The 72089-nt window shown below is 44.8% G+C and overlaps 1 protein-coding gene across 1 annotated transcript; it reads left to right on the forward strand.

Annotated features, from left to right (window-relative positions):
• The first annotated feature begins 22796 nt into the window (after positions 1–22796).
• LOC102461201 (G protein-coupled receptor 83-like) lies at positions 22797–34984 on the forward strand. The gene is made up of 4 exons (XM_075940822.2): positions 22797–24008; positions 27232–27357; positions 30032–30165; positions 33981–34984. The coding sequence occupies exons 1-4, from the start codon at positions 23628–23630 to the stop codon at positions 34603–34605; spliced, it is 1266 nt and encodes a 421-aa protein (XP_075796937.1). The 5' UTR covers positions 22797–23627; the 3' UTR covers positions 34606–34984.
• The last annotated feature ends 37105 nt before the right edge of the window (positions 34985–72089 follow it).

Consider the following 72089-nt stretch of genomic DNA (forward strand, 5'->3'; position numbering starts at 1 on the left):
CAGGCTCAGTCTGGCGAGACAAATAGATGAACTCTCTGAAATACACTGTGATAATTGTCCCTTTCTCTACCCCTGCCCTCTGCTGGCCCAATGGGGTTACAGTTATCCTGGTCTCCATCTCTGGCCCCTTGCTGCCCCTCTGTGGTCATTCTGCAGTATAACAATCCCTCCTACCAGATCCATCCCTTTCAGCCCTTTCCATTTTATGAGAAACAATGAAATTCCAGGCACATCCCGTTGTCCTAACACAACCAAACCCTGACCTTGCTGTAAGTTATGATAAAAGGCAGCTGCATACCAAATTTGGTGGTCCTAAATTTTACTTTTTAGGGTGAGTTCCTGAACAAACAGACACACATACAGACAGACACACAGATGCACATTTATAAAATATATAGTAAGGTTAAGATCAACTAATTAATGTATCTTTTTGAATCTTTTAAGCTTAGTGTGCACTGATACTTTTGCTATGAACCTCTGACATCATAGGCTGAACTGACTTGCACTGTCTGATCAAAAATGCACTGGTGCTTTATATCCTAAAATAGTCTTGCTCAGTGTTGAAAAATGGACTGAAATAACAGCACTTTTGCTCTGATGTTGGCTAGGCTGTGCATGTTTTACACTGTGAAAGCAGCTTTAATGCCCTTTAAAGTAAAGTGACTATTATCACTGGCTATATCCAGGAAGGGGTACAGTCCAATACTATCAGCAGCATATATACAAAACTATCAGCCCTGAGTTGCAGAATTCCTGCTATTCAAGCCTTTGTTCTGCACACAGCTCTACCAAACATGACCTTGCAATGCTAATACTAGCTTCTCACAACTGTCTAAAAGCTTCACAGTTCTGACCTCCCTGCTGAACATGTTCCAGGTCATAGTGAATTGTCTCTGTCGAAGCAAAAACACGCTCCTCTGTGTTTAGGCAGCTAACAAACAGCTTTATTAATTAATAAAGCACAGCATGAGCCAAACGTGGTCACAGCAGAGCCAGACCCAGTAAGGCTGCTAATACAATCAATCCTAGTATCTTTATACCCTTAGCCAAACAGTCTGACGTCAGGGCATCCAATTACAGAAATCCTCAATTAAATTTGAAAAAACCAAACCTTATCAACAAGATGGCAGACAGGTGCGAGGGAGTACATCTCCTGTCCCAACCAGCCTAATTAACACATACCAATAGCCCATCCTGTAGGCCTCTTCTCACGGGGTGACAGAAAGTTCACTCTGGTCTACGTGCTTGAGAGAAAAGCTGAAATGGTTTCTGATATACAAGATGGCTTCTAGCTAAATATGAAAATGGTTTCTACAGCTTCTACAACTCCCCCCTTTTAGCCTTTTAAAGGCTAACCTTGAAACCATTTTATACCTCCATTTTCCATTAAAGTATTTATGTACATTTCTTGTTCCTTTCTCTGCTCATCCTATTTTAACATCACGAGTTCCACATTCCCATTGGTAAGGGTCTGTCTTGTGTTTTCCAGAATACAAGAAATACAGCATTTGATTAGCAAGAAACAAAAATAGGCACAAAAGAATATAGCCAATACTAAAACTATTCTTTACAAAATCCAAGTTCCCACATGTCCAAACTAGCCTCCCAACTAATCCCAGAGGGTCCAGTCTTCCCCCTGCCTTAGGCGTTTCACAGTTCTTTTAATTTCTGAGGCATCTTCCTTTACTTCTTTTCTGGTGTCAGAAATATACTTACAGCATTTTCTTCTTACTAAGGCACAAACCCCGCTCTTACTAGCTAGGACATAGTCTAGGGCCATTCGGTTTTGGCTTTTTCTCACCCTGGCTCCTGAACCATTACATGTCCAGCAGTACTTTGCAATTGGGGTCAAGGCTAGGCGGATATACCCTGGGTTAGTAAACCCTTTATCCTGCCAAGTATCATTTGGCTTAGTTTACTAAACAGTGTGCCATTCATTTGAGTGTTGTTTAGTGGGACTGGAATTATTGGGATGCCTCCTTGTGAATGTACCGGACTGTGAGCACATATCCAGCAACCTGTAGAATTAAATTCTTGGGAAACTTGGTTCATTAAAAGCATAAACACATTTGAACCATATAGGTTATAACTACTAAATATTAAAAACAAGATTAAGCATAAGCTCAACATGAATTGTTTGTCCAGCCTAATGCTGGCTGTTCTTCAGGACTTCGTAATTTGCTTCACCTATCGCTGGCAGGTTCTTCTGGGCCGCAGCTGGTACCTTAGCCTTGGTCTCTCAGGCTCGTCTGCTTCTGGGCCTGGATTGCCGGTACCAAGCCTGTGCTGATCCTCGTCTACTTCTGGACCTGGGTTTCTGGTACTAGGTCTGTGGTGATTCCCATCTGCTTCTGGACCTGGGTCTCCGGTACCAGGTCTGCGGTGCTCCTTGTTGGGGACAACCTCTGTAGGGACTGGAACGGGTTTGCAGTGGGATGCGTGAATCCAGGTGGGCAATCCTTCGCACTTTACAGCAGTATGGGTGGTCAGAAGGACTTGGTAGGGATCCTTTCACCTGGGTTCCAGGGCAGTCTTCCTCTGGTGAACTTTCACGCAAACCCAGTCTCCTGGTTGTAGTTTAAGGCACGGCTCAGTCGGGGCCTCCTGGAAGGCGTCCTTAACCTGTGAATGATAAGACTGTACACACCTCATAAGTTCCTGGCAATACTTGACTATGCTTCTTTTAACAAGTGTGGCATCAGCCAGGTCAATTTCTGGGCTGCTTAACAGTCTCATAGGTTGGCCACATGCAATTTCATGTGGACTGAGTCCAGTTTTTTGATTAGGAGTGGCTCTCATGCTCATTAGGGCAATTAGGAGTGCTACTATCTATGTTAAGCCAGAGTTCTCACATATTTTAGCAAGTTCGTTCTTTAAAATCCTGTTTCATCTTTCTACTGTTTCTGCGCTCTCCAGGTGTCGTGCACAGTGCAGTGCTTGTCTGGTAGAGTAGTACTTTTCCAGTTTTTTTTGAACAATTTGCCCAGTAAAGTGGAGACCTTTATCACTGGAGATCACAAGGTGTATTCCCCATGATGGGATGTAATAATTTAGAAGTTTCTTAGCTACTGTGATGTCATCATGTTTCCTTCAGGGATAAGCTTCTACCCATCCCAAAAACAAGCAAACAATAACTAGCACATTATTCAAAAGATTGACATTTAAGCAATTGAATAAAGTCCATTTGTAAATTCAGAAATGGTCCCAAAGGCGGAGGTCTGGTTGCCGGAACTGTCTTTACAGGTTTACCCACGTTGTGGGCTTGGCAGACAGGGCAAGCCAGACAGTAATCTTTGGCTGCTTGGGAGAATTTGGGAGCAAACCAATTTTGTTTTAAGGATTGCTACCACCCCCCTTTTGCCAACGTGCGACAATCTAGGGAGCACGGGGGCAAGGTGAGGTAGCAAGACCACTGGGGCAACAATGTGGCCATCAGAGCTGCACCACAAGTGGTCTGGGCGCAAGGTGCACCCCGCCAGTCTCTACTCCTGCTTTTCTGATTCTGGGGCTTGGTTTCGCAGGAGGGCCAGTTCTGAAAGAGACGGCATAGGAGCTGGCGATGGTAGGAGAGAAGGGAAAAACAGCAGGTAGAGGAGCAGATTCCGCTACATTCCAGACAGTACAAACTGCATAGACTGCTACTAAAACTCTACTAAAATTATAAAGGCAAGAACCATTTATATAAAGCACAATGTTAAGATTATTTAAGGGACTTAAATTATTCTTTCATTAAAACAACAATATTGTACACACAATGTTTGAAATACATATATCACAATTAAGACACACACAAGACAAATCTGGACAGAACACAGAACACAAACTTATTATGTCATGACACGGAACCATGGTTTGTTTGTTTGTTTTTTTTCTTCAGTTAATTTTCAGCTGATATTAGCACTTCTTGATGATCTGAAAGACAAAGAAAACATTTCTACCCACATTGGGGTGGTGCATTATATTTTAGAACACTTTTTCTTTACAGATTTTTGCTACTTTTTGATCAGCCTGATGTTACCCAATGGTATGCTTTTATTTTGAACACTAGCTTCAGAGGGTTTGAGTAAATTACTTCATTGTTTAATTATTAAGTTAAAGGTGGCATGCCTCAGTTTCCTTCTTGTACTGCAGACCAGGCTTTTTTATTATTATTATTGCCACAAAAACTCTTAGAACAAGGTGCTTGCTAGTTACTATTCCAGCAAGCAAAAGGTTTCCTTTCTTGAAAAGAATCACATGCAATGTTACAGACTTACTTATGGGGGACAGTGCTCCCCCCCTTCCAGAACAGACAGGCAGTTTGCAGACACACACAACATTGGATCTGAAAGCAAGCCAAAAGTGCTATCAGCTCAGCCTTGAACAGAAACACTGTGAAGTTTCTGGGCTTGGATTTTTTTAAACAATAATTAGGTTCCTTGGAAGACACATTTAACCCTTAGGGTGCAGGTTTTACAAATTTACAATGTATAGATTCTATTCTTTTATGCGGTTAACTAATTAAGTTTCAGTAGAATTACTTATTTTCTCTTTAATAGATTTAACAAAGTGTCTGTAGCTAAATGTTTAACTTGACTGTTTCATTGCTAAGATGATTAAAAGAGGCTGCAAGAAACAAGGAGTCATTTCTTAAAGCAGGTTTGTTTGTTTTTTTCCTCCCCTTTAGGATTTGGAGGAACACTTTCCTTAAACTGTTAAACTTATTTTAAACTTTGTGTTTTGCTTTGGATCGGGCAAGTTTGTTACAGGAGCCCGTGTTTTCAAAGGGAAGAGCTAATTGCTTTCAGTTATTTTTCATGCTTCCTCTCTACCTGTGTATGCGTTATAAAGAGGGATAGAGGGGTGATGTTGTGCCAGATTTTCCCCCTAAGCTTGGTTGATATGGGTGTGCCAACTGAGAATTTTATTTTCTTTTTTTTTCCACTTCTTATGCATTATTTTGGCACAGAGGTGCTGCAGCAACTTTTAAGTTACCTATATTACTGCAGGGCGGATTTTTGCTTTTCTGAGCTTCACTTTCATCCCTCAGGGCTTTAATTTTTCTTCTTTTCAAATTTGTTAAATGCTTACAGGTCCTTGGACCATTATGCATCTACAAGTAGTATACAGGGGTGCCTTTTGGCAGTGTGGGGGGTGTTTAGACTAACCCCCACTTAAACTAACTTTACACACTCCAAAGAAAGAGTCTGCCGGGTCTAGAGTGTCAGACCTTAGCAGCTCATGAAATAAGGGGAGTCGTCACTCCCTCACATATCCGCTGAGTCTCGAGGTTCAGCTGCCCCCCCCCTTGCGTTCAGAGCTCCCTCGTGGGAGAGCCCTGGTGCAGCTGGGGTCAGCTCAAGTCTCAGACCTATGCAACGGCATTCATTCTTCACTCATTACATTCATACTCATTTTCCACACACATTTTTTTCTCCTTTTTCACATTTTTCCTATAGTTTCCACATCTAGATGCATCTTTATTTATTGTCTAGTTCCCATGGGTTTCTATTAAGCGACGCTGCCCAATGCTAATACTAGCTTCTCACAACTGTCTAAAAGCTTCACAGTTCTGACCTCCCTGCTGAACATGTTCCAGGTCATAGTGAATTGTCTCCAAAAAGATTCTTTGTGTTGTCTTTCCTGCTCTTAGTTGCAAAGGGAGAAAAAATGACACAGTACATGTGGTCACCCTGAAAATATCACACCAGGATGCAGAGCCTGATTTAGAATCCGTGGGTGATTAGGGTCCAGTTTGCAGGACTTCCCTAATGAGAGAGGAAGTGTGGCTTCTTGGATAGGGCACTAGACCGTGATACAAGAGACCTGGATTTTATTTCTGATTCTTCCACTCCCCTCCTGGAGCAAGTTACTTTACTTCTCTCTACTTCAGTTTCTCCCATCTGCAGAATGGAGGATAATGATACTTCTTTTGAGAGCTATAGATGAAAAGCACTGTGTAAGAGCTAGATTATTGATATTATTCTTTATTAACATGGAACCACGGCACTGATTGGTGTTCTGCTAGCAGAGTGAAGGCCAGTGGGTTTACTGTATGCTAGCTCATTCTAAGAAAAGACTTAGCCATTGGCCCTTCATCCATAAATGATTTACCATATAAAGAGTATAACAGGCCTGCTGACTGATCCCCCAGAAACATGTGAGTGGGGAAAGAAGCTATTGTGTGGCTATTGAGGGGGCAGGGAGAATGAGGAAGGGAAAAGTTGAAGTAGCCCATCACTTATGAGCAGTGTTACAGCTCCCCCTCCCAAAAATATACCTGCTCAGCCCTCATGAGCAATCTTACTATTAAAAAAAAAGATGGACATACGACAGATCAATGCTGTGAGCCTAGTACTGATCTCATTTACACCAGTGTTAATCCACTGCCATCAGGAAAATTGTTCTTGATTTATACCACTGTAAGAATGAAGAGACCCAGGGATAAAATTGAATTAAGAAACATTAATGTATCAAGCTCAGGTTTCAAAACAGAAACAGGCTAATGTTTTTTAAAAAAAAATCACCAAAATCATCTTGACACCATCTCTTTAAATCCTGAAGTAAATACACACTTTAAAGATGTCAACACTATTTTTAAAAAGTATACACGCCAAGACTAGCGTTATATAACCTGGAGATGATGAGCTGCTTAATCATAGTGATTTGGCTTGTGCTTAAACACTATCATGCAATGAAGATGAATCACATCTTTAGAAACTGTTCATTTCAAACCAGTTTAAAGGGCAGGAGAGGCAACCTTGAACTTAGATGTGGTTAATTAACACCCCGTGTACAGCAAAATCAATGGCTGAGGTATCTGACTTGTCATTGACAACGAGCAAAAAACCTTCAGTGTTGAAACATGCAAGAGGCATTCTTTTCCATGAAAGAAAAATATCCAATGACTCAGTCAGCATCAGTGGTGAAAGAAAGCGGGTGCGCCCTGGTGCGCAGCTCCGACAAGTGCTGGCTGAGCTGTGGCAAAAGCCGGTAGGGAGCTATTTAAACAGCTGGAAGGGACCCGCGTTGCAATAGGACAGCACCTCTAAAAAATTTTAAGTTACTTTCACCCCGGTCAGCACAGAACACACTCAACTTCTCTCAGCGTGAATAGTGTTCAGACCATGACTCAATCTAGATTCTGTCTGTGCTGCTCCAGTTTGCTAACGGAATGGGACAATTCTGAAAGGGGTGGGACAAAAAGCTGGTCCGTGGCTATTTAAAAAACATGAGCAGCATCAGTTTGTGCATACATCTCTGAAAGAAATAACTGACTTCTAGTGGATCTGTTTCATGGAGCCACAGGATTGTTTATTTCCAACTATTTGCAACTGATGGCTTTCGATTCATGAAAAGTTAATGATTATCATAAAACTCATACTGGAAAGTGCATTTCTTATTATTTAACTGTCTTTTTAGTCTTTTGTTTCAAATGACTCAGACATCCAGCCAGGAAACAGAAAAAATGAGGTGATTTAGATGACAAACCATGCAACTTAGATGATGGATGAATGAAATGAATGCATTCATATGTAATCCAGAGGCTCAAAACTACTCATCCAAATCATTTAGGGCTTAACTGAGGCTTTGTGGAGAGCACTAAGCCAGGTGCAGCATGTTGTGCTGGCCCTGGAATAGGCTGGAACGCAGATTGTGACTAAGGGTATATTCAATACGTGGAGCTGGGGGGGGTGGGGGGGAACCAGCTCACGTAAACACACTTGCACTAGTTCTCATCAAGCTAACACAGTAAACAACACTGGAGGCTAGCTGGAGGAGCACAGGCAGTGGCAGCATGGGCTAGCCATGTTGGGTACAAATGCACCTCAATCCCATGGATATATGTCATCAGCCCAGCCAGCCTGTGTCACAGCTTGCCACAACTCAAGCTATCCTGGCCACCCTACTATTTTTAATGCTAGCATGATGAGAGCTTGAGTGAGCATGTCTATAGAAGCTGGAGAGTACACCCCCAGCTTACAAGTATAAACAGCTTCTGAGTTACGACCCTATGAATTCTTCCTTGTTCCAAGGGGGAAGTATCCTGCTCAGAGGAGTATAGATCTGGAGACCTGAATTCCTCCTGTTGCACTGGCAAAGCTCCACTAGATGGAACATTGTAGAGTGGGGAGCCAAGGCTCTGCATACTTGCTACCCCACCCTGCCCATTCCCACCCACTTATGCAGGGCAGGTGCACGTCCCATCCCCCTGAAAACTGCTCTCCTTTCCATGATATGAGCAGCTGGTGGGAGAGACATGTACTGCTTCCTGTGGCTATACAAAGCAAGACAAACAACCTAATTCTCTCTAAACACCCAAGCTGGTAAAATAAAATCCAATTAGTTTGATTTTGAAAATTACAAGATGTCAGGGGTTCATCCAAAATTTGTTTGACAAAATTAATTCACTGAAAATAGAAAAATAAGAAAATGTCAACACACTCTAGTAAACATCTAAAAACAACACAAACATTTAAAAAACAGCAAGTTGAGATTATCAAAAATTTGCTAGCCAATAAATGATAGATTGATAACAAAACCTTTATGTGTCCAGTAAAAGGTGAATGTATATCTTAAAGCATATACTTTGATGATCCAAGGTAAATTTCCAAAGCTAGTAACAGACAGTGTCATGTGACCTCTACTAATGTTCAAGGGAATACAGGCAGTCCCCGACTTATGCGGATCCGACTTATGTCGGATCCGCACTTACGAACAGGGCTTTTCTTGCCCAGGAGCTCACAGGCAGCGGGTCGCCGCCCGTGTCCTCCAGGGCGAGAAAAGCTTCTCCCGGTCCCCCTGGTCTGCTGGGGGGGGAGGTCCAGCAAATCCGCTGGACCCCCCCAGCAGACCAGGGGGACAGGAGCAAAGCCGCTCAGGCGGCGGGGGTCCCGCTGCCTGGGCGGCTTTGCTCCCGGGCAAACGAGCAAAGCCGCCCAGGCAGTGGCTTTGCTCGGGTCTCCCTGGTCTGTTGGGGGGGGGAGGAGGCGCAGCTAGTGCACCCCCCCCCCCCAGCAGACCAGGCTTTTGTTGCGGGATGCCTTGGGTAGAGCAGCTGGGGTGCTGCCGGGTTGGTCCTGTGGGAACCTACCGGGCAGCACCCCAGCTGTTCTGTCCCAGGCTCCAGATTCAGCAGCTGTTGAAACTGATCAGGCTGATTCCAGGAAGCTGGGGGCAGAGCAACTCTGCCTCCGGCTTCCTGTAGTCAGCCCCTAGTCAGTTTCAGTGGCAGCAGCTGAATCTGGGGCCAATTCCAACTTACATACAAATTCAACTTAAGAACAAACCTATAGTCCCTATCTTGTACGTAACCCGGGGACTGCCTGTAATTATTTTCTTGGGCACTGAAAATGGAAAATGAGAACTTAGATGAAATAAGAACAGATCTGCACTTTTTGCCAAACGTCAACCAAATGTATCTTGCCATTTTAAAACCACGGTTTGTTATTCTTTATTTTGGCTTCCCTGCGGGCCCTTGTAGTAAGATGAGAGCATGAGACATAAGACCATATAGCACCAGCCTGATCTGAGGCCTGAGGCCTAGCTAACAATGGACAAAACATTGCGAACATAAAGCAAAGCTAAACTGTGAGAAAAAGCAGACCCCTGTTCACAGACCTTGGCATGAGCAGGGCTGAGACTAATTGGTAATAGGTCCAGTGCTGAGACTAACTGGTAATAGGGACTTATCATGAGTTGTAAACACACAGCTCATTGAAAAAGACCATGGTACCCACGCCTCATAAATGCCAACTCAGGTTCAGGTAATGGTCTAAGATAACAACCGGATGGATGTTTACTTCCCACAAATATCAACTCAGGTTCAAGAAAATGTTGAGGTTGATACATAATGGATGGAGATGGTCTAATCAGATCACAAGGCACAAGGTGATTGGTGGTAACCTGGCAAGATCAGAGGGTGGCAACCTCACACGTCAGCAGTGATGTGTTTTTACCTGTATATACGGTGGTGTCTTGGGGGGACAGTCTTCGAACAGCCTCAGTGGGTATGACGAGGTGTACCAACTCTACACTGGCAGTGGAGGGGTTAACCAGGCTTGCTGGGCTGAGAAGGCCCCTCCCCCAAGGCCCTGCTGGGCATGCTCCAGGTGCAGGGTCAGTATAAAGGCTGGTGGAGCAGCTCAGTCAAGGTTGACTACTGAAGGGGAAGGTGCTCCTGCCAGAGCCCAAGAACAACCTTCCCCGTGGGACCAGCCAGAGCTGCGACACGAGCTGGAGCTGCTGCCACACGAGCCAGAGTTTCTGCACGAGCCAGAGCTGCTGCAGCTGCCACCACCACCACAGCCACCACAGCCACAGACCACTGCCACAGCCGCTGCGCCCACTGCTACTGCTGCGCCAACTACAGCAGCCGCACCAGCTGCCACCGCCATGCCAACTGTAGCCACTCACACCACAGCATTCGCTAGTCCAGGTGGGGATGGGGCCAGCCAGTAGATGGGGGTAGGAAGCAGCCCAGGGCTGGGAGCAGGAGGTAACCTGGAGAACTCAGCTTGCTTTGGGGGCAACTCCCTGCTGAACCAGTGGTGGGAACCACCCACCGCTCATAGGGCCCTGGGCTGGGGCCCAGTGGAGAGAGAGGGCCCAGAACCCCCTACCCTTGAACCCTCAAAAAGGGGCATTATAGACTCGGCTGCTGGGCCATATTCACCCCTCAGACAGAGGGCATTATAGACTCGGCGTTGGGCCATATTTGCCCCAGATGGGGTATTATAGACTAGGCTGCTAGGCCATATTCACCCCAGATAGGGGGGAGTTATAGACTTGGCTGTTAGACCATATTTACTCCCAGACAGGGGGCAGTACAGACTCGGCCACTGGGTCATATTATTCCCAGGTAGGGGGCAGCATAGACTTGGCTGCTGGGCCAGATTTACCCCCCTCCCCCGAAGGAGCACAGGGAGCATGAAAGTGGTCTATTGTTTTGAGTCATTTCATTGTTTAGGTAGTGGTTCAGTAGAGTCTACTGACAACTATTACTGTACTTCGCTTAACAATAAATCTGGCCTGGCACCTTCAATCCTTATCTCATTTGTGGTCTTTGGGGGCTCTCTTGGGGTCTACTGTGAAAACTAAGTGCATAAGTCTACACGGCACACATCACTGAGCACACATGCAAGCAGCCTTCTGGTTATCATCATCGATAGAGTCAGAGACGTGTGAGGACATCGCAACAGTAAATCCTGGCACCAGTTAACCAACAGCATTTCTGAATGGCTGCCTGAATAACTACAGCCCTAAGAAGTATCTGAACTTTTTGGTTTGCTTCTCTGAACTCTGGCATCCATTCTAACTAGTCCTAAACAAATCTGCTAAAAGACAGGGATGTCCATCGCCTGGGAAGTTTCAGTATTTTGGAAATGGTTTTAGTCCTGAAGCAGGACAAATGAAAGGTAAAATACTAAACATTTCCATGCAATGAAAAGCGCCAACAAATTTAAAATCAGAAATGTCAAAATGCACCAGTCTGACATTTTCAATTGAAATAAAACGTTCCCCCGTTCTCTCAGATTGCAAATATTATGGTAAATGAATCTTGGGGACTTTCATACCTGTGTGCAATATTAACAGATGTATTTGTTTGCTCTGTTCCGCTGTGTAGAGAAGACTGGCAGCACAACTGTTCGGTTATGATACTTGATGTAAATTGAGAGACCATTAGTGAGCCATTTGGAATTTTTATAATTGGATGATTGTTGCAAAACCACAGTTTGCTTCTAATGTGCTTTGTCCTTTGACGGAGTAATTCAGAACTACACAGCATGGTGAGCAATTCACATCTTTTTGTTACAAAGCACTTAGCAAAATGGTCTGTCTTACGCACGCATGCCTAACTGACATTTTGCTAACTGTTCCCAATAATGAATTATTGATAGCGAATATAGGTGAATGCATATGTAAAACAAAAATTCCTTGAAGGAACTAAAGATTGAAGTCCAGTATCTTTCCATAGGGCATAGGTCCACAGTATGAGCAATGGCGCTGCAAACTTCTCTATATCGTTCTCCACACCCCTTATCTGAAATAAGGGGACTCCAGGAAACCCCATAGGTGTCCTGCTGGCTGCTCAGTTCACACTCCTCAGGACTCTATAGTTCCTCTTTCCCTGCAGCCCTTAAAGCTGCGGACACGGGGAAAAGGGCTTGTGGCAAGAAGCTGGACCTGACAGCCTCCAGCCACACTGCTGCTGCCACAGCATGACATCTGGCCAGCATGGCAGACCCTTGAGCCTCCCAAGATCCACTGCCTGTTTGAGGGAGCAGTCGGGGAAGGAAGAGGCTGGAGTTTCTGAACATGCTGGCATCGTGCGCCTTCCCTGACCAACCGACGAACATGTTCAAAAACTGGCTGCGATGGTTGATGAAGGTCTGCAGGACCAAGGAAAAATAGACCTTGTGGTTAATGTACTGAGATGCCCGGTGGTCAGGGGCACGGGTGAGGATGGGGATGCCGTCAATAGCTCATGGCGGCAAAGCCAGCAATGATGGGGTCCACATTGCCGAGGCAGATAACCCTGTGCAGCAGGACGGTGTTGATGGCCCTCACCACCTCCAGAAGGAGACAAACAGAATCAAAGGGGTGCCAGGACCCTTGGGAAGCCCCTGAGCCCTCCCACTCTCCATCCCCTAAACACCCCAGGAGCCGCCCCCTATGTAGTCCAGCCCCTCCCCCCGCAGCAGGGCTGTGTGAGGGCAGGACTGCAGAACTGCCTGGATATGGGGGATTTCCCACTCCACCTCGCATCGCCAGCTCCCCTTTCCCTAGGGTTCCCCTTTCCAGTACTCCCCCCCCCCCCGCGGGACTGCAGCCCGAGAGCACCAAACCTGCATGATGAGGGCCCCAATGGTTGACTTCCCCACGCTGAACTCATTCCTGATGGATCAGTAACCGTCAGGCATGGTGAACTTCCAGATTGCAATGGTGACCCAATTCTCCAGAGGGATGGCAGATTGCATCTATATGTCCCATCATGTGAAGGCAGGGGCGAGCTAGGCACACTGCTCCAGGTATGTCTCCTTCCTCATACAGAAGTTCTGGAGCCGTTGCTGGTTATCCCACCGCTACATCATGAGCCAGTCCCACCAGTCAGAACTGATGTCCAGCTGCCGGAAGTGGCACTCCACTGTGGGGTGCATCTGAAAGAGCTGTGCTCCCATACACATGTTGAGGGTCTCCTCAAGCAGCACGGAGTCATGTTCCTGCAGGGCCTGGAGGGCAGCCTGCAGAAACTGCAGCATGACAGTCAAGGCCTGTCGTGTGCCCAGAAGCAGCTCTGGCTCCATAGCAGGGAGTGCTGTGGTGTCCAAAAACAGGGCAACTAAAGCATGCAGTGGAGATGCTTTGCTTTCCCTCAATGAGATAGGCAAGCAGGAGAAGAATCTAAGAAATGGATGTACAGGGTGTCCTTTAAATACCCGTCTCAGGACGCTGACCTAATGCCCTGCTAGAACTGGTTCTGGGTAGCCTTAAATGCAAGAGAGCATTCAATCAGTGTGGATTCTCTATTTCAAAATAGCAAATCGTTATTTCGATGTGCTTTTTGTGTGCACATGCGCTATTTCAAAATAAGCTATTCTGGAAGCTATCTGAAATAAGCATTCAGTGTGATAAGATTGGAATTCCCATTGGCCGGGAAGCCCTTGGCTGTGGCTGAGTTCTGAGGCCACCAGCCAGGGTAAACAATTATGTTTGTGATGTAATTAGTAACATAAACATCTTCCTATTACCAACACAATTATTTTCTGTTTGGATTGTGGTAGTACCTAGAGGGCCCAGATTAGGGCCCCATTAGGCTAGGCATTGTACATACATATACTGAAAAGATAGTCTAAGCCCCCAAAGACCTTACAATTAGAGGCTATGTCTAAACTATGCAGAAGATCAGTGCTACTGCAGTTGATCTTTTGGGGTTCAATTGAACAGGTCTAGTGAAGACCTGATAATTTGAACTGAGAGGGCACCCCCCACAGCACCAGAAGTCCTGCTGCTCAAGAGGTGTAAGGGAAGCTGATAGGTCATGTGTTCCCATCGACCTCCCACTGTGTGGATGGCACAAAAACACGCTTTAAGGTACGTTGACTCCAGCTACATAATTAATGTAGCTGGAGTTGTGTATTTTAAGTTGCCTTTCCCCTTTAGTATAGACCTGGCCTAAGAGACCTAAATTTGGGCTTCTAAATAAGGCACCAAGTGGCAGATTTTTAGCCACTGCTGATTCTGGCTCTCACGTGAATGATAAACATCTCAATGTCATATTGAACCAGTCCTCAGAGCCATCCACTCCACTGTAAAAAGTAGGGATGTTTTAATATTGTAATTTAAATGATTAACTAATAATCTTGGGCTTAACAATTCATCACAATGACTATATGCATCCCTCCCTTGCTGCTTCTGATACAGGGGATGGAGGGAAGTGGGAATTGGTGCTCATGGGGAGCCAGCTTTTAAGGAGCAGGCTCCTCATGCATGCTGATCCTATAGAGGCAGCAGCGTGGGGGGCAGGCAGCAGCCAATGCTCTGGGAGATCCACCTTAAAAGCTGACTCCTCACGAACACTGGATCCTGCAGAGAGGTCTCTCCCCTCCCTCCCCCAGCTGCTGCCTCTCTAAAGGATTTAGCGGTGTGAGGGGAGGGGGACAGACAGGAGTCGATACACACAGGGAGCCGGCTTTCAAGCTGCCTGCCCACCATGCTGCTGCTTCTTTAACCTGGCTTTCTCCTCCTCCGCCCCTTGACTCACATGTAAATGTGCAACCGCTAAAATTTCAAGTGGGTTACATGTTTACACAAAACTCCCATGCCTAGTAAAAAGGTTTCTAAGATCAGATGATGCCCACTAGGAATGGGAATCTCATCTATTGCAAATTGTTACTTTTCTAAATTATTCTTCTCTTCTAGGAGAACCTACACAAATCAATCATGTATTGTGTGTAACAGCTTCAGCAATTATGAATATTTCAAGTTTACAGAGTAGACCTTGATGTAAAGAAGCAATAGGAACTTTCAGCTGTTTCTGCCTAGGGGATCCGAGAAAAGGTAGGGAAACATGTGGTCAGAGGATAACTCATCAACTTATCAGAAAACACTGAGTAAATGATCAGTTCTGCTGGAAGAAAACACCTACAGAAAAGCTGCTGCCATCTCCCTCTGCCAGAGGGTTCATTACTAACATGGGGCTTGATTCTGATCTCACACTGGTGACTCCATTGACTCCATGGACTTATTCCTGTCTTACACCAGTGCTAGTGAACTCAGAATTGAGACCATTAGAAACATCAGAAAAAATATCAGTTATTGGTTCACAATCTTGGCCAGCGCCTCAGCAAGGATAAACAGCATAAATTGATATTGATCGAGTTTTGCTGATTTATCCCAAGAAGGATCTGACCTCCCATCTTTAAACACAGGTTTCTCCCATAATAAAAAGTTACTCCTGAGAAAGCTTATTTAAGTTAGATGACAGATAATCTCTGTGGGTACATCTACACAGCAGGGCTAAAGTCGAATTAAGCTATGCAACCTGAGCTATGTCAATTAGCGCTGTCTACACAGCAGGAAGTCGAAGGAAGAACATTCTTCCTTCAACTTCACTTATTTCTTGTAAAATGAGGATTATAGGACTCAGAAAAAAAAGTCCTCCAGCTTGCCATTATTTTGAAATAATGGGTTGCAGTGTAGATACACTCTTTCTTATTCTGGAATAATGCTGCTGTGTAGACACAGCATGTGGCGGCGTCTAGATTGGCATGATTTTCCGCAAATGCTTTTAACGGAAAAGTCTAGACACAGCCTGTGTGATCACATCAGCACCTAGCAACTTCAGATGAAATATCCCAGCAAGACAGACACAATTTTGTTCTAGTCAGCAGGAAAGCTACCTCTCAGTAGATGTATGATCCATCCCCAACGTCACCCAAGCACTCTGAGGATTTTATGTACACTGTAAGGCCCAGTCTGCAGTCAGATTGTCCATAGCCTTTGTTACTATTTCTTTCAGTGAACAAAATGTGCCTGCAAATAGATTACAATCATTTGTCTTTTGACTCAGTCAGAAGTAATCCATCTACCTCAGCAATCCTTTTCACTTTTGCTTTTGGTGGATATTGGAGAAATGTTTGTTTCTCCATGGATTATGTTCTGATCTCTAAAATAATCTTTTATAGTGAGTAGCTAAAAGCAAATGGATCATATTTATGTGGTGGTACTCCTGGCGGGATCTGCAAATATAAAATGTCACAGGGCCAATCATGCCAATGAAATATAATTCCTTCATTGTCTAACATCACATACTCTTATAACACAGGAGAAAAAACAACTTTTGTTCTGGAATTTGGATTCTTCTGCTTTGTAATTTTCTGCAGCTTTGAGGTTCCTGTTGGTATTTTAGAAATACTTTAGGCAGGTATAAAGATAAAATAGATGACAATTACCCAGTTAGCCCCCTACTACCAAACTTCCTTTGAGGACAGAGAGGGAAATTTATCTCTCATATGCCCTGCCCATCACTGTAGTACTTGATCCCTTTCCAGCAGTGTTTCCCTTCAAGCTTACTTTTTCCCGACCTTTGTTAGGTTGTTTTCATGTGATCAATTTCCTTTGCAATATTATTGCTAGTTGTAATAGCAGAGTAGCATCCAATATTAGGGTGTGTTTAGACTACAGGGTTTTTTCGGCAAAAGTGGATTTGTCGACAAAACTATACACTGTGTCTACAATGTCGACAGAACTCAGCAGTTTTGGCAACGATGGTAAACCTCATTCTACGAGGAATAACACCTTTTGTTGACAGAGTTCTGTCAACAGAAGGCATTATTGCATCTACACTGTCCTTTGCATCTACACTGTCATGTTGACCAAGTGGCTTGCTTTGTCGGCAGAACTGGATGTAGTCTAGACACTCTTTGTTGACAGAAGCTTTGTCAACAGTATCAGTCGACAAAACTTCTGTCGACAAAAGCCTGTAGTCTAGACATACCCTTAGGGACCTGTTGTGCAAGGTCTCTCAGGAGCTAACAAGTTAGATAGTCATGATGTAGCAGTGGCTGGTAGCAACCAAAGGGAGGGAAATGGGGAAGGGATGGAAAGGAGAAGTTACATGGTTGCTCAAGTTTCTAATGTGCTCTGATTCAGCACTATGAACACAAGTTCCGAGGCATAGAGAGGGTGTTATGAGCCCAGAGGTGAAGGCAAAAATTGCGCCCCCCACCGCCACCACTGTGTGGCAGGACCCCGAACCTGGCACACGTCTGAACCTGACCCTGGGGGGAGGGGATCTTGTACCACGTCTCACCCCACCCGCACACACTAACCCTCCAGCAGAGATGAAAGAGGATCAGGCTGGGGGCAGAGAAGCAGGGAGGAGGCGGCTCCAGCTGGCAGCGGTGGGCAGAGGAGGAGCAGGCGAGCGGAAGGATGACAGGGGGAGTGGAGGGAGACTAAATTGGCGCCCCATTAACATGGCACCCGGGGGCAACTCCCTCCCCGTGCCCTCTTCACTACACCACTGTAAATAATCCAACTCTAAGGATATTTATTGTTTAATGAATTACTTATTTTACTAACTACAGACAAATATAAATTATAAAGTTTTTGTGGCTTATATTCTGTTAAATAATTTTTCTCTTTAATTTGTTCATATCCTGTTCTCATTAGGTTCATGTCTTTTACATAAAAAATGTTAAATTCTTAAAATATGTAAGATTTATAAAACACAAGAGATAAATGTTATACAACCTAAATATGAATTTCATCACTATACGTCAATCAAAGTATTCAAAACCACTGTTATAGCAAACGAGTAACTCATTGCTTTAATGAATAAAAGGTAAAAAAGATGATGAGCATATCAAATTTATTGTAAGCAATTTGTAATGCTTCCTAACTGCCTAGTTACTTACCTAATTAACATAATTGTTTTTCATACAGCGATAAACTACGTGAGTGTTATGAATGTAAGAGATTCGCTTACATGTTAAAATAACACAGAAAAACTTTTAAATAAAACTAACACACAACATGAGAATTGCCCTCACTTTCTTGAAGACACTTGAAGCAAAAAGTAGCCTAAGGCTGAGGATAAGCATGGCTTTCTGTCTGCCATGAGGACTTTTTCCCTCAAGCTGCCATGAGATTCTGTCTTTAAGTAAAGGAGAGAGGTCTCTCTGAGCTACTCTTCCAAATTTCACACAAGCCATTCAACTGAAGCCATAGATATCAAGATTCAAGGCCAGGCTTGCCTTGAGCAGACTGCCTTGCCATGTATTCACAATCACAACATCCGAACATGTATAAGATTTTTAGTTGAGAACGCCATGTTAATCCCAAGTCTCTGTTATGACTGGGAGATGTGGGTGACCTATAGAAAACACCAGCATTTTCTTTAGAAAATCCACAACAAAATGTGGGGGGATCGATCACCTTAGTAATATCAACTCCTTTAGAATTGAGATTCTGATTATTCAGCACCAGCTGAGGTAGCGTGGGCATTGAATGCCCACGTCTGATATATTTTACCAAAATTCTTGCGTGCCCAACTAGCCAAAAGGAGAAAGGAAACAGAGAGGCCAAAAGAAATGGTACAGAGCAGTGTTTCCCAAACTTTTTTTATAAACTTCAGAGGGGTAGCTGAGTTAGTCTGTACAGGAAAAACTTAAAAAACAACAAATAGTCTAGTAGTGCTTTAAAGGTTAACAAAACATGGTGATGGTATCATGAGCTTTCATGGGCAAAACCCACTTCTGTCCACGAAAGCTCATGATACCATCTACATGTTTTGTTAATCTTTAAAGTGCTACTAGACTATTGTTTTTTAAGTTTTTCTTTTTGTTATAAAGTACCTTTAAAAAAAAGTACACCCAATGCACCCACCTCTCCCCCAAAGCCAGGCACCCTCACCACCCCCCCATTCCAATGCCCCCAACTCTCTCCGAGAGCCAGGGTATGTCTACACTACCCTCCTATTTTGAAATAGGAGGGTAATGTAGGCATACCGCAATTGCAAATGAAGCCCGGGATTTGAATTTCCCGGGCTTCATTTGCATAAGCGGGGCGCCGCCATTTTTAAATCCCCAATCGTTCGAACCCCGTGCCGCGTGGCTACACGCGGCACGAACTAGGTAGTTCGAACTAGGCTTCCTAGTTCGAACTACAGTTACTCCTCATTCCACGATTTGATAGCAACATTCAACTTCTTGAAGGGAGGTTCCAAAGAGGATGGAGAGAGGCTGTTCACATTAGTGACGGCTGGCAGAACAAGGAGCAATGGTCTCAAGTTACAGTGGGAGAGGTCTAGGTTGGATATTAGGAAAAACTATTTCACTAGGAGGGTGGTGAAGCACTGGAATGGGTTACCTAGGGAGATGGTGGAATCACCATCCCTAGAGGTTTTCAAGTCTCGGCTTGACAAAGCCCTGGCTGGGTTGATTTAGTTGGGATTGGTCCTGCCTAGAGTAGGGGGCTGGACTTGATGACCTCCTGGGGTCTCTTCCAGCTCTATGATTCTATGAAAACACTAAATCATTATCATGCCACTTGTCCCTTAGTCACTCTACTTCCTTCCCTACCCCTAGAGCCTGCAGCCCTCATTCTTTAGTTACTCCCTACCTCTAACACGAATCTGTAGTGTGTTCGCAGTATCACAAAGTGGACTCAAGAGTGTCTGGGGCTGAGGGAGTGTTAGATCCCCTTTCGCTCATCTGCTGCTTACTGGCTACATCAAGACTGGCATGATTTTCCGCAAATGCTTTTAACGGAAAAGTTTTCCGTTAAAAGCATTTGCGGAAAAGAGCGTCTAGATTGGTACGGACGCTTTTCCGCAAAAGCACTTTTTGCGGAAAAGCGTCCGTGCCAATCTAGATGCGCTTTTCTGCAAAAAAGCCCCATTTTAGCCATCGGGGCTTTTTTGCGCAAAACAGTACTGTGCTGTCTACAGTGGCCCTCTTGCGCAAATGATTTGCGGAAGAGGGCTTTTGCCTGAATGGGAGCAGCATAGTATTTCCGCAAGAAGCACTGATTTCTTACAGTAGGAAGTCAGTGTTCTTGCGGAAATTCAAGGGGCCAGTATAGACAGCTGGCAAGTTTTTCCGCAAAAGCAGTTGATTTTGCGGAAAAACTTGCCACTCTAGACACAGCCACTGAGTTCAAGGATTAGTAGTGTAAGAGCCTGGAATGGACATGGTAATGCCTAGTGGTCAGAGCTGGAATCAGGAGTCCAGGGCAGGGCTGGAGCAAGGCCGCAGCAGGACAGCAAGGACAGCAGGGCTACAGTAGACTAAAGCCTGGGGAATCTGTTGCACCATCAGGCAGGAGAAAGTTCCGTGCCTTGGAGTGACATTGAGCAGACTGAGCTCCTGTTCCTCGTGTGTGGCTTATATAACTGATATGGGAGACACCTGATCAGTCCCTTTCTTGGGCTTAGCCCAGGAATGACTCTTCACTTTATACAACATAGGCACCAACTCTGTGGGTGCTCTGGGGCTGGAACACTTACAGGAAAAAACAGCAGATGCTGAGCAACTACTGGCAGCCCCCTGATCAGTGCCTCTCCCGCCCTTCCAGTGCCACCAGTCTGCTGCAGATCAGCTGTTCCGAGGCAAACAGGAGTCACTGGGGGGAAGGGTGGAAAGACAGGATAGAGGGGAAGCCTTAGGGGAAGGGTTGGAGTGGGAGCAGGGCCTGGGGCAAAAAGCAGGAGTTAAGCATCCCACCAGTAGAAAGTTAGTGCCTGTCTTATAATTAGTGGGAGAAAGAGGAGACTCAGTTTAGCTCATTGCTATGTCCATTACTCTAGAAAAGGTAATAATCTCAGATCAGCCTCCTTCTACTTAAGCTCCACACTGCTGCTGCAGTTCTGGCAGGGGCCAGTGACTCTTGGTGACAGGAGGCGGGGAGATGTAAGGTTTCTGTTCCCAGCGTGTAGCTGTGAGGGCATGCACTCATACTTCCACTCTCAAAGGGAAACAAAACAAATATTAATAGTATTGTACAGTTCCAAATTGTATGTAGCTCTGTACTGTGGTCCTCTGTAGAATCATTGTCTGGCAAATAAGAATCAGGAGTTTTAACTGGTCCACTCCTCCTTTTCACATAACAGGTCCCTGCTGATACAGAGAAACTTTCCAGTCAAGAGATGAATTGAAGAATCTCTGATACAAGGTGGGTGGCAGTACAATTCACAACTTTGTACAGATAAATTTTTACCTCCTTGCCCTCCTATCCCTGGTCTGCTTTCTTGCTTCTTTTGGCTGAGTTTCTCATCTGGGAAACCCCACTTCTTCTCCTTCATGCACCACCAATGACGACACCTCTTCTTGAAATATGATCCTCTTGGCTTTTGTAATTACATCCCTCCAGATTCTCCTCTTGTGTTTCTAGTAGCTGTGTTAGTGTTTCATTTGGTGGGTCCTCCTCATTCACTTTGTAGCCTTCCGAAGGGGGCACATAAGCATTCATCTTTGGCCTGGCTCTTTCCCCCACTTTGCAGCCTACCATCAAGGAGAACTTATTCAAGAACACGCCAGAGATTATCATCTTTATGCTGACTGCTCACAGATCTGCCTCTCTACTCCAGACCTGTTTCTGTCTATCCAAACTAAAATCTGGGCCTGTGTTGTCTCCCCATGATTTCCTGCTGCCCAAGTGAACTTTTAATCTTTTCTCTCAAATTCCTCCTTGCTCAGTCATTGTGGCCCACGTCACCATTTTCCCAGTTATTCAGTCTATAATATATGTGTAATGTTTGTCAGCCCTCACTCTAGATCCAAATATCCAAACCATGTCTAAATCTTGCCACTTCTTCCTATGTAACATCTCTAATATTCAGTTTGCTCTCAGTCCACACAACTAAAATTATTCTTCATGCTCTCATCATCTTGTGTTTTGATAACTGACATCTCCTCCTTTCTGGCCTTAACAAATACAATCTTGTCCACCTCAAATCAATGTCAAATGTTACTATTCAGATCATCTTAGTCCATCACTCTCACTCTGCCTCACCCACCACACCATTGCATGCCTCGATCCCTTTGTCTGCCACATCACAAACAAGCCACTAGAATAACCTTCACAGTTGTGCTTCATCTTACGTGTAAACTCTGTCAGCTTCCACCTCCGTTCTGCCAACCAAGCCAGCTTTTGTCACCTATTACTACTTATTTCGCACAAACACCTTCATGCGCTTCTCTTAAGACTTTTGAGACACATCTCATGAAATCTGTCCCTTACCCTTAAGATCCCATCTGAAAAATTCTCTTTGCTGGGATGCCCATAAAGGCTGGCTCGGCAGTGGGCGTGCCTTGACTACTGCCCCTTTTACTCAACATGACAGATGCACTGTTATCTTGTCCTCTCTCCTGCTTGTTGCTGTATCACTCATCATATGCCTGGACTGTAAACTCTTTGGGAGTGAGGGTTTTTTCCCTTAATTACTATGTGTAGGGCTTCTAGCCAGTGGGGCTTGACCCTTGACTGAGACCTCTAGGTTCTACCATCAAACAGCTGATAACTGTATGTTTACAAAGTTATAACCCCTTTGCCACAGGTGGTGCTTTTTTTTTTTTTTTTTTAAAGCAGCATCCACAGACAGAGAACAGCACAGAATTAGTACCCGGGAAAATACAACTACATCCCTGTGCGTTTGAGACCCAGGTGTATGTGTATGGGGCAGAGGCAGGGGCTGGGGAAGAGAAGAGGACGACTTACCAGGTAAGACACTTATTACACGCCACATGACCAACTCCAACGCGGCCCAATGCTGGGGAGGAGGGCAGGCCCTCTGTCCAGGGTAGGGTGGGCGCGGGGGGGAAACCCCTTGGTTTTGCTTCTGTCCCGGGAGAGAATAAATTCAAACCAGGAGTTTTCCTCATTGAGCCCAGCTGCGTTCTGTTGTCCCTCCGTGGTTCTTACTCGGCAGGCGCCGGGCAGCTCAGAGGGGGCGAGGGCAGGGTCGGGCACGAACTCGGGGCGCAGTCGGGCGAGTCGCTTCCCCTCCTGCGGGGGGCTGTGCATCCAGGGACAGGAGGAGGAGGGGACAAGGAGTGTGAGGAAACCACGCTCCCGCTAGTCTGCAGCTGTCCCGCCAGTTGTCGCGCTCCGCCACGGCCGCCTCGGGGGCTGCAATCCGCCAGCAGGGAGACGGCCCCCATTGGCTATCGCCAGTGCAGCATGTCATCCAGCTCGCTGCATATAAGAGGAAAAGCCGGGGCCACCCAGCCCCAGTCCACGCCAGATGCCGCCGGTGCGGAGCAGGGGGACGCTTGCAAGGACTGAAGGAGGCGGGGCCCCGGAGGGGATATGGGTCCTTCCCCCGGGCAGACGTGTAAGGAGCAGCCCGGGAGAGCGAACGGCGGCAGGCGAGCGGGCTAGGATGTGAAAAAGCAAGAGAAAAACTTGCCCGGGCAGTTTGTGGGAAAGAAGCGGACAAGAGCCCGACGCAGCCCGGCTGGACGCAGAACAGCGGAGCGCCTAAGCCCCGGACGAAGTGGCCGGGAACAGCAGTGAAAGCAGAGCCAGCATGCAAGCCGGGTCCGCTCCCCGGCTCCCGTCTCCGAGCTGCCCCGCCTAGCGGAGGAGGGGGCAGGAGGGAAACCTCTGCAGCCCGTCGGGGACCTGGCCCTTGCCTCGACGCCATGCACAAGCACGTGTGGTTCCCCTTGCAGTACATCGCCAAGCCCTACCGCCGGGCGCGGGACCGCAATGGCACCGACTTCTTCTCGGCCCTCTACGGCTTCTCCAACCGCTCCGCCTTCTTCCGCGGCGACTTGGACCTGGACGACATGGGGGACTTTGACAGGAGCACCCGCTACGAAGGGGAGTCGCAGAGCCGGACGGTGCAGGCGCTGCTCATCGTGGCCTATTCGGTGATCATCGGCATCTCGCTCTTCGGCAACATCCTGGTCTGCCACGTGGTGATCAAGAACAGGAGGATGCACTCGGCCACCAGCCTCTTCATCGTCAACCTGGCCATCGCGGACATCATGATCACCCTGCTGAACACGCCCTTCACCCTGGTAAGCGGCGCCCCCCGGCTCCCGGCGTCTCCCCCTGCCTGGGTCGCTGCCCCCCTCTGGCAGGGAGGGACTGCCGCCCGCTCTGCCAGGGTCAGGCCCTTAGCGCGCAGCCCCGCTGCCAAGGACAGCGCCACAGAGACTGTCCTGCCAGGGGGCGGGAGGGTAACTTTGCAGGGTTAACTTGGAACGCTTCCCTTAGATACAGGATTTACCCATTTAGTTCAGTGGCTCTCAGCACCCCCACTGTACAAATTGTTCCAGCACCTTCTGTGTGTGAGTGATTCTGACTCTGCCACCGGGATGTAAATATCCCTTAACATGTTAACCAGTAATTACACCATATAATTTTAATCTTTCAACTGGGGTCTGGATAGCCCACACTAGGCAGAGGGCTGCTCCAGCCCAGCCAGGCTGCCAATTAACTGGTTACCTATAACAGCACCTGGTAATGGTTATGCTTAGGGGTAACTGGTTAACCCTTTATATTTCTAGTCTGCCATGGGGTTGCCTACTTGGGGTGGATGAATTCCTGGAGATTTCATGACATGACAAATCTTTAATTAAAGATTTATCTTCTGTTCCTGGAGGCTCTTGGATAGGGGTGGGCAATAAAAAAAGCAGTAGCCTGCAAGGGCTAGTCTCTGGCAGGCCACCACTGCTATATTTAATTGTGCTTCTGCACATATCGGGCAACTGCAACTCTTGTTGGCCACAGATTGCCATTCCCAGCCAATGGAAGCAGCAAGAAGTGGCGTGGACTGGGACACCGCTTTCTGACATTCTCATTGGCCATGAACAGCAATCCGCAGCCAATGAAAGCTGTGATCACCTGATACCCGCAGAGGTGCAGGAAAATATAAGGGTGGAGACCTGCCAGGGACTAACTCTGTGGACCGGATCCAGCCCATGGACTGGAATTTGCCAACTCCTGCTTTAGAACAATCCTGGAGCATTGGCATCCCTCATCTGGGAGGGATGCTGGATTTCCTTTGTGATGGGGGTATGCAATTAATGCCAGAACAGAGCCTGCTTCTTTTTCTTCGCTTTCCTTATCTTCTGTATTATCAAGGAAATAAAATAAATATCACAGTTTTGCTTGCTCAAGTAAGGACCATGCTTTGCTCCTTTACTTCAGCCCACTCCCTGTGTCACACAGGAGTCTGTCCATCTTGTTCGACTCCACACGTTGAGTATCCCACTTTCTCTCTCACACACTCTCTCTTGCTGGAGCGAGCACCGTTTGGCAGTCGATGCGTCCCATTTCAACTAACAGAAAGCCAGTGAGGCATGGATAAGGATGTGAAGTGTGAATCTGACTTTCTTCCAGGATTCATGGGGAGACACAGGTGTCTTACTCCAACTGTTCATCTGAGGACTAAGAAGAGGGGAACATTTTGTAGGGGGAAGGATACTCAGGGGACAGTTTACTATGGAAGCTGAATAAACATTATCTGTCCTTAAGGTCCCTAATGAACAGGTTCAGAGGGAACTTCTGGGTTTGTGCCAAAGTAGGGCTACCTCAGAGATTACTATTGTAGTCTTCCCATGCTGGGGGAATATGAGCCCTCATCTCCTGGTTTTGATGTGATTGGATTTATTAGCTCTGGGATTAGATTGCCTTTGTTTGCATAACATCAGAGGCAAAAAGAGAATAGAATGAGAGGGAAGAGTCTGTTGCATGCTAATACATGCAACATAATACATAATTTCCCCTTCTTTATATTTTGGAAACCTTTGCCTAGTCGTCTTTAAATATACCACATAATAAAGCTTTGCCCATTTCCCTGCCAACATTCACAGTCTAGTAATCTCAGTATTCCATTATTCAGTCTGAATTTACCTTTTCTTTCATGCTACTTGTCCTACTTTTTTGATTAATGTGTATACTCTGCAAGGGAAGAATGTTGCCTTCTTTCATGTCTGTACAGCATCAAGCATATTTGGGTCATTGCTGGAAACTAATAATTATAATTACCCTTCACCCACAAAAAAATTTCTTACATTGACTTTGCACCAGGTATGAAGAAGCATAGGGTTGTGATAACGTGAACGGCACAGTTGTTGCTAAAACACCAACAAAAAAAACCCCTTATTGGGAATAGTAATAAGAGGCTTCATGGTCTACTTTTCCATGACAGTTTGGGATGCCATTTTCAAAACATGCACATCCCACATAGCATCCACATGCTGTCTAAAATAATCCACAATAAGAAGTGCAATATTAAAATTAGTGAGGAAGACAATCAGTGTTATAGCTGCTTTCTTCTCTGAGAGGGCCCAATTCTCTTCTTGGAGCAGGTCTACACTACTGGCGGAGATTGATCTAAGTTCACATAGCTGAAGTTGTGTGAATAGCATATCTGAAGTTGACTTACTTAGATCTACCTACTGCAGTGTCTTCACTGCAGTGCATCAACAGGAGACTCTGTCCTATCATTTCCTCTTTCACGTCTCAGGCTACGGCTACACTATTGGATTTTTTTGGAAGAAGATATGCAGATGCAAGTGATTTGCATATCTTCTTCCAATTCTTTTTGAGGAAGAGGTTTTTCCGATATTTGGCCCAATGTCGAAAAAAAACCTCTTTTGTAAGACCCTGTAAACCTTGATTTACAAGGAATAAAGGGGTCTTGTGAAAGGGTTTTTTTCTGACATTTGGCCCTATGTAGATGGGGGCAAATATCAGAAAAACCTCTTCTGCAAAAAGAATCGGAAGAAAATATGCAAAGGAGATTGTGATTTGCATATCTGCTTGCAAAAACCCCCTGGCAGTGTAGCCATAGCCTCAGTGAGGTGGAATACTGGAGTAGACAAGTGTGATCAGTGGTCAATTTATTGCACCTAGACTAAACTGCACCTAGACTAAACTCCATAAATTGACCCCTGCTGGTTTGATTGCTGCTCCGTGGATCCCACTGATAGTGAAGAAAAACTCTTGGTTAAAATAATGTAACTCCAGTGATTTCATATATTAATAGCACAGCTGCTGCTCAAGCAAGGCTGTGACAGATTAGTTTGTTTGCTGGTTTTCCCCTCTCCTTCTGATCCACCTTGTGCCTTCAGTTTACATTTCTGCAAAAAAATGGTACATCAACAAAACATTTTATAAATATATAAACTACTTAATCCTCACAATAATTGTGGAGGTAACATTTCTAGAAGGCCTGTTGTTTTAATTTGCATTTGACATACCCTGTGTGTTCAAATACTGTCTGCTTTTCAGGTGCGATTTGTAAGCAGTACCTGGGTCTTTGGGAGACTGATGTGTCACATAAGCCGATTTGTCCAGTACTGTTCTGTCCATGTTTCTGTGCTTACACTTGCAGCCATTGCACTGGATCGTCACCAGGTATGCATCACATAACAACCCTGAATTTAAACTCTAGCAAATGTAGGGATATCTTACCAAATTCAATGGTGGTTGTTCTCCCTACAGAGAACAACCTGGTACCTTTTCATTTCATGAGCATTTCAGGCTTTCATTAAAAAAAAAAAGTTCTAGGCATTAAGGTTTTGGGGAAAAGCTTAAAAACATGAGCTGAGGATAATTTAAAGGATCAAAATCCAGAAAGCAAATTAAAATAGAAAAAATAATTTAAAAACTTGTTTAAAAATAATTCATGCTTTTTAAGCCACTCATGACATTTTGTGGGCTGACTCATGATTTTTAGATGTGTGGAGTTGGCAAAATGGAGAACTGTACCATTTTCTTCTATATTCAGCTGAAGTTGGGCACATTTTTTCCCCTACAAAGTTGTTGTTACCTGCAAATATTGAAGTGAAAAAAAAGTCCTCAGTTTTGTTTCATCAGCCATCCCTTTCCATGGATGATAATATCATTTAGCATTTGACCGAATCCAGTCTGTTGTTTCTAACCCTAAATATTGTGCAGTGGGATAATAAATTGCATGAGAGTGCACTTAGATGTGGATTGCCCATGTCTCCAACACAGCTGGAATTAATATTAACAGCTATTACTGCAACAAAATATCACTTGACAAATGTTACAGTTAGACAAAGTTCCAAAAGAATGATGGACCCTGCTAAGAGCTCAGATTCTCATTCAGGTATGCCTGCTGCTATGAAAAAAATCAAAGTAATTGCTGGAATTTTTTTTAACTGCTAATGTTTAATAAATTCGTCCATTCAGACACCAGAAGTTTCTGCCCTGTAGGAAAGATGTTTTCAAATATATTTTGTATATTGCATGATCAGAAATTGCAAATGTTTGGAGAAATAAGAGCCAGTGCCTTAGGGTACGTCTATACTGCAACACTATTTCGAATAACTAGCGCTATTCCAAAATAACTTAGTCCGCATCTACACAGCAGGCAGTTTTTTTGAAATAGTGACAATATTTTGACAAGCTGGAGGACTTCTTACTCCAACTCCTGTAACCTTCATTGTACAAGGAATAAGGGAAGTCGGAGGAAGAGCGCTCTATTTAAAAATAAGTGATGTGTAGATGTTCCCTATTTTGAAATAAGCTATTTTGAAATGAGATACGCAATTGATGTAGCTCAATTTGCATAGCTTTTTTGAGTTAAGCCCTGCAGTGTAGACACAGCCTTAGTCTGCAAAGGTTTGCTAGCAACTTGTAAATATTAGTTTAATTAAGGGAGAACATGATAACGCTCTAATATTGAAACGATTTAAACAGCTCATGAATGAAATTGTTTAACAAAGTCTATTGGGATATATCTAGGAGTAAGAAGATGCAACTGAATAAAGAAAAATCTTTTCCTGAAATTAGTTTATTTTTCAATCTTGGGATGTATCAGTGCCTGGAGCAGATGTTCAAAAGAAGTGATAGGAGCCCTGTTATCACTTGAGACTTGATACCATAATTGAAGAAAGCACTCAGGTAAATAGTGGAGAGAAGAAAGTTTCATTAGCTAAGAGATGGTTGGGATTATTTAAATAGGCGTTTTCCATCATTAGTTGGTACCATAATAATCCATACAGTGTGATGCTCCAAGGTCATCATTGCTGGTCTCTGAAGCTGTGTTTGTGGGTGGGCGTTGCAAGCTTCCATTCCAGTAATATGTATTTATATAGCAATTTATATTTCTAGGCACTGTACACCCTAAATACCCTTCTCCAAAGCTCCATGAAGCAGATATTATCATTCCTGCTTCATAGATGGGGAATAGTGAGGCCCAGAGAAGTGAAGTGAATCATGACCTAAAGTCACGCTTGCTCAGAGCTGTCTCTTCTGGCACAGGGCAGCAGCAGGGTCAGCTCCCTCCCCCACTGTGGCAGTAGCAGAAGCTGGAATAACCTGGAAGCCTGCTCTGCCTTGACCTGCTGCCTATCTCCCAGCCCATTGTGCTCCGCCGCAGCAGCAGAACCAGGACACTCCACTTCCCACCACCACACTGAAGCAGAGCGCTGCAGGCCGAGAGAGGGCTGCAGGGTAGAGTAGAGCAGGCTGCCGGGTTGCTCCAGCTTCGCCACCACCGCAGCGAGTGCCAGGGTGACATTTATTTGGCATAAGCTTTTGTGGGGTGGAATCTGCATTGTCAGGTTCATCTGATGAAATGTGTTCCAGCCCTTGAAGGCTTGTGCCCAGATACATTTGTTAGCCATTAAGGTGCTATAGGACTCCTTGTGGTAGGCTTCAATGGGAGTTGTACCCACCTTAGCCAGGCACTAAAATTGGTCCCACAGTCATCGAATCAGTATAAGTCCCTTTCACATCTATTGAATGCCAATGTGGGCATCATTGTTACTTGGCTAAGTTACATTGCTATAATTTATAGCTAAAGCCCGATTTGTTCCCATAGTAATTGGTGCTGACTTGGTCTGTTGTCATTGTGAACATGTTTGCTAGCTGCTTCTAAATTCAGGAACGGGGGTGGGAGAGACATGTCCAGTTCCTAATGTGATACTTCGCTTTTCAAAATTAATGTATATTTTTTAACACTTAACCCTGTTATTAACATTTTAGAAGGGTTCAATTGAGTCTTTTTAAAGCCTGCTATAAGCAGATTTAACATCCTCAAATTATTTGTCCTCCATAGGTTATAATGCACCCTTTGAAACCCCGGATGTCAATAGCTAAAGGAGGAATTTGCATCATTATAATCTGGGTTATGGCCAGCTGCTTCTCTTTGCCCCATGCAATCTACCAGAATCTAGCAAGATTTTATATCGGGTAAGATGTATAAACAAGTGTTTTGTTTGTTTGTTTGTATGTTTTTAAGAAACTCCCTGAATTTAACAACCATAAATTATAAACACATTTATTTTCTTCTGCAAGTAAAATTAGCTGAAAATTGACAACTTGAAAAGCTTTTATTTCAGGCAGAATGCATCTTCTTTGACTTTCTCTGCAATTTTCAGTGAAAAGCAAAGGAGTCATGTGAGGGGGTTCACTCACCACCATAGCAGGGGTCTGCCATCTGCCTCTGGAATCAGCTCCTTCTGCTGGCAGAGTACCTTCCCTCTGGTGGGGCTTCCCCTCTTTCCTCCAGGCCGTGTCGTCCTCTTCACCACACTGCCCTCCGGCAGTGCCCAAGTCCGTCTCTGAGCCCCCGTTCCGGGAGTTGTTGTTTCTCCACCGGGCCGTTATGCAGAACCCTGCAGTCTGGGGGGTTTGTTTGGCTAGAGCTCCTCTTGCCTTGCCTCCCCAGCCCTGCTCTAGCTCCAGGGAGCCTCCTGCTTCCCCAGCAGCCAGGCCCTCACTGGCCTTTCCCGTGGGAGCCGCTGCCCAGGTTCTTATATAGCCCCCAGCTGGGCCCTCATCCCCTAATGCAGCCCCAGCAGGGGCTAAACTCCCCAGGCCTGCCTCAGGCTGGGGTTTGCCCTTAAAGGGCCAGTGCAGGGCGAACGCCCTGTCACAAGTCACTTTTATCTTCATTAGCCAGTTTTATCTTCATTTTCTCAATGCATTAGCCACTGCAGAAGGATATTTATTTTAACTGTTTCCATTGGAATTGACAGGTGTAAATTGGAATAAGGTTTTTGTTTATTTCTGTGATGCTTTAATCAAAGCTTGGGTTGGTTTTTTTTTTTTCCAAAAAGTAAATAAAATCTACATTCAGTCAAATTCAAGTTGAAATTGTTCACTTAAAGAGGCACTCATCCATATATGTGAATCAATTCCTCTGTTTACCATACTCAAAAAGTAATAGCAGAAAAAAAATTAAGTGCATCAGAAGTTGGAAGCTTGCTAAACAGCCAGTGGGGCCACATTTGAGATGTTAAAGAAACACTCAAGGATGATAAGGTCATTGCAAATAATTCATAGAGATTCTTTGCATCAATCTGAGGATGTGAGGGAGATTCCCAAATCTGAGCCATTCTTTTTAGGCAGGGGTGGGCAATAATTTTTGATGGGGGCCCACTCCAAGAATTTGGAAAGTGGTCATGGATCATGCTCTTCCATATTAGTGGAAGAGGTGCAGGGTCTGGGATGGAGTTTGGATGAAGGAGGCCATTGTGACCTGGGTTAGGGGACTAGGGTGTATGAGGGAGGTGGAGGGGTTTGGGCTGTGACCTAGGGCAGGAAGAGGTTGTGAGTTAGGGCAGTGGATTGAAGAGTGGGGGTTTGGGTTGTGACCTGGGGCAGGAGTTTGGGGTACAGGATCTGGGAGGGAATGGGGGGCAGAGGGTTTGGGTGTCAGAGGCAGGCTCTGGTTGGAAGTCCTACCTGCTTGACTCCCAGCCCTGACCCTTCTCAAGCAGCATCTCTGCCTGCCCTGCCCCACCCCCACACTGGCCATTTCGGTTTTGAACAACTATGAGCCAGGGAGGTTGGGGGAGGGGTAAGGGAGATTCATCCCAAGCTGCCTGTTGACAGAAACTGGAAACTGGCTAACGGGATTGTGCTGAGGGTGGGAGCAGTGCACAAACCTTTTCCTCTCTCCCCCAGGCTCACCGCTGTTCAAACAGAGCCCTGCAACAGCCCCATTTCTCAGCAGTGTTCAGGGGGGCAGGCAGGGAGTCTGCCTGAGGTTCCCCGCTACATCCATAGGCCATATCTGTGGCTTGGTGGGCCAGATCTGGCCCGCAGTGGGTATTTGCTCAGGCCTGGTTTTAGATGACAAATCTGAAGAACTGTCTCAGATTGAGGTTCTTTTTGGAATAAATTGATAAATTAAATAGCAATAAGTCACCAGGACCAGATGGCAGTCAGGAGTGGCCCGAGGCCAGCTGCAACTGCTGGTGCCCTAGGTGGGGAGGCGCAATCAGCGCCCCTGCTTTAACGGCCGTCAATGGCCATGAGGTCATCATAGGGTGCCCGGGCCAGCGGTGCCCTAGGCAGCTGCCTAGCTCACGTAGGCTCACAGGCTACCCCTGATGGCAGTTATTCAAGGGTTCTGAAAGAGCTCAAATGTGAAGTTTCAGAACTACTAACTATGGTTTGTAACCTATCCTTTAAATCATCATCTGTACCAAATGACTGGAGGAGAGCTAACGTGGCACCAATTTTTAAAAAGGACTCTAGAGATGACCTAGAAAAGACAGGCCAGTAAGTCTAACTTCAGTACCTGGCAAACTGGTTGAAACTATAGTGAAGAACATAATTGTCAGACATACAGATGAACATAATTTATTGGAGACAGTCAACAAAGTTTCTGGAAAAGGGGAATCATGCCTCACCAATCTACTAGAATTATTTGAGAGGTCAAACAGGCATGTGGACAAGGAGGAGCCAGTGAATATAATGTACTTGGATTTCCAGAAAGCTTTTGATAAGGTCCATTACCAAAGTCTCTAAAGCAAAGTGAGCTGCCATGGGATGAGAGGGAAGGTCCTCCGATGGACTGATAACTGGTGAAAAGATAGGAAACAAAGAGTGCAAATAAATGGTCCATTTTCAGAATGGAGAGAGGTAATAGCAGTGTCCCCCCGAGGTCCGTACTGGGACCAGTCCTATTCAATATATTCATAAATAATCTGAAGAACATGTTGAACAGTGAAGTGGCAATATTTGCAGATGGACTTAACTATCTTGAGCAGTTTTGTATCAAGGCAGACTGTGAAGAGCTTCAAAAGGATCTCACAAAACTAGGTGGCTGGGCAACAGAATAGCAGATAAATTTTAATGCTGATAATTGCAAAGTAATGCATATTGGAAAATATAATGCTAACTATACATATAATACAATGGGGACTAAATTAGCTATTACCACTCGAGAGATCTTGGAGTCATTGTGGATAATTGTTTGAAAAACTCAATGTGCACAACAGTCAAAAAAGCAAACAGAATATTAAGAGTAATTAAAAAAGGGATAGGGAATAAGACAGAATATGTTGTTGCCACTATATAAATCCATGGTACACCCACATGCAGATGTGGTCACCTCATCTCAAAAAAAGATCTTGACATTGGAAAAAGTTCAGAAAAGGGCAACAAAAATGATTAGGGATATGAAATGGCTGTTGTACGAGGAGAGATTAATAAGACTGGGACTTTTCATCTTAGAAAAGAGGACTAAGGTATGATATGATAGAGGTCTATAAAATCATGAATGGTGTGGGAAAAGTGAGTACAGATGACTTAATTACTCCTTTCCATAATACAAGAACTAAGGATCACACAAATTAATAGATAGCAGGTATAAAGCAAACAAAAGGAAGTACTTCTTCACACAATGCACAGTCAACATGTGGAATTCCTTGCCAGAGGATGTTGTGAAGTCCAAGACTATAACAGGGTTAAAAAATGAGCTAAATAAATCCATGGAGGATAGGTCCATCAATGGCTATTAGTCAGGATGGGTAGGGATGGTTTCCCTGGGCTGTGTTTGTCAGCAGCTGGGAATGGTAACAAAGGAGGGATCATCTGTTCTGTTCATTTCCTCTGGGGGCACCTGGCATTGGTCATTGTTGGAAGACAAGATGCTGGGCCAGATGGACCTTTGGTCTGACCCAGTATGGCTGTTCTGATGTAAGTGGCCTATCCCCTTCACACTACATGCTTATGATCGTAGAAATGACGGGCTTTCTCCTTTTTTACTCCAGGAACAGAACTATACGAATGGTCTGTCTCCCCAGCTTCCCTCCTCCTGCTGAGCTCTTCTGGAAGTACCTGGACTTGACTACTTTTGTACTCTTGTATGTCCTGCCCTTGCTTGTGATCTCTATCACATACACAATGGTAGCCAAGAAGCTCTGGCTGAGGAATGCCATTGGGGATATCACCATGGAGCAGTACTTCGCTCATCAGCGGAAGAAGAAGATGACCCTGAAGATGTTGATGGTTGTAGTGGTGGTTTTTGCTGTCTGCTGGTTCCCACTGAACTGCTACTTGGTACTCCTCTCCAGCAGGGCCATCCACAGCAACAATGCTCTGTACTTTGCTTTCCACTGGTTTGCTATGAGCAGCACCTGCTACAATCCCTTCATTTACTGCTGGCTCAATGAGAACTTCCGCTCTGAGCTCAAGTCCCTATTATGTGTGTGCCGGCGGAAGAGTGCAACCCAGAGCCATGCACTGCAGTCCATCTCTCCTCCTTTCAGGCATGCCTGGGCTGAGAATTGTCACTACAAAAGGGACAGTTCCTCTCAGAAAGCAAAAGCATCCTCCCAAAGGAACTCTGCAAAGACAGACATATCCAGTGTCCAGCCAATTGTGACCGGGAACTAAGACACTGAACTGACAGTCAATGATGCTCCCTAGGTCCTATATCTAGAAAACTGACAGAAGCTGTATTGTATTAAATTACAATCACAGTTAGGAGCAATTCCACAGAAGGGGTGATGGGATACAAAGCCTTTAAACCTAGAGAGTAGAAAGAGAACCTAAGTACTACTAGATATGCAGTGGAGTGACAGTTCATTTTATGGAGAAAACAAACACACTAAACTGATTTAATACTTTTGATTTATTAATAATTTATTCAAGATTGATTTGTAACTTTTACAGCGACTTTTGGATTTGTGTCTTGCCTGCTATTTGAATTGTAGGCACATCCTGTATATTATGTTTTTCGCTCAAACAGTAATCTTAAAATAAAGACAATTGATTATTCTGAACCATTCACAATATCGTGTTATTCCTTCACTGCAGACAATAGTGTTTCTCAACAACATTTAATATGATCTTAAAAATCAAACGAGACCCCAAGCTAGGTGTAATATACTGAGAATAACACAAATACAGTTCCTTTGGTCATAAAGATTATTAGTAACTGCAACAAAATACATTTTTATTTGTACCTTGCAATCTCTGATTAAGCAAAAGAGTTTCAGGTGAGGTAATTTAGAAGAATTAAAAAGCTGATGAAACTGATTCCTACCTATAGTTGCACACAGTTTACCATGAGCACTCAACATTAAACACATACAAACAAGACTTTTGGGTCTCAGCTGAATATAGGATTTATATGAACACATACAAAGAAATTGTTTAAAAGGAATTCTCAGTTTTTCTACTCTGTCAGGTTTTTCTATTCTCTGCACATGAAAATGTTTACTTTTTGTTCAGAAGCCAATAACATTTTATTTTATGAGGCCTTTAATACCTACAATCACTAAGTTGCTTATATGACTGTAAGAGTTCTCATTCGGTCCTGAGTCCCTGCCCAGGCTCAGCCCTGTACGTCCTAGCCTGGCGGCCCCTTTAAAGCCTGGACCATAAGGCAGGCCAATAAACAAACAATTCTCCACAGTCAGAAATGGCGGCCTGGGCCCTGGTTCAGAGCAAGGCAGACAACAAACAGTCTCAGTAGTCTAATGGTGGTTTGGGCCCTGGTTCAGGGTGGGGCAGACAAACAAAGTTTTTGTAGCACCAGTGGAGAGGGGGATACTGCCACGCAAATGAAAAGGGGGCAGGAGGGACGTGGGTCCTCCCTACTTCACCATGTCCTGGCCCAGGGCCCTAGCAGTAGCAGCTTTGCAGCCACTAGGGTCAGCAGGGGATCCACACCAAAGCCTGCTGACCCAGCTTAAAGGGTGATCAGATCCTCCTGATCATCTGTGGCTTCCCCTAGGCCACTTCCAGACTCCCCCAAAATCTTCCAAAAAAACTTCTTTCCAAAAAGAGTGTCCACACAGCAAAAACGCGTCAAAAAGCGATCTGCATTTAAGCTATGATTACTAAGGACGGAGTGGCCACCAGGACACCTGTGCTTTTTCCTCTTTCCTCTTCTTTTGAAAAAACTCCCTCTTCCATGTCCACACACGCCTTTTTCCGAAAGAGCTCTTCTGGAAAAGGCATTCTTCCTTGTAGAATGAGGTTCGCCAATATCGGAAAAACCCCTGCAGTGTTGACATCTCACGTTGATGTCAATGAAATGACCCTTGTGATCCATCAGTGCCTGCAGCACCATGGACAAGTATCCCTCGTGATTTGTGTATTCTTTGGCAAGCTGAATAGGGGACAGGATGGGGATGTGCGTTCTGTCTATGACCCCACCGCAGTTAGGGAACCTCATCATGGCAAAGCCATCCACTATGGTATCCACACTTCCCAGAGTCACAACCTTCCATAGCAGAATGGTATTGATCACCTTGGCTACTTGTATGACAACAGCCCCCACTGTAGATTTCCCCACTCCAAATTGATTCCCCACGGAACGATAGCTGATTGGTGTTGCAAGCTTCCATAGGGCTATTGCCACGTGTTTCTCCAGGGTCAGGGCGGGGAAAAGCCATTCTCAAAGTTCCAAGAAAGTGGCCTTGCACATTCGGAAATTTTGCAGCCACTGCTGATCATCCCGTGTCTGCATCACAATGCAGTCCCACCAGTCTGAGCTTGTCACACAGCACCAGAACCGGTGTTGCACAGGATTGACTGGTGGCTGAGCTTGCATCAGTGCTAGGGCTTGCATGAGCAGTGACTCCATGCTAAGCTGAGATTCGTCCTTCTCCCCTTCCTGATAGAGCGATATGCGTACACTCTTGAAGTAGTGTGCTCTTAGGTGCACCATGACACACATTAGCATCAGTATGGTTTGCTGCAAACAGAGATCCCGGCTCATGCTGCTATGGTGTCTGCATGAGAAATCAGGGCACAAAAAAGGCACAAGTACACTGCTTCTCATGGATCTCATGCCAGAGAGAAGGTACTAGACAAGTACATTATGGGACATGGACAACATGAGTCCATAACCACCCGCTGCGAAATTTTGGTCCCAATGGGCATTGGAAGCATAGCTCACAGTGCAAAGCTATCCATGGAACATTGCAATCTGAGTGGATGGTAGATTCCCTAATTGGGGCGTGCTACTTAGGACTGAATTTGATTCTTCCCTGCAGTGTGGACATGGATCTTCTACTTTGCAAAATTGAGTGCCTAGAAATGGACCATGTTAGATTTGACTTTACTTTGTAGTGCAGACATGGCCTGAGAGTGTCCAGTGACATGGTCTGGACACCACTGAGGTACACTAAATGTTAACCTGAAAAGCAAAATAAAGGGCTGCCAATGCCCTAAATAATTTGTTTGGGTGGCTACCAGACTGTGTGTGTCAGGAAACCAGCACAGTTTAGCACTAGCATGTCTCTTTATCTCATTGGAGTGGGCCTGGTGTGGGAGCACATTAACCTATGGTTCTGGAAACACCAAAAAAGCATCACTAGAGTCTGTGCTAATTTTTAGATGACTGATGTTTTCTTCAGTACAAATCCAAAGTGAGAAGACCTGCCCATGTTTGGCTTTTAAAAAGGAAAAAAAAAAAACAGGTGCATCAATAAAGCAACTATTAAAAGCTGGAGTTTTGTAGAATTCTGTCAGTCTCCCTGACTGTCTTGGTGCTGCTTTTTGCTTTCAGAAAGACAGCGACTGTGAAGTTGTAATACAAATAACATAATGAGCAAACTTAAAAAACAAGGAATAGTCTTGCAGCACCTTAAAGACTAACAAAACATGTGGATGGTATCATGAGCTTGCATGTGCACAACCCACTTCTTCAGATGAATGGAGAAGTGGGTTGTGCCCATGTAAGCTCATGATACCATCTACATGTTTTTTTAGTCTCTGAGCTGCTGCAATACTATTCCTTGTTTTTTAAGTTTTTCCAGTTACAGACTAACTCGGCTATCCCTCTGAAGATAATGAGCAAAGTTGTCACAAATAAGAATGTCTGTTTAAGAGCATTCCTCTGTTGTAGGTCTGGTTGAGGACTAATAATAAGTGACCGGCTGCCAGTATTTTTGACAAGGGACTTTGTCAAACATTCCTCTGTTCACCTATGAAAAACCCCCAGGGGTCCATGTGCTGCAGAGAGGACGAGTGAGGATCCAGATAACATGTTCTGGAACAAAAAGCTCTCATAACCATAACCAAAAGAAGCAGGAAATAAACATGCAAAATTTGCTGGGAAATATTTATATTTAGTTCCTGAAAATACAGTGAGTATTAAGTGAATAACACAGTGCTTGGATGTCATAAATTGTAAGGGTGAGTCTGGTAACTTTGGAGGGCATGGGATCATGCTCCCCAGAGTATTTTATAAATGCCTTCCAACTGCTTGCTAAAGCTTAGGTCATAGCTCAGGGGTGTCCAAACTTTTTTCAAAGAGGGTCAGATTTGATGAAGTGAACATGCGTGAGGGCTGACCATTTTGCCTGACATTCTTTGAACCATTAAAATTAAATGCAAATTAACTATTTTATGCAAAGTTTATTGCAAACGGCATACTTTTCATTTTGTCACATGGATGACAAATCTAAACAGGTGTTAAATCACTCTGCCTTTCATATCTGAAGGCCAGATGAAAAAAAAAAAAATCCAGGAAGCTGAAATATATGTCAGGAACATTGTAAAGTACATTACATATTATTGGTAATAAAGGTTGTCTGTCAACTTTTAAGTTAAAAAAATATGAACAGGAACATAACACCAAGTATACATGTTGTGTTCAAATATATTTATAACTGATTTAGACCAACTGACATTAACTGAGATTTTACAATGTATTCATCTCAATTGAAAAAAAAAACTTGCCTGCACTAATGTGAAGGGTGAAACTGAGATCTGGACTGCAGCACATAGGCTAGGTCTGGTTCAAAGGCAGTGGTTTTGATGCGCAAAAAGTCACGCAGGTGAGAGTCACTTAGTCTTGTCCTCACGCGGTTCTTGTTAAAGTTCATAGCAGAGAATGTCTTCTCACACATATATGTTGAGCCAAACAAGCTCAGTATTTTCTTAGCCAATGTTCGAATCTCTTGAAACCGGCTCTTATCCAGTTGGCGGTAAAAGTTCACAAGAGAGAGCTGTTAGTGACGACTGCGTAACTCGCTGTCACAATGCAGCTCAATGAGCTCGAGCTGCAGCTGATCTGGAGCATCATCGGGGTCAACAGAGAATGGAGAGGAGAAAAGGCTGATCTCCTTTTCAATAGCTGCAAAATCCTGAAAGCGCCGTTTAAACTCCCCAGCCAGAGATGCGATGTCTGCTGCATGCCTGCTCGTTTGCTCACTGATATTGTCCTGTGGAAAACTGTTCATTATTTCCTGCAACGCTGAAAAATGTATGGTATTGGGCTGTGTTTGTGACAACTGCCTTATGAAAAGTTGCAGCTTTGTTCCAAAGGCTTTGAGGTGTGAATAAAGCTGGTTCACCGCTGCATCTTTCCCCTGAAGACTCGTGTTCAGTACATTCAGATGCTTTGTTATGTCAACAAGAAACCCCAAATCAGCCAGACAAATAGGATCAGATAGTTCTCGCATTGGTTGTCCCTTTGTTTCCAAGAATTCTCCGATTTCCTTTCTGAGAGAGTAGAAACGCTGCAGTACAGACCCCCGACTGAGCCATCTTACATCGTTGTGATATAAAACATCTTCGTATTCAGCCTGGATGTCCAGTAGAAACTGTTTAAACTGGCGGTGGCACAGGGCTTTAGAGCGAATAAAATTAATAGTCTTTAGCACCAGTTTCATAACATGATCATATTTGAGATGTTTAGCACAGAGAACTTGCTGATGAATGATACAATGGAGTTTAATAGCTTTGCCTCCTTCTTTGATCACCTTGTTACAGATTAGGGTTGATAATCCACTTCGTTCACCAGCCATGGCAGGTGCCCCATCAGTAATAATCCCAGTAACTTTGTTCCAAGGCAGTTTCATGTCATCTATGGCGGAACTAACAGAAACAAATAAATCTTTTCCTCTTGTTTGGTCCATAAGGCTCTGGAGGTCAAGTAGCTCTTCAGTCACATTCATTTCATCGTCCACCCCTCTCATAAAAATCAGCAACTGAGCTGTGTCAGATAGGTCCGTGCTTTCATCACAGGCTATTGAAAAGAAGTCAAAATCCACTCCTTTGGACGTCAACTGTCTCTTAATATCTGATGAATCTCTTCAATTCTCCGTGCTACAGTGTTACGAACCAGGCAAATGTTGGCAAACTCTTGCTTCCTCTCGGGACAGATATTCTCAACCATTTTCATAACGCATTCTTTGATAAAGTCACCCTCAGCAAAAGATTTGCAATTTTTAGCAATTAACATTGCCACCTCATAGCTCGCCCTTGTGGCATTTTCATTTGACTCACGGGCTTTTGTGAAAAATCGCTGTTGTGACATTAAAACAGCTTCAAGTTGCTTCAACTTTTCACTGCGGTCGCGCCCTGTTAGCTTGTCGTATGTGCTATGTCTCGACTGGTAGTGTCTCTTGACATTAAATTCCTTATAAACAGCCACAGTCTCTTGGCATATCAGACAAACACAGTGATTCCGTATTTCAGTGAAGAAATATTCCACTTTCCACCTGTCCTTGAAGCAGCGGCCCTCACTGTCAACTTTCCTTCTTTTATTTACAGTCGCCATTTTTGAAATTGACCAGAAGGGGAAGGGATTATGTGAGCGCAGTGCCAGAGGTTTTGGTCTAAGTGTGTTCGTCCGAGCACTAATACACTGCCCAACAAGAATTCTCTTGCCTCTGTGGCTGTGTGTGGTGAAGAGTCTAAGGATGAGCTCGGGTGTGTTCGCAGCTCCACGTGCCCGAGCCCGCCAGGAAGCTGACAGCACCCAGCGCCAATCACAGGTACTGAGACATTTCCCGATCTCTGCAGCTGCGGACCGGGAAAATGTCTCAGTACCTGTGATTAGCGCTGCACGCTGTCAGCTTCCCGGCGGGTTTGGGTACGTGGAGCTGCGAACACACCCGAGCTCATCCTTAGTCCTGAGCGGTGCTCAGGGATTCGTTGGGGGCCATAAAAGATAGATATTGCCAAATTACCTGTGGGGCCGTATTAAACCGGAACACGGGCCGCAATTGGCCCGCGGGCCGGACTTTGGACATGCCTGTCATAGCTTATGATGGACACGTAGCGGAAGAGTCCAAATATAGCAACAATCACTTAGTTAAATCATCCTTTATTGTTCAAAAACATTAAAATTAAGGTAATAATGCCCAAAGAAAGCACATGGGACACCATGTAATAATGCTGCCATTCACTGTAGCTCCCCATTGATGAAGACTCTTACAATGCAAATAATGAACCTCCAGCTGCAAGTCATTTAACCAGATCTAATCAGCTTCATTTTATTTGGCACTAGCATGGTTGGAAGTCCATCTATTACAATTTCTTTGCTTCTATGAGTTACAGACTTTCCTGGCAAAGGAATCATTTAAACATACCCAAGTGCTGGAAATGACTCACATGCTACAGTGACTTGAATAGTCTGATTAAAAGAATATGACTAACTACCTTTTCTTATGTGGCAAATACCACATGGCACTATAATCTGGAGATTTCTGTATGTTATTAGTATTTCTCAGATTGACTAAATATCAGCCCCCAAACTGCATGAACCCCTGTAAAGTTTTTAGAATTTTTTTTCCCCTATTTTCTGTCCTTCATTTTCATCCCCACTATTTTTTCCAGTCCCATCCAGAAGCAGATGGGCCAAAATGCAATGAGGACTCCTTCCAAGCATTCCAGGCCCCACTGGAAGTAGAATGTACAAATAAGCATGGCAGAAAATCTGCTCTTGTGAAACTTGTGAAACTTCCAGATCGATTTTGCAGACTCATTCTTTGTACTGTTTAGATTGGCTTTGAGTAAGTAGCCAGCCTTTTAGATACTCAGTCTGAAACTTTTAGTTATGACATCCATCCACCACAAGCTACTTTCAGTGGCTGCGTCTAGACTGGCAAGTTTTTCCGCAAAAGCAGCCGCTTTTGTGCAAAAACTTGCCAGCTGTCTATACTGGCCACTTGATTTTGTGCAAAAGCACTGACGTTCTAATGTCCGAAATCAGTGCTTCTTGCGCAAATGCTTTGACATTCCTGTTCGGGCAAAAGCCCTTTTCCGGAAATGTTTTTGCGCAAGAGGGCCAGTGTAGACAGCTGAAAACTGTTTTGCGCAAAAAAGCCCCGATGGCGAAAATGACGATTGTGGCTTTCTTGCGCAAAACTGCGTCTAGATTGGCACGGACGCTTTTCCACAAAAAGTGCTTTTGCAGAAAAGCGTACATGCCAATCTAGATGCTCTTTTCCGCAAATGCTTTTAACGGAAAAACTTTTCCGTTAAAAGCAGTTGCAGAAAATCATGCGAGTCTAAATGTAGCCAGTGAGTACAGGAGTACAGCCAGGGACTGTTCTGAACAGCGAGAGCAAGGGTTATAAATAGTTATGACAATAGCCTTGTGACAGCAGGGCAGATGTCTTGGTCTACTCCCTCTACACCACTCAGGCAGCTTGGCAGGAGTGGAGACCAATGAGGAATCCCCATGGGGCGTAAAGCCAATATAGCCATCTCCTCTACCACCTTCCCTTCAGCTCTGCCATGTTAGAAGCGCAAAGGATGGGAGAGTGACCAGATTGTGTATTAGCAATCTCTAGCTGGCAAATGGACCCTCAGGCTCCGACTGCTCTAACCTGAAACCAGCTCTGGGTAATATATAAATAAATAAATAAAAATAACCAGAGAGCCATAACCAGCTTCCAGATGCCTCCCCTGCACCCCACTGAGATTAAACAACCTGTAGTTGTAGGAGAGTAATTGGCCAACTACTTTAATGAAAACCAAAGTGGCAACTGGAATTCTAGACACAGAGCTAACAGAGATTTAATAGTATAGGGTAGTGTGAAATCTGCTGCCAAATCAATATAAGCTCTAGGGAGCCAGGTATAAAAGAAGCTCTTTAACACTGCATCTTCTCCTTTTGAAAAAATAGGAACAGTGATGTTAGAGAAGCCCAGTGATAAGCAGATAGTAGTGTACAGTAAAAAGTAACTTGGGTAAAATAACATGGACAGTAACAAGTAATCTCTTCTGTTAGGAGGACATTTATAATTTGTTAGTAATGCACCATGTAATAGTTCTGTTTGACAGCTTTTGTAAAGCCATTTAAAAAGCTCCAAAATAGCACTGCTCCCTTCATTGGTGTTTTTGCCTCTTCTGACATTTGCCAAAAACGTATATATTTTCCTTACTTTGCAACCTGATCCAAAGCTCACTAAAGTCAATGTAACAACCCATTTATTTCAGTGGATATTGGGGAGGGTAGTCCTTGGTATAGAAGGCAACACATTTTTTCTATGACTATGACAAGCAGCACTGTGAATAGCAGAACAGGCATCCACACATTTTCCTTGCTTGGGATAGAAGTAACTCTCATTGGCTACGTCTAGACTGGCATGATTTTCCGCAAATGCTTTTAACGGAAAAGATTTCTGTTAAAAGCATTTGCGGAAAAGAGCGTCTAGATTGGCATGGATGCTTTTCCACAAAAGCACTTTTTGTGGAAAAGCGTCCATGCCAATCTAGACACAGTTTTGTGCAAGAAAGCCACGATCGCCATTTTCGCCATCGGGGCTTTTTGGCGCAAAACATTACCGCGTTGTCTACACTGGCCCTCTTGTGCAAAAGCATTTGCGCAAGAAGGCTTTTGCCCGAACAGGAGCAGCATAGCATTTCTGCAAGAAGCACTGATTTCAGACAGTAGGAAGTCAGTGTTCTTGCGGAAATTCAAGTGGCCAATGTAGACAGGTTGCCAGTCTAGACGCAGCCATTGTGTGGTGGATGTTAGTTACATTGTGAGGCATGAGAACTAAGCCTCCTCTACAGCAGCCGCAGGCAGACCACTGTAGAATGCACAAAAGCAACCTAATGGTTCTGTTTGAGAGACAGAGGTTATTGTGTGTGGGTGTGAGAGAGAGAGGAAGAAAGAAAAAGGAACAATTTATCTTCATCCTTACTGATTTTTTCCAACTTCTGGTAAAAGTGAGGCTAAAGATTCATTTGTGAGGATCTTTGAATCTCTTTTTTTCAGAAGAGAGGGATTTAAAATAAACCTGAACCTCCAGACTGCTGCTCCCTCTCATTCCCAGCTGGGGGAACGGCAGCGCAGTGATCTCCTGAGGCTTTTCCTCAACACCCCAATAGTGGCAGGTGGTAGTGCCTGGGAGCAGCATGGGGTGCCGGGTAGATACTCCATCTCAATCCCCCTCATGCCCAGACCCCAGAGCACCCTCTGTGACCTGGAAAGTTCTCTAATCCAGTATACCCTGTTTCCAAAAGTGCTACAACACTTTCCACGGCCAAACTGGAGAAATAGTCATATAACACTTGCCTGTTTTAGAAGTGTCATGTGTAAAATCCTTTTTAGTCTGTGATCCATGTACTGTTATCCTCCTGAGTCGCTGCCTACAATCCAGGCTACCTACTTTCAGTTTTTGTAGAAGATATAGTTTGAATTCCTATACAGCAGGAGAACTAGTGAACAGAAAGGATTTTTTCCCCTGAATTTTCAAAAAAAAGCAGATCATCACACTTCAGGGCTGATTTGAGAAAAACGGAGTTTTTGACTCTGAAGCTATGTCTACATTTCACAGTGATTTCGGAATAAGCTAATCTGGAATAGTTATTTCGAAATATCTTATTTTGAAATAGCATGTCTACACTGCAGGGAAGCCTCAAAATTAGTCTGAGGCAGGCTTCCCTAATGTAGATGTACTATCTTGATTTAGAGCCCCCAGAGGAATAATTTAGAATGGCCCTGGTGAGGGGCTTTTTCGAAATAGCAGAAGGGGAGCATCTACACATGCCTTTTTTCAAAACAGCTATTTTGGAATAGGTATTATTCTTTATATAATGAGGTTTACAGAAGTCAGAACAAGCCGTCCATTATTTTGAAATAACAGAGATGCTGTGTAGCTGCTCACATCGTTATTTTGGAATAAGGGCAGTTCTTCCAAAATAACTTTGCTGTGTAGACACACTCTTAGTTTAATGAGAGCCCTAACTGATGAGCTATTATGGATTCTGGGTATCTCGCTCCTTGTTACACCCCCAAAAGGAGAAATCATCTAAGAAGTGTGAGAGCCAGTACATTGCTGGGAAAGAAGAGTCTTCAATGAACTGGCATTTTCTGACAAATGACAGCTATTGCACAGGAAAAATTCCACATCATGCAAGTGTAGCACCAAGAGACAGAACTGAACCTGGGATCTTGGTGCATGAGCCTGTACAGCTTGAGCTAAAAGCCAGCTGGCGCTCACCTAAAGCTGTGAAACACATGTGCGCTGTAGGTGGTCTAAGTTCCACTATATGGGACAGTACACCACAGCCAGTAGGTGTGTGAGTTACACAAGGAACTCTTATCTTTGTCTGTCTCAGGGTATGACTACATTATGGGATAAGGTAGAATTAAGATATGCAATTTCAGTAATGTTACTTGCATACCTGAAGTTGAAGTACCTTAACTTGAATTTTGGTGCTGTCCACACTGCAGAAAGTCTAAGGGAGAACACTCTTCCTTCAACTTCCCTTACTCCTTGTGGAAGCAGGACTACTGGCATTGATCAGAATGCCCCTCTCAGTTTGAATTAGCATGTCTTCACTAGACCTGCTAATTGGAACCCTGGAAGATCAACAGCGGCAGCTTCAATCTTCTCTGTAATGTAGATGTACCCTATGGCAGCACTAAGGTCCATCTGCTTCCCATCTTCTTTCATATCATCCCTCTATCTGGGTATGTCTACACTACCACCCTAGTTCGAACTAGGGTGGTAATGTTGGTAACCGGAGTTGCAAATGAAGCCCGGGATTTGAATTTCCCGGGCTTCATTTGCATAAAGCCGGGTGCCGCCATTTTTAAATGTCCGCTAGTGCGAACTCCGTGCTGCGCGGCTACACGCGGCACGGACTAGGTAGTTCGGACTAGGCCTCCTAGTCCGAACTACCGTTACTCCTCGTGAAACAGTAACGGTAATGGTAACGGTAGTTCGGACTAGCAAGCCTAGTCCGAACTACCTAGTCCGTGCCGCGTGTAGCCGTGCGGCACGGAGTCCGCACTAGCAGACATTTAAAAATGGCGGCGCCCGGCTTTATGCAAATGAAGCCTGGGAAATTCAAATCCCGGGCTTCATTTGCAACTCTGGTTGCCTACATTACCACCCTAGTTCGAACTAGGTGGTAGTGTAGACATACCCTCTCTTCTTCAGCTTTCCTTGGACTCTGTTATCCACCATGCTCTCTTTACTAGCACCCCTTGATTCATATGTTGCACATGTCCAGTCCACCAAAGTCATGCTTCCTGGATGTCCTTTGACTTTAATCTTACTATTTACTGTCTCTCTGTATAACTTCTCTTGTTGTTTCAGCTGGATGTGTGCGTGTTCATAAAAGCAGAAAACCAGAAAAGCAGTCATGATGAGTATAGTCCTGAGAAGAAGCAGATAGAATTTGTTTTGAGCACAGAATTCATTGGAAAGGCAGCTTTTCTAAAGAAGGAAGCTGTCCCATTTCTTCTGTGCTCAGAGGAAACAGGATTTTGAGTTCATTTTCTGAAAATAAACAGGATTGTACCAGTGAAATCCCTATTATCAATTTCTCTTCCTAATGAAAATAACCTGGCAAAGTCCTGAATATAGGCTCACAGAATGGGCCAAAAGGGGAAGAGACAATATTTTAGTTGTAAAGCAGCCAGGGATTAGACTGAAGCAGGAAAGGAGGTCGCCAAGAAGAGCATCTTTCACTTAGTGGTCCACAGATTGAAATATTTTAGAACCATCAGTGTAACTGGTGTGAGTCCTTTAAACACCCACAAAGGGTTGGAGAATAGGGAACAGATCTCACCAAACTTGTCTCTTCCAGAATATTCTCTCCCCCTACATCCTTCATCTCAAGAAATCATTATACTGTATTTCCCTGCCAAAGAAATTTAGCAGCAGGCAATCTCACATCTTCAATCGCTGCTGGGAGAAACAATTCCAGGTTCTTTAAATTCAGTATTTTAGTGTGTAGCTGACATAATGGATGTAATAGGGATATTATGGAAGAGGAGAAGGATTTTTACATGTCAGACAGAACAGTCATTTAATCAGAGAGGAAACAGAAAGACTATGCTAGCTCTGCCACTTCCATATGGCAAAGAACAAAACTTCCACAAACCAAATAAACTCAGAGGGGTAGCCGAGTTAGTTTGTAACAGGAAAAACATAAAAAACAACTAGTCTAGCAGCACTTTAAAGACTAACAAAACACATAGATGGTATTGTGAGCTTTCATGTTCAAAACCCACTTCTTCAGATGAATCCAGTGGGTTTTGCCCACGAAAGCTCATGATACCATCTACATGTTTGGTTAGTCTTTAAAGTGCTATTAGACTAGTTGTTTTTTATGATTTTCCAAATAAACTCAGTTGAATATGAATGAATGAAAACCACTAAAGAGAGGATACTGAGCAGGGAGAGATTCTCACAAGATCATATTGTGATTAAGACCAGAGACTGGAGTCAGTTCTTTTGCTGTCAAGTCAGGTATAACCTTATGGCAAGTCTCGTTAGCCCAGATCCTCAAAAAGTCCATTCAATGGGAGTTAGGCACCAGGGCTACGTCTAGATTGCATCCCTTTTTTGGAAAAGGGATGCAAATTAGACGTATCGCAATTGCTAATGAAGCGGAGATTTAAATCTCCCCCGCTTCATTAGCATAAAAATGGCTGCCGCTTTTTTCGGCATGGAGCTTTGCCGGAAAAAAGTGCCAGTCTAGACGTGTATCTTTCGGAAAATAAAGCCTTTCCTGAAAGATCACTTATCCCGTATTTTAAGAGGGATAAGGGATCTTTCGGAAAAGGCTTTATTTTCCAAGAGATCCGTGTCTAGACTGGCATTTTTTCCGGCAAAGCTCCGTGCCAAAAAAAAGCGGCAGCCATTTTTATGCTAATGAAGCGGGGGAGATTTAAATCCCCACTTCATTAGCAATTGCAATTCGTCTAATTTGCATCCCTTTTCCGAAAAAGGGATGCAATCTAGACGTAGCCAATAATGCCTTTAAGGACCTGGGTCTTTGCCCCTGTGTATCTTAGTGCACAATGGGAATAATATTTACTGGCCTGACATAGATGCTGTGAGGGCCACTGGTTTAATGTCTGTAAAATGCTTTGTGATGCTTAGCTAGAAGATGATAGAGGCGAGAGAAGTCTTACTGTGACTTATTGTGAGACCTCTGCAAACGTGGCATAAAATCCACTGTGGTCAGAAACTGCACAAGGGACAAAAATCTATCCCAAATTCTGGTTCTTTACTGTAGCTAACGCCATGATGTGTGTGTCAGGAACACTGTACTCTCCCTGCCTGTTGTGTCTCATTTAGAATGTAGTTTTTCAGGGAAGAAACCATTTTCTTTGTTGTAGATTTGCAAAGCACCTAAGACAATGGGGCTGGGACCTCTAGATCACTGGTTCTCAATCTACGTACGAGTGCAGGCTGCATCTAATACTATGTTTGTGGCCCTGACTGTGTCACATGGGCTACAGCTGTGTGCTGATTAGGCTACAGGAAGAGAACCACAGCTCTAGATGCGATCACAGAACACATTAAGGATCATATGAGAGACTGATTCTGTGCCTAGAGCTGGGAGAATTAGACCAAGCATCTACAGATGGAAATCACATCTCTGTTGGTATAATGCTGCAGGAAAGAGTCAGAATGGCAGTCCTCCAGGCTGAAGCCTTCTTTTACCCACACACTGGGTACCCCACAAGCAGTGGAGCTAGAACAATTTTTAGGGTGGGGGTGCAGAGCTGTTCACAGATGCGGGCAGTTGCAGAGCTCCAGGCATAGGGTTGACTGTTAGGGTTCTGGGGCCTGCAGTGGAGCCCTTGGGGTTGGCAACCAGTTCCAACCCAGGCAGGAACAGAGGACCCCAGCAACCGGGCAGTAGCAGGGACCCCAAGAGTGGGCTGGTGTCTGGGGCCACGGCATGGGGTGCAAAATCTGGGGGGTGCTGCAGTGACCCTCTCTCCCTGACTTCTCACACCAATGAACACAAGAAGTGGCAGAACTATGGACACACAAGGGAAGAGGTGTGACCGGGGAGTCAGTACATACAACCTGTCCAGTCCTTGGACATGGGTTGAGATGTCTAACAAGCAGTGTGACAGGGAAGGTTTAATATGTAATGTGAACCACAAGGACTTGGACTGAAGATTTCTGGCTACCCCCTTGTCATGAAGCTGACCAGCACCCGGTCACTAAGGGGTTAACTCAGGTACCTAGCAAAGGTGTCAGCCAGGGGGCTAGAAGAACCAGTCGAGATAGAGAGTTCAGCATTTGGAGTACCAGAGTGGGGAACAGCCTTGACACCCCTTCCCACCCCACCCAACTCAAAGACCACTGTATGATACACTCAGAAGGTCATTTCTAGATACTTGATTCAAAACACATTCAGTTGGTTTTTTTTTCAAATTAACTATGATAAATGGGTTTACAAATGTAACCAGTCTCATCTGTATAATAGACTGCATGAAACAGATTTGAAATGGTAATTGTCTCATTCCTTTCAAAGGAGAGAGATTCGGTAGTAATAGATGCAAATGCATTTGAATTGCAATACCACAGCTATATTAAATAGACCAAACAGGGCGAATAACATTCCCACTAATCCCCCTAGACACTAAGGCTATGTCTACATTGGCCCCTATTCCGTAATAGGGATGCTAATGTAGCACTTGGGAATAGGCAAATCCGCGGGGGATTTAAATATCCCCCGCGGGATTTGCATTTTCATGGCTGCCGCTTTTTTCCGGCTTGTAGATGAGCCGGAGAAAAGTGCCAGTCTGGACGCGATCCTCTGGAAAATAAGCTCTTTTCTGGAGGATCTCTTATTCCCACTTTGAAGTAGGAATAAGAGATCCTCCGGAATAGGGCTTTATTCCGGAGGATCGGGCCAGTCTAGACCCTTTTTTCCGGCTTATCTACAAGCCGGAAAAAAGCGGCGGACATCTTTATTTAAATCCCCCAGGGGATATTTAAATCCCCCTGCGGATTTCCCTATTGTGAAGTTTAAAATTAGCATGCCCCTTTCGGAAAAAGCCAGTGTAGACGTAACCCAGGTATGTTCTTAAGTTGAATTTGTATGCAAGTCGGAACTGGTACATATTGTAGGGGAAACTCTAGCCAAACATTTCTCCAGAGATCAGTTTTATTCTCCCACACCTCACTTCCCTCAGTCCTTTATTATCAAGCTGAGGTGTCTGCTGAGAAAAGCTGCTCCGCGTCTCCCTGGTCTGCTGGGGGGAAGCAGCTAGTGCAGGGTTGCCTCACCCCGTTTGTAAGTAGGGATCTGATGGAAGTCGGATCCATGTAACACGGGGACTGCCTGTACTTGGTACGAAGTACAGAACAAGAGGTAGATGATGTCCTTTCTGCTAATATTTGGTTGCCAACTTTTGTTCTTTCTTAGGGTGACCCTAGGGAGATACCCAGGGTGAAATGGAACTTTCCTTTGAGGTGGGAGGGGAAGCCCAGCTGCTTTTGGCTTATAGCACCCTGCAGGAGATTACTGAGTGGGGGTGGGTCTCACTGGCTCAGCCCCAACAAAACTGGTTTCAATGACACCTGCTGTCCTGCCCCTGCTTACCTAGAGATTGAGCTCTGTGGTGTTATCCACTAATATGAAATGCACTAGTGCAGAGGACTTAGGCAGCTGGATGTCTAAACTTCATCCAGATCTCTACCCTACCAACTTGGTTCACCCCTGTGCAGAAGAGCTAAATGCTATCCTCTAATAACTACTACTGGTTGGACCTCCCTGGTACAGCACCTTTGGGACCTGACCTATCCCAGATGACGGACTTGGCCAAAGCAAGGGAGGTCACTTCTGGCCCAGTCTGTGGGCCTCCTGGCTGGCTCCCTACCTCCTGCCAGCTTTGCTGCCCTGCCAAGCCCATGGGGCAGCTGTGTGCTGCAGCTCCAGGACCTGCTGGGCAGCCACACATTGCAGCTCCCTGCCTCACTGAGCCACTGCCACACTCCCTTCTCCACCAGGCCACTGCTAGGGCTTCCAGCCCCACCAGGCAGCCACACGCCTGGTCTCCCAACCCTACAGAGCAGCCCCACACTGGGTGGCCCCGCCCTCAGCTCACTGTGGGCAGCCCACTGCCCTGCTGGCCCATGCAGAAGTCCTTGCTGCTGACCCTCTACTGGGACGGGTTTCTGGTTTGTAAGGCAGAGGGAAGCTCTGCATACCCAAGGCTGGGGCAGTGCTGGCCCCACCTCTCGTCTCCCCTCCCATCCCATCTCTTCCTCTCCCTCCAATTTGCTCCTTGTTGTGGAATGTTTAGTGTGGTTCAGGCAGGTTCCAGGGCAGCTGGGAAGGCAGAGTAGCAGGGAACCTCTTCAGCATCCTGCCCCTGAACCTGTATGGCACAGACACAAGGCTCAAATTACAGTCACGTAGGCTCTCAGCTTGCAGCTCTCTACAGCACATGGGCTCCAAGGCGAGAGCCAGTCCTGCTCTGCAAAGACCACCTCACCCAGCTTGCTGTGTTTCTGCTTGCTTGCCAGTCTCTTCCCTCCTCAGCTCCCTCCCTGCTTGGCCCCTCACCTCTCTAGTGGGCCAGAGTGGGCAAAGTGGGCTTCTTCCTTGCTGACCCCCTTCTCCTTTGCACTCTCCCTACGCAGTTGGCTTCCCCCACTCCTTGGCTTGTGTGTGGAGTGATGGTGGGTTTGATTTCCCAGCCCAGTTGCTACTGAGCCCACTTCTGGGGACTCTTCTCCCCTTGCCCTCTCCTCACATGCTCTCTCCACTGTCCCCCTCCCCTTTGCTAATGTGTGGATTGTGGGTGGGTAGGAGAGGGGTTGCCTAGCCTAACAAGCCCTGCAGAAATGGCTGCTCAGTCCCTTCCCCTTCTTGTCCTCTCTCCACGTGCTTCCTGTGTCCTGCGCCAGCATTGGCGTTATCTGGGAGGGTGGAAATGCGGGAAGGGGGGTGAAGTGGGGGGAAAGTGGCAGTGGAGAAGGAATGGGGAGTGAGGGGAATGAGGGGAGGGAGATGGAGAAGAATAGAGGATGAAGAATCATGGGGGAGCAGGAGTCTGCCATGCAGTGCCCCCTCAGCAGCAGCTGGGGCTCCCTGGTTAAGCAGGCCCATCTAATCCTTACAAGCCCTGCTTCCCTACACTTAGACTCATCCACGAAGCCTCCCACACCCAGACCCCCACCCTGCTGAGCCTCAGCAAGCTGAGCCTGGACTCTCTATCCTACGAAGTCCCACTTTGCCAGCACCTGGACCCTGTACCAAGCTCCACCTCACCCCAGCTCCTCCACTGAGTTCAGCCAGAGTCCCTTTGACCCTACACCAAAACCCCCAATGAGCCATTTACACCCAGACTGCCCCACACCTGGATCCTCCCACACTAACCCCTCCACACTAGGTTTATGCTGGGCTGATCCTGCCCAGCCACACCTGGTATGCCTAGTACAGAGGGGCAGGGCCAGCCCTTATACTGTTAGGATTAGGTGCAACCTCATTGCCAAGCTCCTGTACTGGGAAAGCTGGGGTTTCAGGGTGATCTCCACACCTCAATGTAGCCAGTGGCCTGTGCTCCCCTCTGCTAGAAATGTGAAGATGAGGGATTTTCTTAATGGCCTTCCCATCACAGACTTCCAGTATGTCATTGGACTGGTCATTTAAGGCTTGATCTCAAGGGCAGTTTTTTCCACTGATTTAATAAAAACCACAGATAAGGAACTTAATTATCCTGTGCCTCAGTTTCTTCATCTGAAAAAGGGACAGTAATATTACTTGCCCACCTCTCAGGAGTATGTGTAAATTCACTGGGTTTAGTTAGGTGTTTTGATATCATCAGATGGAAAGTGCTGAGAAGTGAAAGTTTGGAAAGTGTTTTTTACAGTTTTAAAATCTTTCTGCATTATTCAGGCAGTAGCCACTGCTTCTGGATTACAGGAGAATTTCAATTTGGGACTTTATGGGATGATCTCTCTCCAAGAACGGACTTCTTCAACTGTGTAAGTAGGGAAAAGTTTAGATAGTCTGTCAGGGTTTATTGTTTTCCTTGTTTGGGGATTTGGAAATAATGTCTGAGCTACTTAACTGTTCCTTTTTTCTCTTTTGTAGCTAAGGGTATGTCTACACTAGCCCCCCTAGTTCGAACTTGCTGGAACGAGGTGTACAGATAGATCGGAATGGCTACATAGTTCGAACTATCTAGCCCGTGCCGCGTGTAGCCGCGCGGCACGGGGTTCGAACAAGCCGGCTTTTAAAAATGGCGGAGCCGGCTTTATGCTAATGAAGCCCGGGAAATTCAAATCCCGGGCTTCATTAGCAAGTTCGGTATGCATACATTACCCCCCTAGTTCGAACTAGGGGGGTAGTGTAGACATACCCTTAGTCTTCAGCCCAGGGACTTTCCCTGAGTATCTATAACAATGGTGTCTCTTTCCATCTAGCCAATTTACTGTGCTTGCAAGTATAGTTTTGCTTTGATAATAAAAGATTGGTTTTGTTTTAGTAATCAGTATTGATTGACTTTTGTGTCCTAGAGGATCTGTCTTTGTGTATCTTCATGCCTCTGACTGAGGGGTCAGTTACCAGAGACTGCAGCTTGTTTTTCTCTTTTCTTTTTCAAGCTCTTTTGGAGAAAAAGATCTTGGGAGTCCCTGGGGTTGGTTTCAAGTGTCCACCTGTTTGTTGCTTCAAAAGCACTTGATGCTGGTAGTGGGTCCCCCAAAATCTGGGTATTATGATTGGGGGGGGGGGGGAGTTTTTGTACCGGAGCCTGTAGAGACAAGAGTTTGGAGTGCTCTTGCGGGCCCCCAACTTTTGCATTTGTCATGCCAGATTGGGAAACAGCCTTCACACACACACACACACTCAATTGTGTGATGCTGGAGCAATTTGCCAGAAGAGGTGGGATAGGAGAGCAGGGCTCCACCCAGCCTCCCCCATCATCACTTTTCAAAGGACTAGTCAAAGATGCAGGTAGGCCAGGCAGCCTTATGCAGTATGTGTGCTACAGGGAGGGCTGGATCATTTCTGGCAGCAGGTACCCTGTGCTGGCCTGCTAAGTGTGACTGGGAAGAACAATAAATGACCAGGAGGAATGGATCCCCCTCCCTGTGGGTCAGAGAAGCACTTCAGAGCTTTTCCACATATAAGCAGTGGTCTGAGCTGGGGCAATTTGTTTTTTGTTGTTGTTGTTCAAATTCTGTGATGGTCAGGCAGAGGGAGCGCTTGGTTGGGGATGGCAGTGATCTTGAGTGGTAGAAGCTTGGGAGAGGGGTCTAGAGGGAAGGGGGGCAGAGGGACATGATGGCAAGGAAGAGAGATGTTATTGGTAGGATAAGTCTCAACTCTTTTCAGTGGTTGGGAGATTATGTTTGCCTGGTGAGAACAGGGCTGAGGATTTGGTTCCTTCATGCCTGGGTATATTGGATCTACCAGTCTGATACACAAAGCTAGCACCATCATGGTGCCTCAGTGGGACATTTTACCTTCTTGGTTCTGGGGACTGAATGGGTACTGTGGTAGTTAAAGCAGCAGCCATCCTGTATTTTACTGACACGTCCTTTGGCAGTTCTTATTCATTGTCTGAGGTGCTGACTGCTTTTGAAACAATCAACATAGGAAGCCCTCTACTTGTTTGTGTGAAGAAGTGAAAATAAGATGGCAACTTTTGCAGTCTGACTCTAGCCATTTTCTTCATATCAGGGGGCAAATGCCAGCAAAGGAAGAGGCCTGACACCTTATTTGATTGTGTGAAGAAAGAACAGAGATTTCTCAGGCTATGTCTAGACTACAATGATTTATCGAAAGGTATGCAAATAGCTTTTTTCAGAAGAGGCCTTCTTCCTCATGGAATAAGGAAGACAGGACTTCTGAAAGAGCGCATCTGTTCTTCCACAAAAACAAAAAGCAAAAGAGCAGACGCATTCCCTGGATGTGTCGGAGTTTTTCTGGGATACCAGAGGTATCCCAGAAAAACCCTGTAGTGTAGACATAGCCTCAATTAGCTTTTACTGGTGCTTGCCATTCTGTGTTCCTCAGGATCAATGAGAGGGGTTTAGGGCATTTGCAAGCTGCCAGCATGTGAGCTACGAGGGCATATAATAAACCTGTGACCGACATTGATTTCCAAATGTAGTGCTTTTAAATTAGGTACCTTCTGCATGTCTGGCACCTGGGACAAAACATGCTTCATTTTGTTGAGAAAGCAATTGCAGAAAAGTAGAAGGTTTTTCAAAAATAATTTGCTTGGGTTCAGGGATTTGACTGGAAGGGGACAAACACGCAGTGAGTAGATACATAGGATGCACAAGGAAGAGAGGAGAGAAACGGTGGGGAGGGGGCAGGGCCTGGGCTGGGAAGGGGATGGGGTGAAGCCTGGGCAGGGTAGTTGCTGCCTCCCCAACTGGAAACTTCACCAACTGCCCATGGTCTCTGGTCCTGCAACATCTGTGCTGGACCACAGATGTTGCCGGACCAGAGAGTCCTGGTTTAGAGAGTTTCAGCCTGTACGGCTGTGTCTACATTGGCCCCTATTCCGTAATAGGGATGCAAATGTAGCACTTTGGAATAGGCAAATCCGCGGGGGATTTAAATATCCCCAACGGGATTTGCATTTTCATGGCTGCCGCTTTTTTCCGGCTTGTAGATAAGCCGGAAAAAAGTGCCAGTCTGGACACGATCCTCTGGAAAATAAGCTCTTTTCCGGAGGATCTCTTATTCCTACTTTCAAGGAATAAGAGATCCTCCGGAAAAGAGCTTATTTTCCAGAGGATCGCGTCCAGACTGGCGCTTTTCTCCGGCTTATCTACAAGCCGGAAAAAAGCGGCAGCCATGTTAATGCAAATGCCGCGGGGGATATTTAAATCCCCCACGGATTTGCCTATTCCAAAGTGCTACATTTGCATCCCTATTACGGAATAGGGGCCAATGTAGACACAGCCTACTAGTAACAAAGGAGTAACACAACTTACCTTCCACCTGCCTCGTCATTTGAGTTCTGTTCCTGGAGCATTTAGGCTAAGGCCTGGCTAGTAGTCAAGACTAACGACATAAGAAGGAATTGTCTTCTCCATTTTATCATCCCATCCCAGGTTCATTCTTCATCTTCACCTCTTTGTGAATGCTCATGGATCCACCAATGGCATTGCCTCTCTATCTGGCTACTAAGTAAAAACCTCTTTGAACATTCTAGGCTCAGGGCAGCATATAGGATTCATCTCCTCTCCCTCCTGTGACTCCAGTATGGATTCTGCTGAGCCTCTCCTGACCAAGACTACTGCTATTAAACCAAAGGGGCTCTTTTTTATCCTTATTCTTCTTGACCTGTCTCATGGCTTTAAACATGGCTGATCGTGCTCTCCTCTCTTCCTTCAAACAATGGTGACTGCTTTGTTCTCATCCCTTGCAGGTGGTTCTTTTAGTGGCTCATTTAACAACAGAAGCTTGGAAGGAATATTTAACTTCTTGCTTCAGGCCTGCTAGAGATCAGGATAAGATCAGGATGGGTGGTGCAAAGAGGAAGGAGCTGATTACCCCACATTTGCCTATTGGAGGATTCTTACACTTTCCCCAAAACATCTGGTACTGACCACAATGGAGGGAGGGATTAGGTTAGATGGACCCAGATCTGATCCAGTCTGGCAGTTCCTAAGGTACAGAAGGGATTCATTCTGATCTTGGGTTCTGGGGTACGTCTAGACTACATGGCTCCGTCGACAGAGCCATGTAGATTTGTTTGTTCGGCAAAGGGAAATGAAGCCGTGATTTAAATAATCGCGGCTTCATTTAAATTTAAATGGCTGCCCCACTTTGCTGATCAGCTGTTTGTCGGTAGATCGGGTCAGTCTGGACGCTCCCCTGTTGACATGAAAACCCTTTATCGACCTCCCCAGTAAACCTCATCCTATGAGGCATAACGGAAAGGTCGATAAAGGGCTTTCAGGTTGGCGCAGGAGTGTCCAGACTAGCGCGCTGAGCCAACAAACATCTGATCAGCTGTTTGTCGGCTCAGCATGGCAGCCATTTAAATTTAAATCGCGGCTTCATTTCCCTCTGCTGATCAGCCTAATCTACATGGCTCCATAGATGGTGCCATGTAGTTTAGACACACCCTTAGTTTCAGATCCTTTGCTACTGATCTGTCCAGGTTTTCTTCCCTGTGGTATGAGAGCAACTTAACTTGCAAAAGCTAGAATCAGAGCAATGCAATGGAGAACGAAGTCATTTTTATACATCTTCTCCTGATTTAAGATTACTCTGTGCAGCATGGCCATTACCAAAGATACAGTCCTGGGACACCACATTGTGCTGGCCTTGAACCAGGCTTACCTACAAATTAAGGCTTGTCTTATTCATCCTTGAATGAGCCTTTGGTCCCTGCAAGAAACAGACTGAGCACAAGATCTGACAAGCTGTGCAGGTTTTATTTGGCTATGGTGGAGAGATGCGAACACCATGTTCCTGGTAATGTAGGACTAGTTTTCATGTACACATAGTTGCAGAGGGTCAAATTCAATTCACTGGTTTGAGCAGGTGCAACAATTCTGAAGCGACTGATTCACACGTTCACACCTCAGGGCACAGTGAATCTAATGGTCAGAACAGGAAATAGGACTTGCGAGTTCTGGTCCCAGCACACTCCCTGACTCACAGCCGTGTCAGACAAGGCACTAAGTCTGCACCTGTTTCCCCATTGATAAAACAGACACTGAACTCTTCCAGGGGCTGTCTGAGTTTAATTTGTTCTGAAAGCTTTAGATCAGGCGTTCCCAACATTTTTCAGTTTCCATATCACCTTGGCTTTTAGCAAACCTTCCTGTACCCCCTATTCAATATGAAAGGAAATATATTCTAGACTCTAGAATCCACAACTTTTTTCACTATCACTACTACTTTTGGAATATTTAAATTAGGATAATCTATGTATTTACCAAATATTCCCCGTACCCCCTTGACAAGCTTCTTGTACGCCCTGGGGGTACACATACCCCAGGTTGGGAACCCCTGCTTTAGATGAAAGAAGTCATGTAAATACCATATCCTTAGCCATGTAAATACCATAGTCATGTAAAGTAACATATCAAACTTCTTGCCTGTGTGACATCTAACTTTTCATCTGTGCTCCTCCGGAATGACTTATCTGTTTTCATGATGATTAAGCCATTGAGTGTCTCAGGCCTGTGGATGACTCAGCCGTGTACAGTACATACCTATCAGTGTCCAATTTCACATATGGGGCTTAAGCACCATACCGATCCTCCTGGTTTAGTAGGACAGCATTGAAATATAAATCAAGAAAGACCATTGTATTTGTTTGTATATTGTGCCCAAGCCAAGGAGGAAATAAGGAGTTATTCCAGGAACTGTTATTCACTTACGCACAAAGAATACAGAGCCCTATGATAGGAGAAGTGTTGTGATTCAAAATAAATTGATTTTGGGAACACTCTTTAAGCCATTCAAAACTAGTCAAGAGACTTATTATTTCTGTAGATTCCTACTTATGTCAAAGCCCTCTGGAGAAAGTTCTACTTGGTGTTCTTCAAAGCTAAGTGAATTCAGGGCTTGACTGAGAGCAATCGAAAATGCAGTGCTTTATTATGTGTGGAATGGGCACCACTGGCTTCCTTCATATTACCCTCACCCCTGCCCTGCATCCTCTTCATGAACCAGCAAAATCTTGACATCTAACTAGCTGTGAGTCTAGGTTTCACAATATGTACCCTCTGCACACAGTGCTGCATTAGCATTGTTCTCCAGGATGACTGTGGACAGAAGGGGATATTTATCATCTATGAGTACAGACTATACTCTAAACAGGCTGCTGATTAGTCTTTATGGTGCCACATGACTCCTTGCTGTTTTTGCAAATACAGACTAACATGGTAAACTCTCGGAGTCCAGTTATTGCCCTGAAGTCTTCAAGACTTACGTCACTGATAAAGTGACTGACAGTCAAAATTTCTAGCTCTAGCTCCCTTTTTAACTCTTAGCAGCCTTGGAGAGGCCATGCTAATGGGCTGATCATTCCCTTTTACATAACGTTGTTAGTTGTGCATGTTTCTGTTTTAAAGCAAACTCTGGAATTCTCCTTGATACTTTCTAGAGGGGTCTTGGTCAGCTCATCATAATATTTTCTCCATTGTTCTCAGTGGAGCTGAGTTTTATTTTAATTCTTTGCAGCATTCACGTGACATTATTTGTGTTTTGGTGCCACAAAGAGAGTCTTAGAAGATTGTTTATTATCCTCAAGAGTCAGGACTCTAATTTTCCATTTCCCTCCTCTTGTTAGAGAAGAGACACTCCTTGCTGTCTGAAAATAACCTTGTTTCCCTGATCTTTCATTGGCAAAGAATGTCAATAAAATGTAAGATTAAAAACCATCTTCAATAGAAATGTTATAGCATCTCTGAAAGACACTTTACAAATCCACCTGCCACTGAAATTGTGCAAAACCACCTTTGTGATCCAAACACAAACACCAAGGGCAAGAGATGTTACCAGGGGTTGGAGGAAAGGTACATTGAATGAGTTAGGGTATGTCTACACTACCCCGCTAGTTCGAACTAGCAGGGTAATGTAGGCATACCGCAATTGCAAATGAAGCCCAGGATTTGAATTTCCTGGGCTTCATTTGCATAAGCGGGGCGCCGCCATTTTTAAATCCCCGCTCGTTCGAACCCCTTTGTGTGGCTACACGCGGCACAAACTAGGTAGTTCGAACTAGGCTTCCTAGTTCGAACTACCGTTACTCCTCATTCCACGAGGAGTAACGGTAGTTCAATTTGCAATTGCGGTATGCCTACATTACCACGCTAGTTAGAACTAGCGGGGTAGTGTAGACATACCCATAGAGAATAGAGATAAAAATGTCAGATGAAGACAAAGACAGGCAAGATGGAAAAACAGGAAGTATGGATTAGTACAGGGTGGGGAAGAGGTGAATCTGCCACAATGGGAATGGCCTTGACTCAGCAGGAGGATGATAGAGGTAACAATTCCTGAGGCTGAAGAAAATGAATACATAGCAAAAGGCAATTATGTATGAAAATAAAATTGTACATCCTCTGCTAAGCATCCTCTGTCCTACAGCATGTCAGCCTGGGAATCATCTATTGCAATAAGCTGTTTGGAAATCAGCAATCCTTTGAGCTTTGTTTACACTGAAACAATTTTTGCCCTTTGCTGACAGCCCATTGAACAGGTGCAGGTGAACAGATGCTGAAGGTGGTTTAGCTGTGAGCATAGGCAGAGATCAGCCATTTGCAGCACCAGATATTTAAATTACAGTAGATGCCCCAATGGCGAGTGGGGCCCCCTTGTGCTAGGTGCTGTACAAATGCACAGAAAGAATCCTGCCCCAAAATGCTTACAATATATGCAAACAAGACAAAGAAAGGGCTGGGGAACAGAGTCACAGACAGGTCAAGTGACTTGCCCAACAGTCTACAGAAGGGCAGTGGCAGAGCTAGTAAACAATCCCGGTTCTTCCATGAGCTATTTGCCACTTCAACTGTATTCTTGAAATTACACTTTGCTGCAAGAGCTGAGCAAAAAGTCTCATTTTGCTCCACACACCAGCACTCCCACTCATAATGTGATGTTATCATCAGTGCTGGAGATGTGATTGTTTCAGTCTTCAAAATGCTTTTATTTATGAAGAACGGGGAGAGAGTTAAGTAAATATACATAAATGACAAACAAGAGCTATCAACTCTACATTGACGCAATCACTCCCTTCCATAAACAACTGTATTTTCCACACATCACATGTGGACCCAAAGGAAATGCAGAGCAATGTGAGGTGGCATACACTCGACCTCTCAGGCTTCTGGTTCAGAATGGTTCAGAAACCACTGCCCAAACTATTTATAATTCATGAGTCAAGGCCTCAAATCATGAGATCAGATTTTTTTTTAAAGCTATGACATTTGAGCCTGTTGCATGTTTTTAAGTTAGGTGCCTCACATTTGAAACATTTGGTCATTATAAATACAAATATATAAAATACCACTGTAAGAGCTTTTCCTTGGGCACTAACAATTCAGCTGCCCAGATTTCAGATATATACAGACAAGTATCCTCATTTTTGGCTGCCCTGGTTCACTTTTGATTCACCTGTTGAAAATTATGCTATAGGCATGCAGTCCTGAAATTCAGGCTGCTGTCTCATCAGGAATCTCTTGGGATTCAGATCTCAAGAGTTCCCTACTTGGATTAAACAAATACAGGATAATTAAGGAAGTAAATTAACAAGGCTCTGTGCCTTTGAAGAAAGGAGGCGACATAACCATGAATCCTGATGTAGTTGCATTATTAACAGGCCTGCAGATGGGTGGAGTGGCAGGGAGGGGGACAGCTGCCCCAAGGCCCAGCAATTCAAAAGAGCCCAGGTCTCCTGGCTGCCGCCATCGCTATGGCAGCAGTTGGAGCCCCAAGCTCTTTACAGTCTCTCTGGAGCCCAGAGTGGCACACTCCAGGCTGAAGGGCTGGTAGGGGGAGTCTAGACCTAGTGCTGCCCCTCCACCCAAAGCCCCGCCCCTTCTGGGAATGCAGAGCTCCTCCTCCCCCCCCTCCCCACACACACACCTAACCTAGGGGCTGGGCAAGTCTGGCACCTGCCCTGATTAGGAGCTCTCTGGACTGACTGCATAGATCAGTAAAGGGAAATTAAACAAGTATGTTCAGTGAGCATCCCTTTGGCATCCGTTACTTTAATGAGCTCTTCATGCAACACAGGCATTGGCAGTGTGTTTATTTGTACTCATGACCATTATGAATTGCTATAGAGCAATTATTCTGAACAAACACTTCACAAATTGCAAGTTGGAGGGTCACAGTGGCAGAAAAAGCAAAAGGAGATTATTAAATTAGTTTTACCAAGGTGGCTGTCTCGGGGCAAAAATGCAGGTCACTACAAAGCCAAGAACATGGCTTCTCAAGCAGGAGTATGCATACCCCTGTGGATATACAGAGGTCTTCCAGAGGGTAGATCAGCTCATCCAGATATTTGCCTAGTTTTACAACAGGCTACAGGAAAGTCTGTATGAAATTTTAGTTTGTACTATGACCCATTTATGCAGCTTTATATACACTAAACACTGAAATGAAAGTGCAGTATTTATATTCCAATTGATTTCTTTTATAATTAGTGAAAAAATGAACAATAATGTATTTTCCAGTATTAGTGTGCTGTGATACTTTTGTATTTGTGTTTCTAGTTTTGGAAGCAAGTAGTTTTTAAATGGGGTGAAACTTGGGAGTACATAAGACAAATCAGACTTCTGAAAGGGGTACAGTTGTCGGGAAAGGATGGGGACAACGGAATGGTCCAGGCAGAACTGAGGGCCAGCCCCATCCCTTGTGCCTGAGGCTCTGCCCCTTCCTGGAGTATGGAATTGGGGCCTTCGTCCCTTGCCCAGGGGCCTACTGATTCTGTTGGCTCCCCTGGCCAAGTGTATCCATGCATGATGTGTTACAACAATCATTACCCAGGAAAAGTAAAGTTATGAAGTTGAAGCTTTTCAGAGATGAACCAGAATTGTCTACACCAGCCCCCCTTTCTGACTTTCCAAAGATGCTTCTTGTTTCAGTTCATAATGCATCCAAGAGTACAAAAAAAATACAAAGCACAACTACAGTCTTCACCAATAGGCTAACATTTGCCCCAGGAAAGACCGAAGAGAGTATGGTGAATATTTTCCTCCCCAAAACTGGAAAGCTTCTCTGAACAATTTGAGATCTCCTCTCTGTGTCTTTCCATGAATGTGGATCCCATCCTTTTGCCTTTTCTTCTACATCCTTCTCTGCTCCACCCCGAGAAGACTTCTGATCTTCCCAAGCCAAGAGCGTGAGAGGTCTGTATCCAGGGAAGAGCCTGCACACAGCACAGGCTGCCACACTTACTGACAGCATAATCTTCTGTAAAAAATTATTAGCAGAGGTAGCAGGGAAGCTGTTGTTGGTTTGGAGTCTCCTGTGGAGAAAGAGAAAAGCTGCAGAGGAATAAAGGAAGCTTGTTATGTCTGCTCTGATTATTTGGGAGAGCAGAGATGAAGGAAGAGTTAAATCTAGAGAAAAGCTTGTTGATCTGTGGCTAGTGCACCAGACAGGTGAGCAGATTTTCTGGGTTTTATTCCCAGCTCTACAGCAATGTTTAGTGTAAAATTTGTGAATTCACATCTCTGGAAAATGTTGCTAATAAGGATCAATAAATTACCTATAGTTTCTGAGCATATTACACTCTGCCTATATTTTTCTTACCAACACCCCTGAGAAGTATGGAAATGTACAGATGGGGAACTGAGGCAGAGACACTAAGACCCCAGATCCTCAAAAGTATTTAGGCACCTAATTCCCATGTATTGAGTTAGGATGTGGGTCTAAGTGATTTACCCAAGGATACATATAGGAAATCTGACATAACAGTGAAATCAAGCCAGTCTCCTAAATTGGTGGCTAGCACCCTAACTACAGGTTCCTCGGTCTCCCCATCTGTAAAATGGAGAGAATACTGCACTTTTGCACAGGGCTTTTAGATTCCCAGAGAGTGATTTTTAAGTGTTGGAAAGGGAGGGATAATACCCTTTGATAGTATTTGGTGGAGGGAGATGGATTTGAATCTTTTCACTGGTAGGATTATTATTGGATATGAAGAATGATTTTTCAGTGCCACCATACAGAATGGGAGGTGGGAGGGAGAATAGTCGTCTTCAGCCAACAAAATTTCATTTCAGTTACTTTCACATGTTCCATGCACCTAGGCTGTGACTACACTGGCATGATTTTGCGCAAATGCTTTTAATGGAAAAGTTTTTCCATTAAAAGTATTTGCGCAAGAGAGTGTCTATATTGGCATGTGCCTTTGCGCAAAAGATTTGCTTTTGCACAAAAGCATCTGAGCCAGTGTAGATGCTCTCTTGAGCAAGAAAGCTCCGATGGCCATTTTAGCCATCGGGATTTCTTGCGCAAGAAATTAACTTGGCTGTCTACACTGGCCCTCTTGTGCAAGAATACTTGCGCGAAAGGGCTTATTCCTGAGCAGGAGCGTCGAAGTATTTGTGCAAGAACCACTGATTTTGTACAGTACAAAGTCAGTGTTCTTGCGCAAATACTCACGGCCTGTGTAGACAGGTAGCAAGATTTTGCGCAAAAGCAAGTGCTTTTGTGCAAAATCTTGCCAGTCTAGATGCACCCCTAGAGTTAGAAATCCAAGCAGCACCAGGGTTTAGAACAGAGAAGTAATTTACATAATAAGTGTGTGTCTTCACAGCAAAGTTATTTCAGAATAATGGCCATTATTCCAAAATAACTATGCGAGCGTCTACACAGCAATTCCGTTATTTCAAAGTAACAGACGGCTTATTCCAACTTCTGTAAACCTCATTGTACAAAGAATAATGCCTATTCCAAAATAGCTATTTTGAAATAAGGCGTGTGTAGATGGTGCACTTCTGCTATTTCAAAATGGCCCTTCACCAGGGCCAGTCTAAGTTATTCTTCCTGGTGGCTCTAAATCAAAATAACACATCTACATTAAAGAAGCCTGCCTCAGACTAATTTTGAGGCTTCCCTACAATGTAGATGTGCTATTTCAAAATAAGATATTTCAGAATAACTATTTCAGAATAGTTATTCTGAAATAACTGTGCATTATAGACATAGCCTAAGTGTACTCTGAAAGCATCCTGTAGGTTCCATATAATTGATCCTAGGGCTAGGAAGGCTAAAATCCAAAACGCCAAGCTGGATTCACTACTCCATTTCTGCAGTATGACTCCAGTACTTTCTGTGGCGTTACACCAGCCTGAACTGGTGTAACATAGTGGTGAATCAAGCCCACAGACTTTTTTTCCTTGTCTCTGAAAATAGTAGTTCAGGCACCAATGTACATTGATTCTTCATTTGGCTGATGAAACCACATGGGTTTCCTTATCTGTGTACCAAGAAACCAGGGTAGAGGTATCTATTACCCTGAAAGCCCCTAGATCCGGAAGCTGCATAATGAGATTAAGAAGTTGAGCTAGGAGTCAAAACCTGGTCTGCTGACTTTCCAGACAACACAGGGCATATACGGACTGCACAATTTTTCAGGGTAGGACAATGCTAAGGGGTGATAGCATTATGCCTTTGCGTCTTCTTTGAAGTCAGTGATGCTAAAGATCCACCTTCAGCAACTTTCACTGCTAAATGGAGCCATCAGCTTTGTGATGTTAAAGAAGATGGTCAGGAGAGGGTAACTGCCGGGGTGGCTGGTGAGATGAAGCTGCTGGGAGATAAAGGGATTTAGCCAGCAAGTGAGTGTCTCTGGGGCATGGCTGAGTTATGGCAATGGATTAGCTTTGAGGGGGCAGAAGGAGAGCATGTTCTGGGAACTTGCCATAGAGCTTGGCAGAGCTAGTTGCTGCATTTTGAAATCTCAGCCTTACCAGCCTGCAATGGGAAGAAAATGGTGTGTTCCCTACACCACTGTTTTCTCTCTCTCTCTCCCTGCACCTTTGGAAGCTTCCACCAGGCATGCACCTGACCGTGGAGGCCTCCTCCCAGAGCCTGGTCTTGACTTGCTAGGAATGTGAACCTCACTGTCCCCTTAACAAAAATCAAGTAAGGGGAATCACCGAATGCAAGAGGCACCTATTGGAAACAGATAAGAAAGCAGCTTATCTGCATACATCTGGGAGCATAAAGAATTCATTGACAGGACCCAGAAGGAAACATCTGGGACTCAGAATGCTAGCTACCTACCCATCACCACAGCAGTAGCAGAAGAGAAAGGAGAATCATCTGATCTTTGGGGTAGAGGCTGTTCCTGGCTACCTCAGGCAGTAGAGAGTGCTCCACCCCCTATCTATGTCTCCCAACCATCTAAGACAAGAATCAGCATATTGAACTAGCAATAGGAAGAGAAGAAGCCACCTGCCTCCAAGGCAAGGAAGCTCACAACCAGCACAATCAAGAGAGGGTAGTCATCAAGGATTCCCTTTTGAGGGGACAGGAGAATCCAACTGTTGACTTGACATGATGACCATTAGCCCATGTTGCTCATCCACTTGGACCCCAGTGATACTGGTAGGAATGGCCCTAGCAGATGAGCAGTGACTACAGGGTTCTGGGAAGAGGGTGAAGAAGTTGGGAATGCAGGTTGTGTTCCCATCCATTCTCCTGACTGAGGGTCAGAGCTCAGACAGGGGCATGTGAATCATGAAGTCGAAGAGTGTTTGTGCTGACAGTGTCAAAGTGAGGCTTTGGCTTCTTCAATCAATGGATGCTGTTCCAGGAAAGAGGACTGCTGAGAAAAAAAGAGAATCGTCAGAAAACACTAACCTTGGCTATGTCTATACTGCAGACTTTTTCCACAAAAGCTAATGCAAATGAAGCGCCGAGTAGAATATCACCACGCTTCATTTGCATAATTAATCAGCAGCCGTTTTTGCACAAGAGGCTTTTGTGCAAAAAGGAGCTGTGTAGATGGCTCCTTTTCGCACAAAAACCCGCTCTTGTGCAAGAGCTGTTCTTCTTGAAAAAATGAGGACCCCCTCATAGGAGTCTACTACAGACCATCAAAGCAGGAAGAGGGTGAGGCTTTTTTAGAACAAATAAATGCCAAAAACAAGACCTGATAGCAACAGGGAACTTTAATTACCCAAGCATCCGTTGGAAAAGTAATATGGCAAAACATATAAATTCTATTAAGTCATTGGAATATAGTGGACAGCTTTGTTTCAGAAAGCTACTATGACTTCATTTTAAGCAGCAGGCATGAATTGGTTGTAAATCTGAAGGTGGAAGGCAATTTGCGTAGATGTGACTATTAAATGACGGATTGCATTATTCCAAGGAAAGGAAGGTGAAGACCAGCAGAACTGAACTTTAAAAACAAAAACAAAACAACAAGAAAGGAAGGTGCGCAGAGGAGATAAAGAGTTCAGAAGAAGAGGCAGTTTCTCCAGGACACAAAATTAAATGCACAACTGTTAACTATTCCAATGCACAGTAAAGGCAGGAAGAACAATAAGAGGAAAATATGGCTCCACTAGGAGCGCTTTAGCGACCTGAAACATCAAAGAGGAATCCTACGAAAGGTGGAAATGTTAATGAATTGCTAAGGAGGAGTACAAGAGAGTAGCACAGACATATAAGGCTCAAATACAAAAGGCTAAGGCTACGTCCACCATTGCAGCTGTGCCACTGTAAGCTGCCTTGTGTAGGGGCCATCTGCCAAAGGGAAACCACTCCCAATGAACCACTCCCACAGCTGTGTCAGTGGGAAAGTATCTCCTGCCAACATAGCACTCTCCACACCAATGCTTATGCCTTTGCCTGACAAAAGTTTTACTGACAAATGTGCTAGTATAGACATAGCCACTGGCACAAAATGAATTACATCTCACAGGGGACATAAAAGGCAATTAGATGAAGTTTTTTAAATACAATAGGAGTAGCAGACAGACAAAGGTCAGTCCAGAGCTATGCCATATTCCAGTCCAATGAAAGTGAGCAAGCGTGGGGGAGTGAGCCACCAAGGGAGGAGGAAATGTTGAGAGGTGGTGGAGTCTCATGGAAGGGGCAGAGAAGGACCATGGTCTCAGAGATGGGGCTAGGATATTTGGTTTTGTGCTATCAGAAAGTAGGCAAGCCCAGGTCTAGGTTTATGTGGTGCTGCCCCAGTGCAGGAGGCTGGGCCCTCTCTAGGTCACTTCCGTTCCTACATTTCTATGATTGATACTTTATTGGAGGAATTACTCCAGGACAGAGTCAAATTGTCCTCTTCTGAAAAGCACCTCAGTGCCTTAGGACCATTTATTACTACTGCCTGACACACTGGGTTCTTACATCTTCAGCAGTAGAGCCTATTATCTGAGTGGGTTTCATTTGAAACTAAATTGGAAACTTCTGAAAAACTATTTGTTCGAAAGAAAAGAAAAAGAAAAAGAAACAGAAAAAGAAAAGAGCTATCAGGGTTTTGTAGAAGCACCTGACAAAACTGATTATCCTTCAGATAAAAGCCATTATTAAATTTAAGCACTGAATGGAATTAATGCTTCTCTTGTATGTGTGAATCAGACATTTCCTATAAATTCTGCCCCTAAGACAACATTTCTGAGAAGCAAGAGAGCATCTTGAGAAAGTCTGCCAATTAAAATATACATATATCAGAACGTGAAACTTGAGGGGAGGCTTCTCCTCAGGAAGCATGCCCACTGTTGTGAGGAGGGGAAGAGCAGCACACACATTTCCCGGGAAGCCAGATCTTGTGCGCAGCTGCAGGACTCCCCCCTCCCTCCACAGGAAGCTGGAGCTAGCTCCTTTTTCTCAGGAGGCTGTAGCACCAGTATGGGCTCCTCATTGGGGGTGTGGGGAGAAGGGGGACTGGGAACACCTCGTGATCAACTGACCATGCCCCCACAATCGATCACTCAATCCTGATTGACTGGTTGGTGACCATGGGCTTAGAGGGAACACTGGTCCCAGGACCCACAACAGTTGGGATGGAATTTTGACCTGGGGTGAGGAGAAGAGAGTTCCAGAGGGTTTGGGTGGTGATGTGAGGCAGGTACTTGGGTTGTGGGAGGGGGTGGGGTGCCAGAGGCAGGCTCTTGCTGGGAAGTGCTTACCTAGGTGACTCCCAGCCACCCCTAGCAGGACCCCCAGGCAGACTCCCTGGCTGCTGCAGCCCCAAGTCACTCAAACGATGGGCTCCTGGGGCCATGTGCCTCGCACTGATGGGTGTGGAGAAACTTTGCACGCTGCCCTTATCCCCACCATAATCATTGCAACTTCCAATGGCTGGTTTCAGCACCCTCTGCAAGGGATGCCTCAGTTCCTAGATGTACATGGCTCCAGCAACTGGCCCCTTTGAGCAGCCTGGGTTTGCAGTAGGCAGGGAGCCTGTCTGAGGGTCCTGGTGGGCCATGGGCCAGATCCAGCCCACGGGCCATATCTTGCCTGCCCTGCCTTAGACACTCACAGCAGCATGCATGTTCTGAGATAATATACATTTAGACCCTTGTAATACTCAGCATACATGGCATCTTACATTTAGAAACCAGATTGACAGTTGCTGAAGTACTTATAATTGCTGCTAGATGTAGTAGTTCTCACTCCTCTTAGCATTATCATGAGTAGAACAAGGATCTTATGGCAAAGTTATATTCAAAAGGGATTAAGAGGCTATTGTGAAAAATGGCTCAATTTTATTATTGCTTTACTTTCAAATGGGTATAATGATAAGCAAAGAATAATGAGACCATGAGCATGCAAGAGACCATTTATATCAGAGAAACATTCCAGAAAGGCCTGGAGGAAAGCCTCCTTTTATTAAAAATGCAGTTAAATACCTGACAAAGAATATACTAATTGTTTCCTTCACATAGATACCATCTGATTGAAAGTTGCTTTCAGCACATTTAGTGGCCATGGAATCACTCATCAGGGCCACATTAGTGGTCCAGGCAGCATGGAATTTAAAGTATAAAAAGACAATTGTTAAAAGTATAACACTGTAAGGCTATTTCAGGACTAGCAACTGATTACTTTACAAATCTAGCAGAACCAATAATCACTGCTTGCTGTGGCAAACAAGCACAGCTAAATCTGAGTTCAGAGCCATAGACTGGGTTTATTTTAACTTAGGTACAGAATGCCACACAGAATGACCGCCTCTTTGTTCTGTACCCTAATCAGACGTTCCAAAAACTGCAGAGGATATTCAGTAGGACAAGAAGTCTTCATTTGTACTTCTTCCTAAACGGTTATTAAAAGTCTTATGGACCACATTAAAATTGGGCCAACATTTATATTGTTTCTATATTACTAGTCCATATACATGCCTCACCTACAGACAGTCCCCTAACCTAAAGTAAATTCTTTTCCAGCAGCCACACATTACATCCCAGACACACTCACCCCAAACACACTCAGGAACCTACTCTTGCAATAAACCCTGTTGCCAGTTCTGTCCACACATCTATACTAGTAACACCATCACAGAAAGATCCTTTCTTTCAGAAGAGATCTTCCAAAAAAACTTCTGAAAGAGAGTGTCCACACACAAAAGCACATTAAAAAAGCAATCTGCTTTTTTGAAAGCTAGCGTCCATTCGCTGTGATGCTACCTTGCATATCAACTGTGATTACTAAGGATGGAGTGGCCATCAGGGCACTTGTGCTTTTTCCCTCTTTCCATTTTTTCATCAAAACTCTGTAGTGTAGAGAGAAAGAGGGAGCATGAGCGGGGAATTGACATTCATATGCAAATTGGACACCATTCCCTTGGCCTGAAAAAATACTTGAACCATTATAAAACCAGCTTTCCTTATAATTAACACCCACTGACTTCAAAAGCTAAGTATGGGACATTTCCAACCCACTCAATTAGCCTCATTAGCACTGAGACTACAATTAACATTTACTCCCCATCCCCTTTCTCTCTCTTCCTATTCTGAGGCTCCCCATTTTTTCCCTCTACTCTAGCTCATCTCATCTGGTGAAGTGGGTTTAGCCTATGAAAAGCTCATGATACAAATATACGTATTTGTTAGTTAGTCTCTAAGGTACCACAGGACTACTTGTTTTTAAAGTTACAGATGAATATGGCTACCCCTCTGAGGCCATTATCTTATGAAAGGGAAGCTGACCTAAGCACTGATTCATTTCCTAGGGCATATCTACACTAGGAAACTATTTCAAAACAGCACGTCCACACTAAGGAAGTCTTATAATTAGTCTGAGGTAGGCTCCCTTAATGTAGACATGCTACCTTAATTTACTATCCAGTGCTTTCTGGGGCCCTAATTACTTTGAATGACTCTGGGGAATAATTATTTCAAAATAGCAGCAGTGGAGCAGCCACACTATTACTATTTATTTCAAAATAAGCATTATTCCTTATGGAAAGCATGAGTTATTTCAAAATAATCAGCCCATTATTTCGAAATAACGGGCTTGGCAGTGTGGATGTTCAGCTTGTTATTTTGAATTAAGGGGAGCTGTTTTGAAATAACTCCCTAGTGTAGGCCAGGGCTTACAGAGCTCAAAGAGACATAAAATCTCAGGACAGGGGAAAAGTGTGCAAAACCAGTTCAAAAATTTTAGCACCCCTGGAACAAGCACCTTTGGTGAAGCTATTCCCAGATGTGTTTCTGTAGCAAGGTGGTATTTCCTGAGAGTCAGCCAATCAGCTCTTAATGTTTTAAGATGGTCAGTGCTTCAGGGGTTAATGTCACTTAGAGAATTTAGGGGCAAACTGTGGTTTTCTTGCTTCTTTCTGGAGAAATTCTCATTTTCACAGAAGGTATTCCATGAAGGGAAAAATTATCCGCCTCTAAAGCCATACCAATCAATCAGCCTCATAGTCAAGAGAATGCAGAACGGTTTGGGTTTTTTATCACCACAAAGTGAGTCAGAGGGAGGTGATAATATGATTGTTTGATTAGAGAGCAAACAATGTACATTTTATAGGCCAAGGTTCTAGATTTCTCCTACAACAGTTGATAGCATTGCTTAAGACTTAAGGGACCTGCATTCCATGAATAGGCCAAAAACAATTTATTACTTCATAAAAGAACTAGAAGATATACATGGTGTTGCACAGGTCCTTCAGGGCAGGGGATTGGGGCTATGGGGGTGCAGAAGTCAGGGCTGGGCAATGCAGAAGGGCTCAGGGCTGGGGGTGAAGGTGCAGAAATGAGGGTTTGAGGTAACTAGTGGCTAAGGGCAGTGGGCCTCAGGGGCAAAGAAGGGCTGAGGGGGTTGGTGTTGGGGGACAGAGTGAGGGTTCCAGGAAGGAGGGGCTCAGGACAGAGGCAGTTAAGAGCTGTGGGGCTCAGGGCAGTGTGTGTGGGGGGTGCAGGATTCAAGGCAGGGGTGAGGGGCTCAGGCTAGGAGGCTCAAGCCAGGGGGCTGGGAGTTTCCTGAGGGCAGCT

Source organism: Pelodiscus sinensis, chromosome 13, assembly GCF_052426305.1.
Source record: "Pelodiscus sinensis isolate ZL-2025 chromosome 13, ASM5242630v1, whole genome shotgun sequence".
Taxonomy (NCBI): Eukaryota; Metazoa; Chordata; order Testudines; family Trionychidae; genus Pelodiscus; species Pelodiscus sinensis.

Bases quoted from the DNA above. Each gene is read 5' to 3' on its own strand.
- LOC102461201 (XM_075940822.2), top strand. From the start codon at position 23,628: ATGCACAAGCACGTGTGGTTCCCCTTGCAGTACATCGCCAAGCCCTAC. The intron at 24,009-27,231 runs GTAAGCGGCGCC...TCTGCTTTTCAG, and splicing joins TGAACACGCCCTTCACCCTG to GTGCGATTTGTAAGCAGTAC. The intron at 27,358-30,031 runs GTATGCATCACA...TGTCCTCCATAG, and splicing joins TTGCACTGGATCGTCACCAG to GTTATAATGCACCCTTTGAA.